This window comes from Camellia sinensis, chromosome 7 (assembly GCF_055761805.1).
Source record: "Camellia sinensis isolate YWXY chromosome 7, ASM5576180v1, whole genome shotgun sequence".
NCBI lineage: Eukaryota > Viridiplantae > Streptophyta > Magnoliopsida > Ericales > Theaceae > Camellia > Camellia sinensis.
Genome location: NC_138967.1, coordinates 4,734,574 through 4,806,662, shown reverse-complemented (window position 1 = coordinate 4,806,662; position 72,089 = coordinate 4,734,574). Strand labels below are relative to the sequence as shown.

Genomic DNA, 72,089 nt, shown 5'->3' with positions numbered 1-72,089 from the left:
TTGTTGGAGAAATATAATGTGGCTTTTCATAAGTCATCCACGTACCGGCCGCAGACCAACGGAGCAGTTGAGGCCGCCAACAAGAACATCAAGCATATACTACGGAAGATGGTGGAAACCTACCGGGACTGGCCAGATAAGTTACCGTTTGCTCTGTGGGGCTACAGGACTTCAATTAGAACTTCTACCGGAGCGACTTCGTATTCATTGGTCTACGGGATGGAGGCCGTTCTACCTATCAAAATCGAGGTTCCGTCATTACGAGTATTGGCCAAGTGTCAAATAGTCGAAGCAGATTGGCAGCAGAGCAGGTTTGAGGAACTCATGCTCTTTGATGAGAGAAGACTGAAAGCGCTGTACCATGTTCAAAGTTATCAACGCAGAATTGCCCGGGCTTTCAACAAGAAAGTTAAGTCCAGGAGTCTAAAGGAAGGAGATTTGGTGCTCAAGGACAACCGAGCCCCCATCCACGACCCAAGGGGCAAGTTCAGACCTAATTGGACTGGTCCCTACATCATTAAAGCTATCTGGTCAGGTGGAGCTGTGGTTCTGATGGACCTAGATGGCCTGGAGTTCTCCCAACCGATCAACATGGACAAGTTGAAGAAATATTACTCTTGAGAGGCTCGCTAGGCCGAAAACCCGAAAGGGCGACCTAGGCAAAAGTTAGAGCACAAAAAATTAGAAAATATAAAAAATGAGCTCGCAAGGCTGAAAACCCACAAAGGGCGGCTTTGGCAAAAGTTAGGGCGCAAAAGGAGAGTGAAAATACTCGAGTGAACCTGAGCCGGAACTACGTAAGGCTTGATTCCCATCTTTGGGATACGTAGGCAACTTCATCCTGGAGTTCAGCCATAACTCTTTTCCCCGATCAACTTTGTCCATTTGATCATCTCGGTCATCTCTGCCTATTCAGCATTCAAGGGTTCGGTTATAATCTCCGATGCGGTGCTCTTCAGACTAGGGGCAACTTTCTGTTGCCATGCAGTGCCGCGGTACTATTCAGACTAGGGGTAACTTTCCAGTTGCAGGGATCCGGGGTTGTGCATCCCGGTGACAGACCTCAGGCATGTCCAGTTTTGATCTACATTCAAAATGTCCTTGAAAAGTTTTTAATAAAAGCTGACTTCGTTCAGAATAATCTTTTTACAACTTTGACCATTTTTGGACCAAAGCGGAAAATTTTCAGTACCACAACCTTCAATTCCATTGATTTCAAAACAGAGTTCTCCTGCTCTTGCATACAACCGAAGTTGCTTTTTATTACATTCATAAAGAAAACTTGAAAGTGCTAATAAAGCAATACATCTGGGGCATAGTCAAGTCAGGTGCTCCTGCGCCCCCTCCCAGAGCTGGTCGAAGCCTCTGACGCTAAGCTGGGCCCGACCTGTGCCTCCTCATTAAGCCAATCCAAGAACTCGTCAGACAAAGTGCAACTGAAAGTAGGAGCGGGAGCCAGGAGTTCTCTCATCCTCCACGCAGTGGCCTGCCAAGCAAGCTGTGCGCCTCGGGCTGGGAATACGGCAGGATACTCTATCCCCTCCGGTGGGCAGGTCTGATCATGGCCAAATTGACGTCGAATCCGGAATGGGAAGTAGAATACACAGTGAGTAAGACCAATCAATTGAATCCCAGTCTGCCGGGGCATATTGTAACTCATTGCCGGAAGGCTCAGCCAAGGGCACCGCCAAGCAATACGGTCTGCGGACAAGCAGCACATCTAAGCGAACCACCATCCCTCATCTAGGGCATTGACAAGACAGTGCTGGAAGAAGTAGCCGCGAGCTGAATACGTTGGACAAGAGTCCACAACCTGCAGTTTGTCCATCAACCATACTTGGGGAGAGATGAAAAATGAGAGAATAAAGAATAGAGAGGTGTACGAGGAGAGAAAAGTGAGAATAGAGTTTTGTAAGAAAAGACCGAGCTTGAGGGTCGAGTGATATGAGCAGTACAAATGTAAGATTGGGTGGGAAACATTACCTGCAGTAATAGTGGACTCCCTGCTAATCTGGTTGTCTCATGACGATGAAAGGCGTCTAAGCCCATCAACGTCTCAGCCAGAGTCATGGCAATACAGCTCTTGCCCTCCTTCAAGCCTTGGGCGACCTCGTCAGTCGGACGCTGGACCCTCCGGAGCCTGAGACAAATAGAAAATGAGATAGCATGCACAAATAGAGGGCGTGTCGCCGGAAGCCTTGCCAGTGATGGTTGTTGCGATCACCGGTATCAGAAAACCGATCGATCAAACTCGGAATATCCAGCATCCCGTCACAAATCAGAGACCGAGCGTCACGCATACTGAGTCCACACATTTTCCCTAAGGATTGGGCATGGCCGAAATTAAGTTGGGGCAGGAGCTCCTCGTCGCGCTCGGACTCCTTAAGGCTCGGAAATCCTCAAAAGTAGAACATATCTCTTGCCCAGCGAAGCTAAAGACATGCGTCACCGGATTCCAAAACCTTGCCACGGCATGAAGAAACGGGAGGTGCAATGGGGTATGACCCAGAGTGAATAGTGCATTTATGCCAAAACCGCGGAAATTCAACTTTTCCGAGCCATCCAAGCTAGCAATCCAAGCTGTGAGATTTTGAGCAAAAAACTCTTCCATTGGAGCAAATCAGTGTGGAATTGAGAAAAACTACGAAGCTGGGGTCTCTTGTAGGAGATAAGGTTGGGTGGAGGACAGGTGTCAACATTCTGGTGATTCCCTCATTAACAGCCGGCCGGCCAAATATACTGCCGACCGGCCATTATCTTTTGCCGACCGGCCATTACCTTTTGCCGACCGAACAAATCTATGGCCGATGGCCATTCCTAGCAGCCGGTGGCCTCTATCCCTGTTTGGCACTTCTTTTCTAAAAATCTGTTTTTCTCAAAACGATTTGCCGGATTTGGACTCTTTGGTTCAGATTAAGAACCGTGACAATTTGACAGTCCTGAACTGTAGTGAACCCAAAACGAACAGAACGGGACTCGTCCTCCCGGGACGTTCGGGGACGTCTACACTACCCAAACCCAATTCCAAAACCACAAATAAAATGCACAAAGTCACACATTCCACACCTACGTACCAGAAGCACAACATATCTCATTTACTCTCTGCAGCACCAAAAAAAATTGGAGACCCCACCCCTACATATGCAGGACAAACCATTAAAAAAGTATACCTTTTCCTGTGGTCCCAACTATTGTTCTACAATATATACTATTACATTGACCATAATTGTCAGCCACACAACCATCCAAAAACACACATCATCACAAAACAACCCACAAACCGACCCCCTTCAAAGCCAACGTTCACCACACACTACGCATAAAAACAAAATGCACAACCACACTATCCTACCACACACCCAAAACCACACGCCCAACACCCACACACCCCAACACAACATCGACATCGCAAATACCCCTAAAACAAAACACACACCCCAAAAACTGCACGATTGAACATAAAAATGATCGACCACACCGGTAATCGGAACGAAAACAACAAATACCAAAGTAAGACATTACCACACAAAGATTTCAAAAACAATGTTACCTGACATACCTTTTTCGGCCATTGCAGACGTCTGACAAACCAACGAACACAGAAGACTGAGAATAGGGTTCCGAAACGTTGAACGCCCTACAATGTCACACAAATCTTAAATCAACGTAACACTGCAATCAATCTTCAATATTGCTCCTCCCTCTCCCGAATCACGCAACGGAATATACTGTCAATCGAAATCTACAAATACACAAAATCGCCATATTAGGGTTTCATGATTGTGGGAAATACGAATCGGGTTAGCATTTTATACATGTGGGCATGTGGATTTATAAAATGGGTTGTAAATTGGGTTGTAAAACGGTTATGTGGGCAACCCAAATGTGTGACATGTGGCACTACCAAAATCTCTACTACCATTATAAAATCCCTTAGTACGCTTTGCTAATTTGTGACACGCTATCATGTGTCACGTGGCACAACTCAATCATCTTCCCACACTTTCCACCCCGCGTTGCCCCACGCGCCAACAACACAACCATTTACATCCACCAACAATGGAAACATTAAACACTGTGGCAAATATGTCCTTTCATGCAAGACAGGACCAAATGGATCATAAGATCAACTTATGGGATTTATTGGTAGTTTTCCTTTTAAAAAGTCAAAAACACTGAAAAAATTAACTTTTAAACATGTTATCAAAATAGGTCAATATAGAAAGAGAAAAGTTAGGGATCATGAAATCTTTTTCATGAAAATGATCATGAAAGAGTTATGATATTTGAATTATCTTGATTAGTGTGTGATGCTTTATTCTAAGTGTAATCTAAGGGTCACAAATCTTTCATGATTATTTTCATGAAAGGTTTTTCATGGTACCTAGCATTTCTCATATAGAAATAAGTACTTTTGGGTACAGTTTTACAATTTTTACAGTGAAGGTGACTACGTAGAATTATTTTTATAAACGGGTTCGTTGCATGTCATTGGCCCATATGGATATTGTACCGGCCAATCCTGCCTTGGCCATGACGTCTAAATTAAAAATAAAAATAAAAATAAATTAAACATTAAAAATTACAATTTAATGGTATTTTCATATATAATTTCAAATTCATAGAAAAACTTAATACTTTGATTATTAATATTCATAAAATTTATCATTTATTTAAATTTTTTTTTTAAAAACATTGTCTTAAAAAAAAATTAAAAAGGAAGAAATCTTGAAGCTAAGCTTGTTGAATTGTAAACGGCTTCTGAAAAGCTCGACCCATCATTGAACTGGATTGCATTCTTGATCGTTGATCTTTATTTATTTTCTTCCAGACAATGTTCAGTTCTAATTTGATGAAAACTTTGTCAGGTTGAGCTGGTTTGTTGCCTACCCCTTTTTTGGAAAAGTGCAGCTGTGTAGACACTCCATTTTTGACCGACCTTAAGACTCAGACGTCATCGATTGAGCGCTCGATGATTGTGTATGTTTGTGCTCGTTTTGAGTTTCCAGAGCCTTCGGCTGAGCGCCTTGTCTCGGGACCTCTTAACTTTCTCCTCTTGGCCCGGTTTTTGGACCATGCCTTGCTGCCTTTGCCTAGAGGGAGACTGAGGCCTGTAGGCCACTTTTTGTACCCGTAGACTAGTTTTCGGGGCTTCCGGTTGAGTGCCTCGCCTTGCAGACATTTGTCTTGCTTCCTTTTTGGTTTGTTTTTGAACCAAACCTTGTTATCCTTTGCCTGGAGGGTGGAACAAGGGTGTAGACCATTTTCTCCCCCTGTAGACCACTTTTCTTCCCTGCCAGCCACTTTTTGTGGTCGGCAGCCTGTCACCACCTTCCCTTCTCTCTGCTGATCCTCTTCCTCCCTTGCCGACTAGTTTTGTGCCCTGTAGACCACCTTTTGTGGTCGGTTGACCACTTTAACTGGTCGGCGGCCATCCTGCATTTTCTGCAGATATTTTCCTTGCCAGCTGTTGGGCACAGAAGGCATCCTCCATACACGTGTATGGAGGGATTGCTTTAAGTCTCTAGCTTGTCCAACAAGCTTGAGGCTTGGATTTCAATAAGAGGGAGGCTCTCTCTCCCTTTTCCAAGTTCATAAAAATTGGCTGAGGGCTATACATATCCTTCTATCTCTATGTTGCTCCCTCTCTCTCTATATTTGTTCCATTTTGTGCTCAAAAGTGCCATTTCTTCACACTTTTACACACAAACACCTAGTGAAACACCTTCACTCTTGGGCTGAGGTTCTTAGAGGTTTCTTTGAAGCTCAAAAGCTTGGTTTTTGCCTCTGAAGTTGCTACTTTGAAGTGGTTCTTCAAGGGTGAGTCTTCATCCTCTTTAAAGCTTTGTTTATGTTGCTTATTTGGCCCTATTTGCATGATGTTTTAGGCCTAACTTTAAACTGCAAAAAGCTTCATTTTCAAGTGCTTAAAGTGTTTATTTAGGCCTCTTTAGTGTTGGGGGTGGTCTACCCCCTTTTGTGCCTTATTTTGCCTTGTTTTGAGCCATCTCTTAAGGCCTTTGAGATCACCTTCTCTTGGCCTTTTAACCACTGAATTCCAGAGGAATTTTAGTGGTGGAAAAGTTTTTTTGAGGACCCAAATGGGTGGGGGTTGTCCCCCCTCATCTTCTCTCGTGTGCTTGTGTTGATCTCACCAAGTTAGCATGTTTTTCTACCTTCTTGGGCCCCTATCTTAGCATGTTTCAGGCCTTGTTTTGCCATGGTATAGCTCTATTTTGGGTTGGTTTGATTGCCTCTTGCATGCTTCATATCCTTGTAGTGCAATCCTCCCTATAGCCTTAACATGCATCATGCTTTAGACCATCATTTTAGCATATTTTTGGCTTCACTCCAGCAAGCTTTTACTCATGTTTTGCCATGCTTAAGCTCTCTTTTAAGTGTTCTTGATCATTTGAACCTTGCTTTGTATAGCCATAGTGCAATCTTGCTCACTAGCTTGGTGTTTTGAGTCCACTGATATGCATTGCTTGGGCTATTTGCATGATTTAGCATCATTTGATATATGATTTCAGTGCATGAAATGTGGTCATACTCTCCCATGCTTCACTTTTTCAATGCTTTTGGAAGGTTATGCTTTGTGCCACAATCATGAGCCAATTGACATGCATGCTTGCCTAAGCTTTTTGGGCTATCATCTTAGTGTGTTTTTGGTCTTATTTTTCCATGATACAACTCTGTTTTTAGTTGGTTAGAGCATCTCTCATTTGCTTCTTACACTTGTAGTGTAATCATGCTCATTGGCCTTGCATGCGTCATGCTTTATGCCTCCCATTCTAGCATATGTTGGCTATGTTCAAGCATGTTTCTAGCATTGTTTTGACCTGCCTTGGGACTATTTTAAGTCATTTTGGCCCTTTGGGGCTTGCTTGATATGGCTATGGTGCAAGTGCCTTTTCTAGCCTTAAGCTTTGAGCCTCCTAGCATGCTTCATTTGTGATATATGCATGATATGACATCATTTCTCACATGATTTCAGAGCATATAGTCTTCCTAAACTCTCATGTTTATTACTCTTTAATTGTGTTTAAGAGTTGTGCTTCTATGCTTTGTTGGTGAGCCAATGCATGAACATGCATTTTCTTGCCTTTCATGCCATCATTTCAGAGCATTTTGGCTATTATTTTGGCATGCATGAGGTCAGTTTGGGGCTGGTTTGGTCCATTGAGTATTGCATTACATAGCCCTTGTGTTGGGTCCTTCACTAGTTTCAATGCTTAAGGACTCTAACTTGCCATGCTCATGTTGTTTGCATGTTGTTGCATCGCATTGTGTTTGGAATGTTGTTGTGTTACATTGTGTTTGGATTGGATGTTAATCCAAACATGAGAAAACGAGGGGCGTTTCATACTTGAAGTGATGAAACGCGCCTCATTTCTCGATCGCCGACCCTCTTGATCAAGCATGATAGAGGTGGAGGCCCTTATGTGTTAGTTGTGCATTCATTGACATTGACTTGTGCAATCTCGACTTCTCGGCCATCGTGCATTGTGATGCTTGGTTGGTGGCCCGAGAGTCGAGTACCGCACTCCCTTGAGCTTGAGAAATGATAGGGAGGGTGGTTGTGCACACATATCTTGCAAATACACTGCTATGCCCTTTTTGTTCTCTGTTGCAGCAAAACTGGAGTTTGGTAGATTTTCTGGTTGGCAGACTAGTAAAGGTGGTCAACCGACCACTTTTTCTAGTCTATAACCAGTTTTTCTGGTCTACAGGTGGTCTACACCACCCTTTTCTGGTTGGCAGCCCACCAGGAGGTCTCCATGTTGGAATAGAAGCAATTTGGAAGTTTGTGCAGTGTTCTAAGATCAAATCAAATGCAAACAGAGACAATTATGGGCATAGTAATGGATTTTCGAGCGAGGAAACCGAGCATGCATCATTCATTATTCCGAGGCAGAGCTGTGGCAACCTAATTTAGCTTCTTTTACTTACTTAGTTGGTCTTGTAACTTAATTAATTTGATTAATTAGTTAAAGTTTTGTAATAATTAATTAGCTAGAATAGCATAGTTAATTAGTTGGTTTGTAATAGTTAGATTAATTAACGTAGCTAGTTAGCTTTCATATTATTCGGACCCTCCGTCGAGAGGGCAAATGTTGTAATAAGGGTGCGTGTGTGTGTGTGCATGTCTTCCAACCCCATTTTCTTTCTCCTTTTTACTTATCAGCTTTTGATGGTTAGTTTAGGGCATATTTCAATTAGCATACTTATGCTTGCATGCGTGCATCATTCATTCATCTTGCATGCACCGGGCTCGGCACATCATTCAAACTGCATTGTATTTCAATATACCGACTTGAATACGTGTTTCACAACATGTTATCAAGTGTTGCATTCATATGCCATCTTAGAACAGCCGAGCCTATTTAGCTACATTTTGCATGTGTTGCATTAGGCATCTTAATATAGCTAGGATCATGAATTGATTACTAACTAGCTTCTGTTTTGGCTCGGAATACACTGTGAGTGTTTATGCTTTAGCATCCTTGTATGTGTGTAAGTGACTGCCATGATAGCATGCTTGCCATGAGGCTAACTGCTTAAGTGTTTAACTGCATGAATGCCTGTGGATGAAGGCTTTATTACTTGAATTGGAACAATTCATCAAAATGTGAGTTTTAAGCCTACTTGAGGGTGGCAAAATCATGTTGTTTCAAGCCCACCTTGTTTGGTGGCAAATCCGCGTTTTAGCCTACTTGCGAGTAGCATCTTCAAACAATTTTTGAAAAACAAACATGAGATGTTTTGTTCCAAATCGAGCGATTTAGTCTATACTTGTGTGCTGTGCGCATCACATAGTAAGTTAGCTAATAATCTGAACATGAACACATGTGTTTTCAAAACAACATATCATGATTAGTAGAGGCCGATCCTTTGATCGGGCGAGAGGAGGTGCTCATTTTATGACCTTCCCCCCTCGTACCCAAGTTCCGGAGCTGAAGCAACTTTGGTGATGACGGACACGTGGCCTTAGGTACGAGTCAGGATTTCTTAAATTTTCCAAAACAAAATATTTAGGTGGCGACTCTGAAATCTGGCAAAGTAGTCCATGTTTGGCACTTCTTGATTAAAATCAATTTTCCAAAATGATTTGCTGGATTTGGACTCTTTGGTGATTTATCAGTCTTACATTGCACTTTGTGAGATTAGATTCAGAACCATGACAGGAGTCTGAACTGTAGAAGCTATGAACCCAATTTGCGCCCTCGCGCGCGAAACGAGTTCGGGCGGTCTACAAGCTGGCAATACCAATCTCATGGTTGGGATTCAACCATCATTTAATTGAATTAAATCTAGAAGGGTAGGAAAATTTAAATTTTTTTATTTTTTATTTTTCTTTCTGAACTTATAATTAGCTATGTGTTTTGACGAAGGTGGGTGGAAACCGGTGTTCCGTTGAACACAAGGTAGGCATGGACCATTAGCAAATCTACACACAATCTTTATGGATGGGATTCCAGAATTGATGAATCCTAAAGGACTGTCCACTATGTTTTCAAACTTCGGTGTTGTCAAAGATGTTTACATCCCAAAGAAAAGGAGAAAAGCTATGAAAATTAGATTCAGATTTGTAACGTATGACTATCCTATTGCAGCAGGGACAACAATTCAAAAAGCTAATGGAGTATGGTGTGGTGCTAAAACTTTGAAGGTGAAAAAGGCTGATTTTGGGAAAGACAAGGACCTAACAAATTCAAGAGTAGTAGCATAAAAACTAGTTGGGACAACAAGATCAAATGGTGCTGGTATTGGAGCGAGAAGCTCTTACGCTGAGGTTCTGAAAGGAGGGAAGAACGATAGTGGTAATAACATCAGAATCAAGGAGGATGAATATGCCATTGGTTGGCTACTACTGAGTGCAGTAATTAAATTTAAAGCCCATCGCAGCTTTGATGATTTCAAGAAAGAATGTCGAAATAGAGTGTTGAAGGACATTCAACTCAAAGAAGGCGAAGGGAGAAATGCACTTATTACTTTCCAATCAAAAGAAGACATGAAGCAATTGATGAACCGTTTGGTGATCGAATAATGGAGTGGTGCGAGTCAATCATTGAACGGAAGAAAGGTATAAGGTTGGATAATGAAAGATTAGTTTGGTTAAGTTGTTTTGGAATGTTTCAAAATCTCTGGAATGTTAATAACTTCTGAAAAATTGGTGAAGTTTGTGGTGAAGTAGTTGAGCTTGATCATAACGTTTTAAGCATGGAGTCTCTGAAGTGTGGGAAATCAGAATTTGCACATCTCAACTGGAACATATGGATAAAATGGTTATTTTGGAAAGAGATGGTAGTATCTACCCTGTTTGTGTAATCGAAGATGGGGGTTTGTCAACAAAATCCATGGGCGATGGTGATCAAAGCTCTGCAACCTACCATGAAAGTAGGAATGAAAATAATGACATGGGAAACATTGTAGTTGATGTAAAGAAAAGTCGTGACATGGAAGATAGTAAGAAGACTAATGATGTGTTGGTGGGGGCAGGATATGATCAAATGTGTAATTCAATCTTTATATCTATGGTTAATGAGACAGGTGTAGAAGTGGGAATTTGCAATCATGTTGAGGATAACCCAGTACCAAATGTAAGCTTGCAAGCATCATTATTACAGGAGGTTGAGGGGAGTGGAAGACGAGGAGTTGAGGTGTTGGAGACATCAAATAGGCCTAATGAACTCATGAGAAGTTTAAGTGAAATAGATTTAATTAGGCCCAACATATCTTTGGGAATGGTTCTGAATGAAGCCCACTTTGATGGGAATAGTAAGGGGCCTCAAAATGATAAGGCAATTCTTGTTGAGGAGGAAAGCCAAAGTGAAGAAGTTGGGGATGGTGAAAGTAATGATGATGAGTTCAGCCCAAATGAAGATGAAGGGGAAGTGTCTCGACCTGGTGCATATGTTTGGGCTATTAGAGTCGAGGCCCAATTAAATGAAAGTAAAAGGATAAGAACACAAAAGGGATTCAGTGATAATGAGAAGATTAACAATTATTACAGGAGACATCATTATTACAGCAGGTTGAGGGGAGAGGAAGACAAGGAGTTGAGGTGTTGGAGACATCAAATAGGCCTAATGGACTCATGAGAAGTTTAAGTGAAATAGATTTAATTAGGCCCAACATATCTTTGGAAATGGTTCTGAATGAAGCCCACTTTGATGGGAACAGTAAAAGGCCTCAAAATGATAAGGCAATTCTTGTTGAGGAGGAAAGCCCAAGTGAAGAAGTTGGGGATGGTGAAAGTAATGATGATGAGTTCAGCCCAAATGAAGATGAAGGGGAAGTGTCTCAACCTGGTGCATATGTTTGGGCTAATAGAGTTGAGGCCCAATTAAATGAAAGTAAAAAGATAAGAACAAAAAAGGGATTCAGTGATAATGAGAAGATTAACAACGATGGAATTCAGGGTAAATTCTGGAGAAGAAATGGGAGAAATGGGACACCATTCAGAAATGGCTTCCAAAGAGGTGCCCTTGTTCGAGCAGCAGCATTGGTTACCTCATCATCACTATCTATTAGCAACACCTTATGCAAGCAAAAGAAAATCAGAAAAGAAGCAGAGGCCACCGTACAGTTGGGAATGAAGTTGGGTTTGGCAATGAATGAGAATGAAGCTGAAGCTGTGGAGTGAATAATTCAGATGGAAAACGAAGACATTGATAGAGTGAAGGCAAAAAGGGTGGTGCCAGGTACTTAATTCTAGCACTTGATAATGGGGCTTTGGTGAGTACTTGTGTCTTTATGAAGATTCTATCCTGGAATGTGAGAGGGCTTGGTAGGGCAGATAGAAGATTAAGGGTTAAGGAATTGCTGAAGTTGAAAAATGTTGCCATGGTTCTGCTACAAGAAACAAAACGGTCAAGCATTGATGTAAGTGTTGTCAGATCTTTGTGGCCTGTTGATTTGATGGAGTATATGGCTGTGGATGTGGATGGAAGTGCTAGTGGGCTGCTATGCATCTGGAATCCTGAGATTTTCTCATTAAAGGAGTGTTGTTGTTCCAGAAGTTTCATCATTTTGGCAGGTATTATGTATTCTTCTCTTAATTGTGTAGTTGGTAACATTTATACACCAAACGAGGATTTGAATATGAGGAGGTTGTGGGGTATATTATCCAATTTGAAGTCTGCTTTCCCTAATCCATGGTGTTTAAGGGGGGACTTTAATGAAGTTAAAACTATTAGTGAAAGAAAAGGGTGTATCAGGAGGGACAGAGGTATGGGTGACACTACAACAAAAACACACTTTAGTGGCACTACACTAGTGGCATGCTTTAGAAAATGTCACAAAAATAATATTTGGGAACCCGTTTTAGAAAAATGTCACAGAACCAGAAACATATAAGGCTCTAGTGGCATTTCAATAAGGAAATGTCACATCCATTTTATGGCATTTTATAAAAGAATGATACAAGAAATTGTTTTAGTGACATTTATCAACAGATGTCACAAAACTTTAGTAGCAATGGCATTTTTAAAAAAAACGTTAATAAACTAGGTAAGTGCATGTTACTTTTTATGGCATTAGGTGAAAAGTGTCCTAAACAAATATTTTATAGCATTTTGAGAAATGCCACTAAGCCAAAAACTTTCTAAGCTATCTAATGGCATTTTTTGAAAAAACAAAAAATGTCAATATATTTTCAAAATTTTTAAAATGCAGAAAATAAATAAAAACAAATAAATTAAACTCAATATAACATGTTTTTTTAACTGTACTTGCCACATGTACAAAATTGATCAACGACTTTATATGACTTAACAGGAAAAATAAAATTTCAAATTGTTCTCTTGTACAATGATAAAGTTTCTTGAATTTTAGTCCCTGTAGTTTCAATTAACTCGAATTTGACTCTGAATTTATGGATTTATCTCAATTTATTTCAATTGCTTCTAATTGTGGAGTAAATTACATTAATAATACTTAGATTTTGTTGTTGCATATAGTTTTACAGTTTCTATTATTTTATTCCCCCCCTCTCTCTCTCTCTCTCTCTCTCTCTCTCCAGTCAAAGTTTGATATTCCAAGTTATGCTAAGACTTGGTCTATGAAGTCACTACAAGAAATTCAAGCTATAGTAGCGTTTTTTTATAGCAGCGCCTCAAAAAACACAGCTATAAAGTGGTTATTGTGGCGGTCATTAACCGCAATTAAAAATTAAGTTTTTAGTTGCATTTTTTTTAAACTGCTGCTATACATATTTTTTTAGCTATGTTTACTACTCAACCGCTACAATAGGTCAAACAAATAAGGCGCCAAAAAAAATTTCTGATTTAGCACTCCGAATTTCAGTAAAAAAAAAAAAACAGTTCAACTCTAGGTCGATCTATCTATACTTCTTGTGCCCTAGTCTATCTATACTTTCACGAAGCAACACCAAGAAGTCACAGAGGCTTCTTGATTTCACAAGCTATAGCCCACCGGCGTATCGATTAGTGTATCAACGGTTCATCCTCCATTGGTGTATCGACCGATATATCAACGGTTTTTGATTTCAGGTCAGTTTGCTCTCTCTCTCTCTCTCTCTCCATCTCTCTCTCTCTAGACACTCTCATCATGTACCGACATACCAATCAAATCCATAAATTAATAATCTATATATTTCATCCTCCATCGGTGTTTCTCATATATGCTTTAAAATAAACCCAAACTAGAATTCATACAACTCCCAATCTTCCAGGGACCACAAAAACCCTAAATTTTTGCTATGATTTCATGTTAAAATCTTGGGGTTCCTTTGGTTTTTGTGTTCCTTTTACCATAATTAATGGCTTCAAAACCAGTTCCAAAAATTTTAATCATCTTTACGTTGACTTGTACACTAACAAGCACATATTCTCTTCCTTTTGTCATCTTCCACGGTAATTTTCTCATCATTCTATACGATCTCCTTGATTATTCATGCCCACAATATGCTCTGTTTACTTTAATTAACAATTCATTATTGAGAATTGTAATATGAAGATCACAGTGTAATGATTAAGTGTTATTGTTACTAAGTTGGTGTTGGACTTTTACAATTTGGTTGGTTTAGATGTGGGTTTGTTGGATTTTGGAGTTTTGAAATTTTATAAGTAACCTTAAAATGGTTGACATCCCAATGTTAGGTAGGCAATACACTTGGGACAACTCTCAGAGTTGGAGCAGGATTGACCGATTTCTGGTTAACCCTGAGTGGTTGGAATAGTATAGATACAAAGTTTAGGGGTTACTTGGACTTTTTTTTTTTTTTTTTTTCTGATCATAACCCATTTTTCTAATGGAAGATGATAGGAATTGTGGTTCGAAACCTTTCAAGTTCGTCAATGCTTGGCTTTTACACACCAAATTTCTTGACGAAACAAAAAGAGCTTGGAAATCAACATGTGTACATGGATGGGCAAGCTATATAATTATGGAAAAGCTGAGAGCCTCAAAAGTAGCTTTGAAAAGATAGAATATGGAAGTGTTTGGTGATGTGGAATCAAAATTGAAAGAAGTTGAAAGTGAACTACATTATTTGGATTTACAATTTGAATTGAGGGAGTTGGCTGAGGTGGAAGAGGTTTGGAAGCTTAGAAAAGAAAAGAGTGGATGTGGGTACAAAAATCTAGGATGGACTGGGCTCTGAAAGGTGACAGAAATACTAGATTTTTCTATATTATGGCCACTAAGAGACACAACCGAAACTTGATTGCTTCTATTACGGTTAATGGGGTTGAGGTTGAAGAACCAAGTGAGGTCAAACAAGCAGCTTGTTACCATTTCCAGAATTTATTTACTGAACAATGGAGGTATAGGCCAAGAATCAGAGGAGACTTCAAGAAGATTGATGCTAACCAAGCAGTTGACATTTTGGAGAAAGAATTCATAGAGGAATAAGTATGGGTTGCTATAAAAGAATGTGATGGCAACAAAACCTAGGCCCAGATTGGTTTAACATGATTTTTTTTTTCAAAAAGGTTGGAAGTTCTTGAAAGGTGACATCATAAAGTTTATGAAGGAGTTCTATAATAATAGTAAATTGGGTTATAGGGTAAATTGCTCTTTTGTTACTCTTATCCCCAAGAAGGAGAATCCAAGCTCTCTTCTTGACTACAAACCTATTAGCCTAATAAATTCTCCATATAAAGTGCTGTCCAAAGTTTTGGCCAATAGAATCAAGCAAGTCTTGCCTATTGTGATTGATAAGGCCCAGTCTGCTTTTGTGGGGGGAATAAACATTGTGGATGGAGTGCTTATAGCAAATAAGGTGGTGGATTGGTGGAAAAAATCAAAGAAGAAGGGCCTCATTCTCAAATTGGACTTTCAGAAAACGTACAACACTGTTAACTGGAATTGTTTGCTGCAGATGTTATCTAATTTTGGTTTTGGATCAAGATAGATTAGATGGATAAAATAATGTATGGAATCTCCTAGAATCTCTATCTTGGTCAATGGCTCACCGTTTGCTGAATTATGTCCACAAAAAGAGCTAAGACAGGGTGATCCTCTTTCCCCTTTCTTGTTTAATGTTGTTGCTGAAGGGTTGAACATATTGTTGTCAAGAGCTAAGGAGTTGAGGATGATAAAAAGAGTGACAGTGGGTGATAGAAAGGTTAACATATCTCATCTTCAGTTCGCTGACGACACTATTATATTCTGTGAAACTGAATGGGCTGAGATTGTGGCCGTGAAACGAATTTTGAGATGCTTTGAAGTGGTCATGAGGTTGAAGATAAACTTTCATAAAAGTATGATTTGTGGTGTGAGAGTTGAAGAGGGGTTGGTTGTGGAGTTTGCAGCTAAACTTAATTGTTTGAGTCATAAGTTACTACTAAATTATCTTGGTTTGCCACTTGGAGCTAACCTATGTAGGAAACAAACATAGCAGCCAGTGGTGGACATATTTAAAAGAAAATGGTCTGGATGGAACAAAATGATGCTCTCTTATGTTGGAAAAGTCACTCTTATCAAATCTGTTTTGTATTCCTTACCTATCTATTATATGTCTTTGTTTAAGATACCTGGGTGTGTTGCTAAGGAAATTGATAAGATTCAAGCAAGATTTCTGTGGGAAGAGGATGAATCTAAAAAGAAAATCCATTTAGTAAAGTGGAAAGAGGTGCAGCTGAATAAGAATCAAGGAGGTCTTGGATTCAGAGATATCAAATTGACTAATGAGTGTTTACTACTCAAGTGGTGGTGGAGATATGCCTTGGAAGATGAGGCTTTGTGGAGATTTGTGATATGTGCCAAATATGGTGTATCTAGGTGTCAATGGTTTGCTCCATTCAATGATCTTGTTTCTGTTTCTATTATATGGAAAGAGGTTCTTGCTATGTCATATTTAAATCCTAGGTTGTATAATTTCTTTGTGGACAATGTAGAGTTTAGGATTGGTGATGGGAATAGGGTGGAATTCTGGGATAATATTTGGCTGGGAACATCAAGCCTAAAATCTCAATTTCCCAGGTTGTACTAGCTGAATTTAGATAAGGAGATCACCTTGAAGATGCAGAGTTCTTGTAGAGACAATAGCAACAAATGGTGTTTTAATTTTAGAAGGCCTCTCTGTGGATAGGAAGAAAATGAGGTGATAAGGCTGCAAAATCTATTGGGAGCAGGGCCATGCCTTCATCTTAATCGAAAGGATTTAATCAGGTGGAAGGCTGAGCAGTCAGGGATATTTAAAGTTGGCTTTGTGTATAACTGGTGCATGCAAAGTTCTCGACCTGTCCTTAGCTTTCCAGATTTGGTTTGGAATAATTTTGCTCCTCTTAAGGCCAAATTCATTAATTGGCTTACATGGAGAGGTAGGTTGAAAACATCTGCATTCCTTAGTAGAATTGGAGTTTTGAGAGGTAATGGGATTTTGCCCTGTGTGTTGTGCAAAGCTGAGGTGGAAACCTCTAATCATCTCCTTTCGTTTTGCTCTTTTGTGTGGCATGTTTGGTCAAACATCATGGCCTGGTGGGAAATTCAATGGGTGATACCAGGATCTTTTGAAGATTTGATGCAATGGTGGTTGGGGTGGAAGTTTAGGAAAAAGGAAAAGAAAGTTTGGGAGTTGTTTTTGTTTCTGTTGTTTGGTCCTTGTAGATATATAGAAATGATTGTATCTTTAACAATACTCAACCTGTCATTGATGATTTGTGAGAGTTAATAAAATTAGAGTAGCCTTGTGGTTTAAGTTTTATGATATGAGGTGTTTCTACTCTATTCAAGAGATTGTTTCAAATATAAAATGGGTGAGACAAAACCTCTAAGGGTTGGAGGAGGTAGATGCTTGCTGAAATTTGAATGGATGTTACCTCTACTGCTATTCTGCTATGGCTGGCTGCTGTGTTAGTCTGTTTTCTTTGTTGCTACCTCTGCTGTGATAGTCTATTTTTCTGTTGCTACCTCTGTTGTGATATTCTGCTATGTCTCTGCTACTACCTCTATTGTGATAGTCTGTTTTTTTTATTATGAAAAGCTATTGCTACTCTGATATGGCTGGCTGCTATGATCATAGTGTGCTTTGTTTCTTAAAGGGTCTTTTCTGAGGTTGCAAGGATTTCTTCCTTAGAGTATTTAGTTGTATTATGGCTGCATTATGGTTGTGATTAGTTTCTCATCAACATGTTGGTGTGCTAGTAAATGATTGGGCATGCAGTTGGGTGCCAACCTAGTTGGAATCCTTGTGTTCGCTTTGATGTTTTTTGCACTCATTTTCTTCCATCCTCTTTTTTATTGATGTAATCAAATTATTATCATCAATAAAGTTTCTTCTTTTGCCGATCAAAAAAAAAAAATTAAAAAAAAATTAAAAAGGGGATAAATCACACATTATCCCTTTAAAATTTCAATATTTTCTTATTTTTATCTTTGAATTTGGTTTTTAATCACTTTGATGCTTATTCTTTTAAAATCAGTCTACAAACTCAGAAAATAAACAACCAAAGGATTGTAATCTGTGTGGCTAACTCTTTGACCACCAAAAAAGAAGTCTTAGATCCATTTTTAATAGTGAAATAGGAGGCAAAATAAAATACTTGCAAGACAAAGGTAAGAGTTCCATTCCCTCGAAGGTGCAAAACCAAATATCATTGTTGAGCCACGTCTTATATTTTGTTGCCCTTAAGTTCTAGTATGTTTCCATTTTGCTTCCTAATTTTTTAAATTTATTTTAATTTGCTCTAACATCCAAAATTTGTCCAAAATTTTGATGGAAAATGTTGTGTTGTTGCCATAACCCCAACCCCCTTCTCTGATAATATTCTCCATCTTACTTCTATCACTACAAGAAAAGTGAGTATATGAGACAGAACTATTTGCGACGGCACACTTGCCGTCTCAAAAAGTCACTTTTTGCGACGGTAGAAAATGTCGTCTCAAAAAAGCAGAGTATTTGCGACGACAAATACTCTCATTTTTTGAGACGGCAAATTGTGCCGTCGCAAATGCTCTGCTTTTTTGAGATGTCGCAAATACTCTCATTTTTTGAGACGGCAAATTGTGCCGTCGCAAATGCTCTGCTTTTTTAAGACGGCAAATGGTGCCGTCGCAAATACTCTGCTTTTTTGAGACGGCATTTTCTACCGTCGCAAAAAAGTGACTTTCGTGTTTTTTTATTTTTATTTTTAGTGAATATTTTTAAAATTTTAAATATTTTTTTTAGATGCACCTTACTTGGATGTATCTAAAAAATAAAAAAATTATGAAAAAATATTTTTAAAAATTAATAAATACATAAAAATACAAAAAAAATGTATTGAATTATTGTATTTTTGTTATTTAGTGAATTTTTAAAAGATTTTTTTTTACAATTTTTAAATTTTTTAGGTGTATTTATGTTAGATGTCTCTAAAAATTAAAAAAAATACTTAAAATATTAAAAAAATTCAGTAAAAACAATATAACACGGAAAAAAAGAAAGTATAATTTTCTCAAAAGAGTTTTTGGAAAACTCTAACCTAGCATAGTGATTGTGGTTTTGAGATAGCTTCATATATATACAGTCACAAAATGGTTTGAATCAATTCAACGGTATTTTTCTATCGCAAAAAAAATAAAATAAAAAAAACAATGTCGTTTTACTCTTTTGATATAACATTTCTCTTTTCATTCATTTTTTCATCTTCCTGTCTCTCTGTCTCTATTTCTCTCTCTTCTCTTTATCTCTTTCACTCATCATTCTTCTTTCTCTGTCTGTTTCTCTCTCTCATTTTCTCTCTGTGCCTCTCGCATATCTCTCTTCTCTCTATCTCTCTCTTCTGTTTTTTCTCTTTGTCTCTCTCGCTCATCTCTCTTCTCTCTCATTTCTTTTCTCTCTCTCTTTCTCTCTCTCTTATCTTTCTATCTCTCTTTATCTCTCTCGCCAATTTCTCTTTTCTTTCTGTCTCTGTCTTTTTCTGTGTCTCTCTCTCGCTCATCTCTTTTTGCTCTATTTTCTCTCTCTTTTTGTCTATCTCTCGCTCATATCTTGTTTCTCTCTCTTTTTCTATCTCTCTCTCTCTCTATATCTCTCTCTCTTTCTCTCTCTATCTTTTTTTCTGTCTATCTCTCTCTCACACATCACTTTTCTCTCTCTCTCTCTCTGTCTACTTGTCTATTTGTCTATTTCTCCGTCACTATGTTCGCCTTGCTCACTCCCTTACTCCCATCGTCTCTATTTATCGAGCTCCTTCTCAATTTATCGATCCACTATAAGAAAATACACTTTTAGCAACCACTTTGTCTCTCTCTCTCTCGCTTATCACTCTATCTCTGTCTCTCTCTATCTCTCTTCTTTATTTGTCTCTCACAAAATTAAATTTTTTTAAAAATATTTAAATATTTAAAAAATTGATTTGAATTAAGTTTTGAAAAGAGTTTTGAATTATGTGTTTAGTTATGAGTTTCGAAAAGTAATGATTATATTTTGAATTGAGTTTTGAAAAATGAATGTAGAATTATGATTTGAAAGCTCAAAACAAATACCATACTTAAATTAATGGGTGAAACTATGACCACTACTATTACCACTCTCTCTGTCTCTTTTTTTTTTCTTCCTACGTCTCTCTTGTTAATCTCTTTTCACTTTCTTTCTCTCTCTTTTTGTTTATCTCTTGCTCATCTCTTGTTTCTCTCTTTTTCTGTCTATCTCTTTCTCTCTCCGTCTCTCTTTCTCACTCATCACTCTTCTCTCTCTCTCTGCTTGTCTGTTTGTCTGTCTGTCTCTCTCTCCTCCACTGCGTTCGCCTTGCTCACTCTCTCCCTCATCTCTTCTTTATTTATTGAGCTCCCTTTCGATTTATCGATCCACTACAAGAAAATGCACTTTAGCGACCACTTTGTCTCTTTCTCGCTCATCACTCTATCTCTTTCTCTGTCTCTCTATCTCTTTTCTCTATTCGTCTCTCACCAATCTCTCTCTCTCTCACCACCCATATTCTCTACTATATTTACCACTACTGCAAATGCCATTCAACTACCACCACTCTTCTCTTTCTTTCTTTCACTCATCACTATTTTTTTTTTCTATCTGTTTGTCTATCTGTCTATTTGTCTGTTTGTATGTCTGTCTGTATGTATTTTGTTCATCTTTCTTCTCTCTATCTCTCTCATTTGTCTTCTCTCTCTGTCTCTCTCGCTCATCTCTCTTCTCTCTATCTCTCTCATCTCTTTTCTCTCTCTCTGTCTCTCTCGTTCATTTCTCTTTTTCTCTCTCTCTGTCTCTCTCGCTCATCTCTCTTCTTTCTATCTCTCTATTTTTCTATTCTCTCTCTCATTTATATTTTTTCGCTCTCTTTCTCTCTCTTTTTGTTTCGCTCATCTCTTGTTTCTCTCTCTTTTTCTCTTTCTCTCTCTCTATCTCTTTCTCTCTTTGTCTGTTTGTCTCTCTCTCTCTCTCTCCGTCTCTCTCTCACTCATCACTCTTAATAGAAAATATTTTTTATTAAAATATTATTCTTACTTCTACCAAATAAAAAATAATAATAATAATTTTTTATTCATTAAAATAAAAATGAAACAAATAAATTTTCAACCTTGATAACGAAAAGAAAATAAAAATTATTATTTATTTATTTTTATTATTTAAATATTCATTTATGATGAAAATTATTATTGATTTTTTTTTTCTCAATCCCGCCTGCTCGGTTCCCTCCATTTTTTCCATTCCCGCGTTCCTCAAAATCCCCAATCTCTTAGAACCAAAATCCCTAATTTCTACCAAATCTCTCTCTCTCTCTCTCTCTCGCGACTGTAAGCATGGGCGACGACGGCGTCGAGCCACGGGCACCAGTGAATGAAGGAAGCCAGACATCGACGACTATTGTCGGAGTCCTTCGCTTCTCTATCGATAGCCGTTACCAGCAAACGAAGTTCTCTGGTTCTATGTTTCTCTGGTTCTTTGTTTCTCTTTTTCTCTGGTTCTATGTTTCTCTTCGAATCTCATCAAAGCTATGTATTGTATTGCTGGTTTGAACAATAGGCTTGAATCTCATCGGGGGTTTAGCTAAAGACACTACATTAGGTCAGCTCATTCTTCTTTCAATTGCTTCTGCAAAAATATCTAGATTGTTTTGTTTGATGGCAAATTCTTCAATTTACATTATGATATGGTTGTTTGATGTTTGTGTTGTTTGATGTTTGTTTTGTGTGATTGGGGGTGGTGTGTGAGTGTAGATCAGTTCACGAAGTACTTTGGGAAGTACGGGGAGATTACAGATTCGGTTATAATGAAAGATCGGCACACTGGTCGACCCAGGGGTTTTGGGTTTGTCACTTATGCTGATCCTTCTGTTGTTGACACTGTTTTTTCTGAAACCCATGTCATCAATGACAAACAGGTGCTTTTCCTCACTTGGGTTATTTACTTTGGAAGAAAAATCTTTGTGCATTTTGTGTTTCTGGGTTTTGCTATTTTTCCTGATAGGAAAAACTGTGGCGAAGAGAGAAGAAAAATAGAAAATTTGATGCTTTTCCTTAACTTTACATCTTGTTTAGTGCCTTTGAACTTGGAACTTGAAACTTGAAGTAATAAACATTCCGTGCCAAAGTAAACAGAAGCTTACTCTCTTAAATTTCTATTTAATTTTTGTTCTCCACAAGACTTCCTCTATGTACCCACCCAAATAAATGTGTTTGTTTCAAGATTGGCTTGGAAATTTATCTCCCTCTGGTGTTGGTTTGGAAAATATATACGAAATAGTTAGATTAGTGTCAGGTAATTTTGTTTTAATATCCCAAGATCCTAAACAATGAAAAGTAACCCCTTTTACATTTTTTTTGGGGTTTATATTGTATAAGGCTGCTCATGAAAAATAATAAATAAATAAAGTTTACTGGCAAATGCATTATTAACCGACAACTATGTTTAAAATTCTCTGTGAACAATGTGATTTCCCTTTATCACTGGCCAATGGAGAAATGCTTTCTGCTTGATTGCTGTGAAAGTCGGAAAACAAAAGAATGCTTGGCATACTACCTATTACTGCATAGGGTTAGGTTAGTTTGGAAGCAGGTTGAACTGTTGTTTTGCCATTGAGGACATAGCTGTGCTGCGATGTGAAGTACTGTTTTTTGACTGATGCTTGACTTGTGATGCTTGACTTGTGATGAATTGTATCCAGGATGCCTCTATAATTTTTGTCGATAAAATTTGTTATTATTGAGGAGATTTGGATTGTTGAGTTGCTGGAGAATCTCTCCACTTTTCTGAAAGTGCATAGAACTTTGACCAAGATAATATCTTCTGTCAGAAGGTTTAGGCATTGCAACTTACACGGTCAAATTTCTGAGCAGGTTGAGATCAAAAGAACAATTCTGAAAGGTTCTGCTGAATCTATGGATTTTAAAACAAAGAAGATTTTTGTTGGTGGGATACCTACCTCTGTCACTGAAGGTGTGGTATTTACTTTATTTTTTGCCCCCAGATCACGGTCTGGGATTGCACATTTTAATTTGCATGTTCTTCTGCTATTGTTGTTATCCTGGTTAAACTGGTTCCCCATTCTTCTCAGATGAGTTCAAGAATTTCTTCTCAAAGTATGGAAAGGTAGTGGAACACGAGATCATAAGAGACCATGTCACTAAACGCTCTCGGGGCTTTGGATTTGTTGTATTTGACAACGAACAAGTTGTTGATACTATTCTGGCCAATGGAAATATGATTGATATGGAAGGCTCACAGGTGAGTTTAGTCCAATGGGTCATTACCATATCAGATGTACAAGGACATAGCTTTTTTGTGTTCAAACCAGCAATACAATATTACTTTTACTCTTAAGGGTCTTGTATTTGTAGCTTTTCATCGAATAAAAGATAATATTGTCATTGCCTAAAGGCAGGATTGCATTTTTTTTTTCGTAGATGAGGGAGCAGAAATGGGCTGCTCTTTTGAAAGAAAAAAGGGCCTCTAGTGGATTGACAAGCCCTCCCCGTGTCATTGTGAGTATCCTGTATATGATATTTTTTAAAATGTTTGTATTGTTTGGACTCAGATGAAATATTCAATTAATTTTGGTCAATAGTTTGATAGTTTTTCAACACCACGTAAACTAAACTATCAATTAATTAAATAAATAGGCTTGAATCTCATCTTATTGGACTAAGGATGCATACCATGAGCCCGTCTAGGCTTGAATCTCATCTTAAATAAATAAATAGGCTTGAATCTAATCTTATAAAGTGATATTGTTATCTTTTTATGCGGAAATGAATATTTTAGTAATGATGAGATTCTATGTAATTCCTACTATCCAAACATAACTTTAATTTGCATACTTACTGATGAGAGGCTAATCACCCTATTCCATGAACATGTATGATCTCCCTATTGATGGACCCTCTACATGTGAGTTCCTACAAAATAAATTTGTGTATTCTACAATCCAAGACAGGTAGGAACCCTATAAGTCCAACCCTTCCCACTCCCATCAGACATGAAAAAATTCCCCAGGTATATTACAATAAGAGTTTATTACACTATTTTGGACTACATTGAATTCCATTATTATTATTGTTATTATTATTATTATTATTTTTTTTTTGAGCAGGGAAAGCTTTGGTTTCTCCAATTGAGAGATATGCAGTTGTTCCTGATGACAACGCAAGTGTTCTTTCCACAGTCTTCATTGTCTTCATTACTGGTGTTTAAATAGTTGGTTTCTCCAAAAGATTATAATTTGCAACTGTTATCTATTTATTTGTAGGTCAAAAGGATAAATTTTGCCGAGGGGAAGATCTGATTCTAGAAGTAAGGAATTTGCAGCTTGATTTTTGAAATAGGCCCAAAATTGAAATCTTGTTGGAAATTTTTTATTTTTTTATTTTTTGTAAGAGCATTTAAATATCCAATGTGCTTATTGGTGAATTTTAGATTTTATTTTATTTTATTATTTTTTTTTAGGATTGGGGTGAATTTTATAATTTAAATATGCTTTTATGAACATGTACAGTTTAATTGTTCTTTGTAAAATATTAAATTTGATGGTTTTATCAATTTTTATTTTTATTTTCAGTTATGATGTTTTTGTGAATGGAATGTAAATAATCAGCTCAGAGCATATTTTGGAGAGTGAGAGACGGCGCCACCGTCGGAAAAAATAAAAAATTTTAATATTTTTATTAATTTTGTTACAGGTTTTACTTTTTGCGACAACATTATACTGTCGCAAAAAATAGAAATTTTATTATTTAAAATAAAAATTTTATTATTTTTTAATATTTTTTGCGACGGCATTACGCTGTTGCAAAAAATAGAAAATTTCATATTTTTTATACTTTTTGCAATGACACCACACCGTCGCAAAAAACAATGTTTTTGTTAAAAAAAAAGACTATTAGCGACAGTATTTTTTGCCGTCTCAAATAATATTTTTAGCGACGGTAAAATAGGGCCGTCGCAAAAAAGTCAAGAAATTTCAAACGTTATTAGCGACTGCACGGTGCCGTCGCAAAAAAATAAAAATGCCGTCGCAAAAAGTATTAGCGATGGCATTACGAGTATTAGCGACGATATTTTACTGTCGCGAAAAATCAATTTTTTTGTAGTGTATCACCAAGAAGTCAACAACATTACTATCCGCCAGTCTACTTCATCTCCTCACTGCAAATCTCCAACACCTCAAAATCATCATCAATCATTCACTACTATAGTCTCTTCAAATAACATTTTTCTCTCTCATATTTGATTATCATTTTCATAGTTCTGTGGGGAAGAAAGGGGACGGTGACATGTAGGATTCAAATTTCGGACAACACCATCATACCTATAAAAAAAAATTTCAAAATTTTTGGAGTCATTATTGCCCTTGCCAACCCCTTGATCTATGCATCACTCTCATTATCTTCACGTCACTTAAAACCATGTCAATGAACAAACTTTAAAAGTTCGAGACAATTGGTTATTGAAATTTAATATTACTTGAAGTTACAATCATAAAAAATGCCAGTATTGACATTTCGAAAGGCCATGGTGACTTGTTTGCGTAAGTCACCTACTCTTTTACTAATTAAATTGTTTGGTAGCCCAGGGCATCGTTGTAATTAAACATATAATCTCATTTGGTTATAAGTTAATTTTTATGGTTATAATTTTTTTTATTATTAATTTAAAAAATTTAAAATAAGTTATAAATCTGTTTAGTGTAACTTTTCATAATTTGTAAATAAAAAAAATAAAAAGAAGCTAAACCTGTTTAATTAAATAAGTTGTCACACAATTTTTTGTTTTGCAAAAATCCAATATGCCCTAAAAAAGTTACAAATTGTAACTTAAGAAAAACTCACCTTTTTAGGCTAAATAAGCTTAAAAAGCCAAATAACATACAATCTAAAATTAAAATTAAACACCACTAGGCAATTTTGTGTAATCAAATTTAAAATTAAATAAGTTGACTTATAAGTGTTATTAAGCGGGCTATAGTATTATTATCCCAAGAGTGTTACGACTAATAAAAGGTGCGGGATCCACAATTTTGTATTCGATAAGGAAGCTACAGGGGATTTGGTGATTGTCCAAACTGTTTGGACTTCCAATGAAGATTCTTCCTCGATTAATTCAGGGTGCACTTTATTCTCACCCACATGAACCACGTATCAAGAAGTTTACCCAAATCTTCTGATTATTATTACAACCAATTATGGTAAATAATACTTGGGCCAATATCAATTACGTGTAAATTTATAAAAAAAAAAATTCAAATTAATGATAAACTTTACATATATTAAAGCATAAAGTCATAAGTTTTTTCATTAATTAGTAGTTAACTTTTGCAAGTACAAGTGCAGTGTAATTGCCCCATAATACTTTGTGTTGTAATAATGTGTAGATCTTGTTTTGGGGGGGGGAGGGGGGGGGGCTGTAAAAGCAGCGGAGGTGGCGAGGAAGGACAGAAGAAGTAAGCAACAAAAGGCAAACAATGGTGAAGGAAGAGGGTTGCAAAAAATATATTTTTTTGTTTAAAAAGGGAGATATTTTTTTAAAAAAATTAAAATTACATTTGCTTCAAAAAAAAAAAAAAAAAAAGAAGAAGAAGAAAATCCTATGAAATGATAAATTTTTAATTTATTTTATTTTACTTGCTATATATATATATATATTTTTTTTTTTCATTTGCACACAGCATGCACTGTGTTGTTTTTAATTTTTTACTCTTTTACTTGGAAACATAGATAACATTTTCTATGCAAGTAATTTTAAGTTATTTTATTATTCATATCAACTTTAAACATTCTTTTTTGTTTTAGTTATATAGTCTTTTTAAAATGATGCATATTATTTATTTTTAAAATTAAATTTTATATATTTAATATTAATCTTATTTTAAAGATGTTTTCAATATTTTTTTAACAGTATTAATTTTTAAAAAATTGGATTTAGATATAAAATGTTATACATAATTTTTAAAATAAAATGAAAGCAAGATAAAAAAAAATGAGAAATTACTACTCAGTGGAACAAAAAAATTACAGAAATATAGAGGGGTGTAACCACAAATTTTCACTTGCACTTTACTGTAAAATCAGTTGTGTTTGTAATTTTTTTTTACTTTTCCAGTAATTCTTTCAACAACAATGATTCATCCCACTAAAAACATCACCACTAATAGCACTAATGTATTAAAAAAATAAAAAAAATAAAAAAAATTACAACTCCAAAACCAAAACATCACATCATTCATGACGGGACCCACTGCCACCTAATTAGTGGAGCACTAATTAGTGATCCCAAGCATTTTTCTTCTTTCAAAAAGAAAAGAGAAGAGGATAGAGAGATGTGTCAGAAAGACAGAGAGAAAGAGAAAAAGAAAGACCACAAGAAAGAAAGGAAGACAGTGGGTTCCACCCCTTTACAAATAAAATTATTCTTTTAATCTGTCTTGTAATTCTAGAAAACCTCTCACTGTCCTCTAATTAACTTATGCAAAGCCACCGGATGACAACGGGTTTGGTTTTTTTGGTTTTCACATTAAAATTTTGGGCGCTGTATAAGTGTGCAACCCTTTTAAGGTTGCACATTATATGCAACTCAATTTTTAATCGTTAGATTACAATAATTGATCAAGATCATTGAATTGTTTAATCGTGAAAAAGTTGAAACCGGGGCAACCGGTTAATGCTTGTATTTGCATGATTGCAAATTGCATCCCACTCACTCTCTCTATTTCGTTTCTATCTCTCTCTGTTCTCCTCTCTGTGTAAGGTTGAGTGAGTGTAACCCTTGATTTCCATTAATAACGAGAAGCCCCTGCTGGGTTCCATTGACGAAGCTCTGTAGGGAACAGTATAACGGGCGATTTCCAACAACAACGGAACTACAAGGCTGTGTTGGTTCCAATGCTGAAGTGAAGGCATTCTCTCCAACTAGATATGAGGTATGGAGCTGTCTCCCTCTCTTTGTCTCTCTCTGGCCTCTTCACTTCAGCTATTTTCCCTCAACTGAACCCCTATCCTTACTTCAACTGCTCTACGCTTCGCTCAAACGGAAACCCTCAATTGGCAACTAACCTTTCTCTTTCTGAAGCAAGTGTTTGTGTTTGCACAAACAATTAAACCGCGTGAAAATGTCATGTTTGTGTTTGTGTTTATCTTAACATTTTTCAGTTACCAAGTAATTGTTTGTACTAATGTCATGTACAGTATGGCCCCAGCGGAAGTTAAAAGGGAAGGTGATGATTATACATTCCAAATGAAGCAGATGACATTTGTTTGATCAATGAAAGTCGGGCGGAACCTTATCATGGTTGCGAAGTTGGTCCGAGCAATGAAAAAGCAACCAACATGAACGTTGAAGATGGTGGAGCCGATGTGAAACAAGAAATGGTTGACGATGCTCATCGCAATGACATGGTTGGTGATGTTGAACGTGCTATTGTGGAACATAAATTTGATTCGGTCGAAGATGGAGAAGCTTTCTACAATGCGTATGCTAAAGCCAAGGGATTTAGTATACGAAAATCCAGATTTAACACAAATAAAGAGGGAAAGGTTGTTAGTAGGCTGTGGTTGTGTTCAAGGGAAGGTCAGAGATTACCAAAATACTTGGACCGTGTTGCTGAAAAGAGTAGAGCTCCCAAGGCACTAACAAGAGTAGGTTGCAAAGCCCAATTTCGCATACGGTATGATGCAGATGCTAGTGAAGGGGGAAAGTATGTTGTGACTCACTTTGTCGCAGACCACAACCATGAATTGGTGGAACAACACTGTGTGATATATCTGAGGTCACATTGCGGTTTAAACAGTGTTGACAAAGCTCAAGCAATGGCTATGCGCAATGTCGGTGTGAAGACTAGCCAAATCATGGACTATATGGTAAATCAATCCGGGCCTTATGAGAATGTTGTTTTCATCCATACGGATCTGCACAACCATATTCAAGCCGAACGTAGAGCAGAAGTTGAGGATGGTGATGCTCAGGGTGCGTTGGTTTACCTATGTGCAAAACTTGATGGTGACGCGCGTTTTTTTTTACAAGTATGATATGTGTAAGGATAACAAGTTACAAAATCTATTCCGGGTAGATTCGAAATCGCGGGCTGACTACGCAAAGTTTGGTGATGTGTTGATATTTGACTCAACTTACAAAACCAATGCGTACAAGAAACCTTTTGTCATGTTGGCTGGTGTGACTAACCACTTTAGGACCACGATATTTGCATGTGTTTTGCTAGCTAATGAGACAATTGATACATATACATGGGTCTTGGAAACATTTATGGAGGCGATGGGCAATAAAGCACCTGTGTCCGTACTGACAGATAGGGATAAGGCGATGCGAGAGGCAATCAGAAGAGTATTTCCGGACGCAAGACATCGATTATTTAATTGGCATCTTGGGAAAAATGTTGTTTCAAATGTTCACAAAAGTGGCTTTGCACATGCTTTCAAGCAGTGCATGGACATGGAAACGGATGAGCCAAAGTTTGAGGATGGCTGGACGAGAATGGTCGAAAAATTTGGACTTCAAACCAACAGCTGGGTGTTGGAGACATATGAGAATCGTCATATGTGGGCTGAGGCATATATGCGTGGACATTTGTTTGCTGGGATGAAGAGCACTCAGCGCTCGGAGAGTATGAATGCTTATTTCAATCCCTTCCTTCAACACAAATTGAAGCTATATGAATTTGTTAGGCACTATGACTGGGCTCTTGCAAGGATAAGGTATAACGAGGCTAGAGATGATGCTGAAACAAATAACACTTTTCGATATTGATTACTCCATTGCGAGATATAGAGAGACATGGAGCTGAGCTATTCACCCGAAATATATTTAGAATGTTTCGTGATGAAATCTTAGAAGAGGGAAAGTTGAATGTGAAGGACGTGTTCCCTTTGCCGGATGGTTAGAAATGCTACTATATTCATAAGTACAAGGTGAATGATAGATCATGGATAGTAACACACAATCCAGTGGATGCTGCAATGAGATGTTCTTTCATGAAGTTTGAGTCGTTGGGGCTACCTTGCTGTCACATGATATGTGTTATGAAAGCCGAAAATTTAACGCAAATTTCCCCAACTTGTGTGCTGCATGGATGGACAAGGGCTGTAAGCAAGGATGGCCAGCAATGGCCTCAACCCTCAATTGATAGCACTACAGCACAGACGGCCCGGTATGGGATATTGAGTTCTTTCTACAATGAAATGTGTTTCTATGCTTCGCAATCAACAGAAGGTTTCAAAGAGGCTTGGGATGCATGTCTTTCGATGACGAGCCGAATGAAGGAGTTATATGAGAGGAATCTGAACAATGGAGATGGAGACAAAGGGAAACATTCAATCCCACGATAATTTGGAGTAGAAGATCCTGATCTTGTGAAGACAAAAGGGAACCCGGGATGGGCCTCGTCCAACTGTCGAAGACCAAGAAAATGTGGAAATTACAAATGCATTAGGCACACAAAGCGAACATGTCCTAAGGTTCGGTTTAGCCGAACAGTGGGTAGTAACTCAGATGCAGATGCAACCCATATCACCGACCGTGAGTACAATGCGGAGTCATTGCCCATTCGCTGCAAACCTAGGTTGGTGGATCCAAGTACACCGCACATTAAGCAACGACGACTATTTTTCGATGTTTCTCCTGATTCCAAACAGCCTGTGGGCCAATACGATAGTGTCGAAGCAACAGTGTGCAAAAATGATTCGACCACAATTGATGAGGTGAATCAGGTAATTGTATAATTTGTATGATTTACTTATTCCCTTAATTTATTAGGTAGACAGTACTACCTATTGGAAACACATCATTGCGAAGAACAGGGTAGATATGTATGTAGTTTTCATTTTGCACGGATTGCTGTACGTAACATGTAAACAATTGGTTACGTACAATGCCACGAAATGGCATAACATTACTTATGTACATGCCACGAAATGACACAACGTTACTTATGTACAAGGCCAGGAAGAGTGCTTTCCCATATTGTTTAGAGTGATGTTGTCATTTGTGTTTGCTGTGACTTGTCATTTTGAAAACTAATTGAATGTGAGATATATATGGGTTGTCTGTGTATTGTTTTGCGTTGGAAATTGGCTTATGTCTATATTCCAAGAGTCCTACTGCGGGTTGCTTGGTTGTGTTCCATATTTGGTTGGATGTAAGTGAATGGTTTCTTGCGGTGTGGTTTATCAGCTAACGATGTGTTTGGCTTTGTATTGATTTGTTATGACTTGTTTCGGTAAATTAATATTATATTTCGAGTAAAATACGAATTTTGTCCATGTGGTTTTGCAAAATTGCATCCCAGCACATGCATTTTGTATATAATCCAAGTGGCAGTTAAGTTTGGGTATTACTTGGAGAAAGTAACCCAATGAACTCGTTTACTTTATCTCTATTCCGATTGCTATATGAATTACGAGTTACAAACAGGAGTTGTGAAATTATTTTTAGCTATGAAAGTGATGGGTTTATTGTTAGTAAAATTAAAGTGGGCCTATATCTAGAGCAACCAAGCAGTAATTTAAAGTTGACAAATTAAAGAAGAAAATCAAGCAATTGTGGTATTGGTTCGAATGCCTGAAAAGGATGAAGACTTATTTCGATGAACTGATGGTAACAAAGTAAACTAGTAGAATGACCTTTCTGATATGAGGTGATGGTAACAAATCATAGAAGATAAACCTCTGCTGATTTGAGGTTGAAAAATGAGAAGGAAAAAAAACAGCTCAGAAGTTACAATGTAGAAAGTAAGTTGTTGTGTTGTTGTTCATGTGCTCTATGTCTGCAAACCTTGTGCCCTTTATAGCTCTTATTTCCCACGATCCCATGATCTGCCGAATCTGCAATTGTTTCTGTGCAACTTCTGTGACTGCACGGTCATTTCCATGTCTTCAAACCACATAAAACCTTTATTTGTACCTGTCGAAGTGCATATCTTGAAGTTGCCGCTAGTGCCCTAGTCCTTTTAGCCTTTCCTCGACAGATACAGACACCCAATTCGCGAATGTTTCCTGTTCGAGGGTGGCCACTAAATCCATGATCACTGCCAGTAACTGCTTCACCATGTAAGTCAAGTGGCATGCAAGATTCAATGTTAGTTGATAACCCTTGTCTTCAGGTAGACTTGGCATGTGTTCTCAATTGAATGGAGCACCTGTTGGCAGGATGTGGGAAAAATGGGTGGAAAGAGGAATTTTTTAAAAATAACCAATCATAATTTAGCTGAAAATATGAGTGAACTTTAAAAGAGGAAAAAAGTAGTTTCTATTTTTATGATTATAAACCCGAAATGTTTATTTTGTTTTCAATATAAATAAGTTATGTTTTGTGGTTACGTAAAATGAAGGACAACAATTGTGTTTATGTCATCACAGTCCAGAAAAATGGGTATTTCAAATATTAAAAAGTTTACCGACATTGAATTTATTGATTAAATTACAGGGAAAGTTCAATATTTGGCAGGGTTTGAAGGTTCCAAGGCAGGGGGCAGTTACAGTGAGTGGCCAAGTGTTGTGGTTCAGTGGCCTAGTTTGCAAGGGTTGTGGTTGTGTTTAGTGGACAATATTCTGTCGATTGTTGTCTCATAATGATGAGGGACATGCGCCACAATGGTGAAAAGGAAGGTCGACAGGGAAGAGTCAATATTTGGTAGAGTTTTAAGATTCGAAGTTAGGGGGCAGTTACAATGGCAGTTATGGTGTACAAGTGTGAGATCATGTAATGATGGGCCACAAAAATAGTATAGGGATATCAAAACCCACGATCTCCCTTCTAGGCTTTCCAAGTATACTAAACCTCCTCTTCTATCTGTCGATCTCCCTTTTCTTCAGTTTATTTCATGGCAACCAATCGTTTGAAACTTCTGTCAACAGAGCAAGGCTCCTGCTTTGTCTCATGCTTCCTCCTCAAAGTGTGCCCACCAACTCCATGACTGGTGTTATAAACTGCCCCTATCACTTCTAGGTGACCCACATACAAACAACCCACTTTCAATTGCTGGACATTCCTTCAGACTAGCCCACGTGTCCTCCATTAAGTGGACCATCTGTCGACAGAGACTGGCAATACTTGGTGCAAACAATGGCCCCCTTGTTCAAGTTATATATCATATCATATGATTTAACCTTCAACAAACTTTCCAGTTGGGCCCAATTTCTACTTAACCCAGGATTTATTCCCCTAAGCCCAAGAGATAAGTCCAATAGCAAATTTCTTAGTACGGGCCCAAAACAAACATAAACTACTGCCCAATATGAGAGCATTTAAATATACTGGCCTCATCATAAGCTAAAAAAGACCCACCTTTTCAACTTCAAACCATTTCAACTTCATTTCCCTCTGATTCGAACTCCTCAGAGTGCGCTCCTTCTGAAGCATTGCCATTCAAAACCAGAGCACCACAAAACCCTCAGCCACTTCAGCTTCATTTTCCTCTGATTCGAACTCCTCAGAGTGGACTCCTTCTTCTCAAGCATTGCTGTTCAAAACCACAGCACCACAAAACCCTAAGCCATGGCGCCTAAAAAATCTCAACCATCTCCATCTGAGGACAACAATGAAGACCTACTCCGCTTCCCAAACCCTATCAGAGCACGTATCGCTCCTCTAAAATTAGGTATTACCCTATTGCCCAGCACAAGCTCTGTCGCTAAGGCTACGCTAGGCCCTACCTTCACGTCTTGCTTCCCAGACGAGCTAGCTCCATACTATCCCCTTGGTAATGGTGAGAACCTTATTCTTAACCAACCTACACTTAAGTGGACTAACTGGAATGTCAGCAAAAACCCACTCAGATCGTGGAGGTCACCAGACTCTGTTTGGTGAAGCTGGGCCAGAAGAATTGAAGGTCATAACGCTAAAGTCTGGAAGCACCAGGGCATTAGTGAAGCATTAGACTATCGACTAAAAATTATGACATGGACAAAGGGCTGATTGCTGCTGCTGCATGATTTTGGCCGCAATCTTGTAACTCCCTACTTCTCAATTTTGGTATGATTTCCCCTACCATCTTAGATGTAGCTCACTTGACTGGTCTCCCAATCTTGGGCATTCCAATTCATGCTCTCCTTGAGCCTTCAACAGTGACCTTTACTTTAAACACTGACATGTGCTATACAGATTTTGCCAAAAAATACAAAGGCCAGCCTAGTTCCCCTATCGAGGACAAAGAAAGAACTGCTTTTTACTTACTTTGGCTTTGTGAGTTTGTTTTTGTGTCCCTGGGTACAAGATCACGAAGGAATACCTCCCCCTTGCCTTGTGTATGCAAGATGGCCAAGCTATGGCTTTAGCCCCTTATCTTCTTGCCACCCTTTACAAGGCCCTATTTTCCTTTGTCGACAAGAAAATTTCTGGTAACTGTGGTGGCCCCTTCTGGCTCTTCCAGGTGTGGTTGTATGCCTATTTCCCCGAGGCACGACCCCCACCAGCTAACACGTTGAAAATAGTTTTCCACTCCTATGCTGAGCAATTGCTCACTTATAATAGCCAACCCATCCTCACTTTCAGAAATCATCTTTCCATGTTTTACAACCTTCTTTTGAAGAGACCTTCCAACTTGTACATGCCATTTCAAAACTTTCAATTCTCTTCGAGTAGACTTCGCTTCCTCTTCATAGACCCGTGTTAGTTAGACAATGAGCAAGTCCAAGCACAAAATGAGACTTGGAGACACATTCTCACCTCTAGACATGTCTTGGTTGGCTGTTCCATATCCTCTACCAAGGTGTCCAATTGCAGTTTTGAGACATACTGTCCCAATCAATGGTCCAGACAATTAGGTCTTTCCCAGGGTATCCCTTATCCTTATTTCCACCCAACCATCCATGAGGAGATTGGGTCCAGAATCTACTTCAAAGATCCTAGCCAAGCTGAATCCATTCTGACAGAGAACACCAAACTTTTCCAAGATTTTGGCCCCTTCTTCTTCAAACCTGCTTCGGATTGCTCCACTGCTTTTGACCATTGGTGGGGGCTTATGACTGCCATTATTTTCTGCAAGCCACTTGAAACCTGCATTCACGATACTTCTATTGATAATCAGGGCCCCATATCCTCACCTTCCAAGCATAAGGCTGTAGGTATCCTTCCTTCATATACTTCATATCCCTGACTGTCTCATGCCTTTTTTTTTTCACTACAACACTAACTTGTTTGACCTTTGATAGCCAAAATTGGGCCTGCTGCTGAACCATTGGTTAGGGACCAACATAAAGGCAAGGCTCCAATGGATCTAACTACTCAGACAAACACCCCATAAATTCTGAAACTAATGGGAGACTCTTTCGCAGTCTTGTAGACACAAGCACAGAGAGGAACTACCACTCGTACCCCTGTCGAGACAGAGGGCACGACGAAGAAGAGAGAAGAGCCTTCTACTGCTCCTGCTCTAAGTACAGACCTAAGTGATTGGGATATCCCTCTCAGCCAAATGGTTGGCCAAACAACATCAAATCCTTCAGGGCAGCTTTACCAAGTATGCCTTTACTTTACATATTTACATCATCTCAATTTCCATTCACGCCCGACTGATCACTTACTTTTGTGCAGAGAAAAAAAGGAGATTACTCCTTATTGCTGCTGATGATGAGGATCCTTCCGCTTCTCCTCAACACATTCATCCAATTCCCAGTCCCATCACCAATGTACCCAGAGAACCCCACTGTAGAACTAACTCCACCACCACCTCAAGCATCTCAACAAACTTCATTACAACCTGCTTCACAGTTTTCGCCACAACAATCCACACAATCTGCATCACAACATCCTTCACAGCTATAACCTCCTCCTATTGCTCTCAGGGATGTCACTGTTAGGGCTCTCCCGATGGAGGTTGATTACCCAGGGGCCACTGAGCCTATTATTGTCCCTTCTATCTTTAGCCCTTAACCATCAACATCCAACTCCTCAAATTCCCCAACTTCAATCAAACAGTCAGAGAGGATTGATTTTGACATTCCAATCAACAGGCAATCCTCTCCAACAGATGACAATACAAAATCCACTCAACCAGAAGTTCACAACAACCAAGGTAAATAGAAATACAAATGTGACTGTTCGTTTGGGAAAAAAAAACTTCTCTTTAAGTAACTGCTCTTCTTCTCCAATTTACAGGGTCGGACATAATACATGACTCATCATCTCCACGACTAAGCTCTGGGAAAGAACTTGAAGGTCCTCATGACTTTTCCCTCTTACCAGAACTAGAAAAAGAGCCTGAAGGCACTGATGCTGCCATTTCATCAGTACTTGAAACAACTCCTCTTGCTGCCACAACCACAGCCGAACAAGGCCAATCGTCTGCGAGCACTTTATCAGGACAGGTACAACCATTTCCAGCCTCATCATATTTACTCTTTATTACTGGCAACATATATTCTCACCAAACTATTAATGTTCACAGGCCATCGTTCCATCTCAGGATATTTGGGTCGAACTTTCTATTCTTCAACAACATCTAGATGAAATATTCCATTGCCTCAAAGGCTATATCTCTTTCATGCTGAAACTCAACAAACCTTAACCACCTTCATCAACCTCATTAACACCCCAGTTGAAGAAATCATTCTCCACAAACCTGATGAAACCTTGGCCTGTCTTTCTGCTGTTCTAAACCTCTCCCCTAATCCTTTCAGCCCCATCCAACTAAAGCAATTGGCCAAGATCATCACGGAATGGTCAACCCTTTCACAGATGGTTCAGACTTGCTCGAAGGATATTCAAACCAAAAAAGATTTCCTAAACGAAGCCCACACCATATATACTTCACTCAAACTCAGCGAGCAAACCTCTGCAGCCATTCTTGAGCAACACTCAGCACTTGAACTTGAGGAAACCAAACTCATGGCAGAACTTGCCTATGTCCAGCAAAGAAAGGCTCATCTGTAGCAGCAACATGACCAGCTTAATTAAGAAGCAAGGATGATGCTCTCCCAAATTAGACATGGTCCTGCATCAATTCAGACAACTAAAGCTGAGTTGGACCAAGCCCAAGCCATGCTGGCCGATGCTCAATCATAATGGGGTGTTCTAGCCATTCTCTTTCCCAAATCCTAGACTAGTTTATATATGTATATTTTTTTGTATTGCACATAATGCGTGCTATCTTTCAAACCATTGTGTGGACTTGTTCATTAATGAATATCAATACTCTGTTTTTTAATGGTCTCTTGTATGGTTTTTATTTTGTTGTGCAATTTTTCTCCCTGTCTGCATTGTTATGAAGTAATCATCAACTCCCTTTCAAAGTTTCCCACATGGTTGGATAATACTTCTTCACATATTTTCCATTTATATATCTTCTATGTGGTTGCCCTTCCAAGGATTGGTTTATGTAAAGGATGTCATACTTCTTCACACCAGTATATCTGTCACGTATAGAGGTTGAGTATTTTTATTTAGTATCAAAGTCTGCATGTTTAGTGTGTAAAGTCAGTTAGCTAAAGATTTCTGAAAATATGTCATCTACAATACACAACCGACGTAAAACACTTACTTACCGACCGATATACTGGAAAGAACCAGGCAGTATGCCTCCCGTCTTTGTTTACTTGCCACTATCCGTTAGTTAATTAAACCGCGACCAAGTTTATTAGCTGGAATATTTAATAGACAAGGCAACTTCAGAGTTGGAAGGAAGGTCGACAGGGTACATTTAATATTTGGCATAGTTGGAAGATTTAAAATTAGGGGGCAGTTACACTGTAACCATGGGGTTGAAGTGTGGGATCATGCAATAATGGGCTAGAAAAACAGTATATGGATATCAAAACTGACGATGTTGGCCGAAGACAGGACAACATCATGAGCAACACAAGTTAAACAATTTATAATTCTTGCATAATTTAGGAGTAGCATGTCATTAAACGAACAGGTTCTTGTGATGACCGTATCGTTCAAACCCACGATGTTCTTCTATTTTGTATGGCAGATATTCAACTTGTATGTTCTGTCAATGTTTCATGGCATCAAACTGTGACGCCCCGGTTCTACACCATTGGTTGCAGTCAAGGGAGAGTCACTAATGAGTCCTATGGTCAATAACCAGTAAGATCCCAGATCGCCGGAGGAGTCAGATTAGCCTCCCTTCTAAGTCCAGCTTTCTTAGGCAGCGCATTACCCTTTTGACAGATCTTAAAAGGTATTGACACAAGGTCTCATAAGCAACGATAAGGTTCATACATGTAAATATTAAAGTATAAGTGCATAACAACCACGAATATCCTTAATTTCAAAAGCTTGTTCTATTACATTACATCCCAAAAGAAGCTTTAAAACTTCACATGCGTTCTTACAAAATAACAAAAGGAAATTTTTAGCTTTCCTAAGATAGCCAAAAGTCTTCCAAGGTTTCGGGCTCGTCGTCTCCAGCTATAAATTCCGCTTCGTCACCTGGCATGATACGCCGTGAGCTTTGAATGCCCAGTAAACACACACACACACCCCACCCCTTTTTCCCAGTCCAATACACAATCACAATTATAACGTCAAATAGTAAAGCATGATACTTCAATAAATAAATAAAGGGTTAGATTAGATATTAGCAACTAGAAATCCCCCAAAGAGATTTCGTCCTTCCAACCACAAGAATCAGACGCGGATTATTCGGTATGCCCCCTCTTTTGCTGCTTTGTTGTAGAACTAACCTCGGATGCCTACCAACGGTTATATACCGCGTAGCGCCAACCGCAGGGCCTCAAAAGAGACGGTAAAATAGGGCCTTGCCCAAATCCCCTCCTCACACCAAACACCTAGGGTCCGAATACAATCGCTCCGTTCGAAAACCACTTGCGCAAGACTTTAACTTTCGAATAGGGAACGCATCCCAACAGTCCATATATCACATTTTCTCATCTTTTCATTACTCAAGTGTTCGAAAACCCAATACCCACCCAATTAGATTTCCCGTTGAATTAGGTGTTTTAAGTCAAGGTTAGTTCAACTAAATGATAAAATAAAATTCACATAAGCATGCCTTCTCAAGATAAGAAGATAAATAACATAACATACCCATACAACATTATGCCAAGATATGATAATAAGCCATTAAACATTTTCACGAATACAAGGGTATAAAACATCCAAACATAACAAATTTCCAGATTTAACATCACATGAAGGTTAATATGGAAGGACTGCTTAGATTCATCCACCGGACTCAGTTTTCCTATGGTTCGTAGAGAATTTGATCTAGTTCGTAGAACATTTTTTGGAAATGGGATTGCTTTTCCCGATTTTAAGTTATTTAGAAAATAGTCCAGCACTGTTCCAGAATCTGTCCAGAATCTGCCCAGATCTGTCGACTATTATGAAAACTTGATTTTCTGCAAACCACTCAATGTTTTTCGATGAAACCAATTTTAGTTGAAAGCCAACCCTTAAGGAAGGTTTTGACATAAAATAGAGGTTCAGAATATTTTTGTACATTTTTCTGGAATTTTTGAAAGTTGACTGAAAAAAACAGGTTTTAAGGTGGAATGCCCAAAACAAGGAAATTTAAAAAAAGGGGTTCCACCATGGGAAAGTTTCATTTCTTTTGTGAAGAAAATATGCTAACTATCACATGTTTAACTCAGAAATTTTGTTTGAAAGAGTACCTGTAGACACCCCATTTTTGACCGACCTTAAGACTTAGACGTCACCAGTTGAGCGCTTGGTGATATTGCATAAAGTGCTCGTTCAGAAGTTTCAGAGTCGCGGCCGTGAGCCCTGCCTCCGGACTTCCGAACCCTCTTCCGTGCCTTACCTCGGTTCGCGAACCAGACTCGGTTTTCTTTGTTTCTTTTCCTGAGGGGAGGGAGAGGTCCTGTAGACCATCTCTTAGTGGCCGTGGGCTACGTTTTGTGGTCATAGGCCATTTTGCCCATTTCGGAGCCCGGTTCCCGATTTTCGGGACTGTTGGCCGTGTGCCTCGGTTCGGGACCGCCTAACCATCTCCGTTTGCTCTGGTTTTGGCATATGTCTTATTTTCTCCCTTTTGAGGGAGACTGGGGTCTGAGAAACCCACTTCGTGGCCGAACGCCACTTTCGGTGCTTAGCAGCCCTTTTTCAGGACCCCGAACTGCGCGTTTTGGCCCCCGAGGGTTCGTTTTGCATCGGTTCTTGTTCATTTTTGGCAGGTGCCTCTGTTTTATCACCAGGGAGGTCATTGGAGGGTGGGAGGCCAGCAATTATCTTGGCAACCAGTTATATTCCATTTTCGCCCTCCGACACCCGCTTTTCGCACTTCCGAGCCAATGTTGAACACCTTGGAGCTACTTTCTTCAACCCCAAACCACATATTTGTGATGTACACACATGGGAGGACCCTAAAAGTTCATGGCCGGCCAGAAAATCCAATTGACCCTTTTGAACTCCTCCTTCCGAGCCAATGTTGAACAACCTAGGCCCTTTTTCTTGAACTTTGAACCACATATTTGTGTTGTACACACATGGGAGGATCCTAATATCATATGGCCGGCCACTATTTCCTTTTGACCCTTTTGAACCCCTCCTAAAATTGGCATGTTCTCTCTCCTGTTTTAGAATTTTCAAATTCGAACCACAGGGTTGTGATGAGGAGGCATGGGAGGACACCATTATGTGGTGGCCGGCCACTATTTCAAGTTGACCCTTTTGACCCCTAGCCGGCCGGCTAGGGGGGGTGGCCGGCCGGCCACTTCCAAGCCCAATAGGTGGCCGGCCATGTTCCTCTCTCCTTCCACTTTACAGCTGTGTAGCCCTTTCCCCCAGAAAATATCTGTATCTGGGGGATATTTTGTGGGGGAAAGTCTTGATCCTTTTCCCCCACCCTTTCCTTCCATACTCCCTCTCCTTTTGGTCCATATAACCAGCAGGCCATGTTTTATTAAGGGGTTGGAGAAAATCATCTTGAAGCCTTGATGCAAAATTCATCCTCCATCTCTCTCATTTCCTTGAAAACCTTCAAGTCCAACACCACCATTTCTTCTACACCACCACCCCCACACTTCCATCCTCCATTCCAGAAGTGTGAAGGTGTTCTCCAAGGCCTAAGGAGCCACAAAATCAAGCCAAGAGGCAACCAAAGTCAAGCCTTCAAAGGTAAGTCCACTTTCCCCCTTTTTTGAGCTTATTTTTGTAACATTTCTAAGCCATACATGCTTATTGATTTGAGCTCCGACCAAAACTTAAAAGGTCATTTTTTTGAGCTCATTTTCTTGTTTCATTAAGGGCTCAACCTTGTTTGAGCCCTCCATATTGCACTTGCTTCAATATCCCCTTGTATGTCAATTTTCTTGCATGATTTATTAGCCCATTATACTTCCATTTTTGGGCGTTTTACAGAACTAAAAATAGGCTTATTTTGAGCCCCTCTTCAACATTGAAGAAGGGCTCATCACTGTTTGAGGTATATTTTATACACTTCATGTTATATCCCTCTTTCGGTCCCCATTCTTGCATGCTTTGGCAGCCTATCATGCTTCGGTTTTTGGCCTTTTTACAGTTCTGAAAATAGTCTTATTTTGGCCCATTCTACATGTTTTATTAAGGGTCTTTGGCTGTTTTATGAATATTTTGCATACTTTGTGTTATAGCCACTTTTGAGCCTCATTTTGCATTGCATTTCTAGCATGTTTGTATACTGTTTTGGAGTTTTTACAGTTCTGTAAATGTGCTTATTTTTGGTCCCTCTTCAATTTTGTAGAAGGGAATTTTTCAGTTTGGGCATTGCATATACCACTTGCCTCTTTGGCCACCCTTTGGCCCATTTTCTTGCATAAGAACTTAGCCTTGTCTATGATTATTTTTAGGGTTTTTACAGTTCTGTAAAGTGGCTTATTTTTGGCCTCTCTTCAATGTTCTTGAAGGGTCCTAACCTGTTTGGGGTCAGCAGCTGTGAGTTGCTTCATAACCTCATGTTTAGGGCCATTTTTGCATGCCATTGTTGCCCTATCTTTGCTTGCTGTTTGGCCATGATTTGTACTAGAAAAATACTGATTTTGAGGCTGCCTTGCTTCTGTCTTTTCATTCCATGTACCAATTATGCATGTTTGGTATAGCTATAGGCCATTTCGGGTGCCTAATTTTGCATTTCGGGAGAAATTCCATGCATCGGGTGTGATTTTGCCTCATTTCGGGGCTATTTTCCCCCATATTTCAGTGCCTAAATTCCATATTGCATTCTATATGCCATTTCCATGCCATTGTATTACATATACCATTGCCTCGGTTTGCGTGCCCGTGTGCACGCATTTCGAGGCACTTCGTTTTCATCCACCGGCATCCTATGTGAGTGTGGCTGAGGCTCTCTCATGTTGGTATAAGCCCATATCATATTTTCATGTCATTTGCATTGCGTATGCCATTGCCTCGGTTTGCGTGCCCGTGTGCACGCATTTCGAGGCACTTCATTTGTATTCATCGGCCTCTTATGTGAGTGTGGCTGAGGCTCTCTCATGTTAGTATAAGTCCATGTTGCATTCTATATGCCATTTTCATGTCATTTGCATTGCATATGCCATTGTCTCGGTTGTCTCGGTTTGCGTGCCCGTGTGCACGCATTTTGAGGCACTTCATTTGTATTCATCGGTCTCTTATGTGAGTGTGGCTGAGGCTCTCTCATGTTGGTATAAGCCCATATCATAGTTTCATGTCATTTGCATTGCATATGTCATTTTCTCGGTTTGCGTGCCCGTGTGCACGCATTTCGAGGCATCTCATTTTCATAGCATTGTGCATACTAGGTTGTATCTTAGATCGCATTCATGCATTTCCTCGGTTTGCGTGCCCGTGTGTAAGCATTTCGAGGCATGTCATTCCATAGCATTGTGTATGTTAGGATTGTATCTTAGTTGCATTCATGCATGTCATGCATATTGCATCATGTTCGGGATAGGAGTTAGCCCGGGCACGGGAAACGAGGTGCATTTCGTACTCTGAGTGACGGAATGTATCTCAATTCCCCAGTCACTGACACTCTGGATCACCCATGATGGAGTTAGGTCTTGTTGTGATTTCATGCACATTCATTCTATATTGAATTGTGCAATTCGGCTCCTCGGCCATCATGCCTCGGTATGCGTGATTGGTGGCACGAGGATCGAGGTATGCATATATTTGTGAAAATACATTGCTATGCCCCTTTCCTGCTCTCTGTTGCAGCAAAATGAAGAATCAGTGAACTTCCGGAGTTTGGCACGCTTTCCAAGAATAACTGCTAAACAGAGGCTGATTGGGGCATCCCAGTGGATTTCCGCGCAAGACAACCCGGACATGCATCATCCATCAGAAACAAGGCAGTCCCTGGCTTGCATGCCAGTTTTACAGTTTTCTTAGTTAATTTGTTAATTAATTAGGAATTTGTATATTATTTGGACTGTAATATTCTTTTATTCGGGACTGTATTATTTATTCGGACCCTCTGCGCGAGGGCATAACTGTAATAAGTGTGCGTGCGTATGTTGTATGTCTTCCAACCCCACGTCTTTCTCCCTTTTATTTATCCGCTTATGATGGTTAGATTAGGGCATGTTTAAATTAGCATACAGTATGACAGCATGTTTGCATCATTCATCTGTTTTGCATGCACCGGGCTCGGCGCATCATACTAACTGCATTGTACTTTCAATTCCAAATTGAATACATGTTAGTTGCCGCATTCCATATGCCATCTTAGAATAGCCGAGCCTGCTATAGTTGCATTTTGCATGTGTTGCATTAGGCATTTTTGTATACTAAGGATCATGCATGATTTCTAATGTAGTTTCTATTTTGGCTTGGAGTACTCGGTAAGTTCTATGCTTTAGCATCCTTGCATGCGTGTGGGTGGCTGCCATGAATAGCATGCTTACCATGAGGTTAATTGCTTATGTGATATAACTGCCTGAGTGCCTGTGGGTGAAGGTTGGGTTATTTGAATTGGAATAATTCATCAAATGTGTGTTTTAAGCCCACTAGGTAGTGGCAAAATCATATTTTCCTAAGCCCACCTGAGGGTGGCAAATCCACGTCTTAGCCTACCTGCGGGTAGCACCATCAAACCATTTTCAAACAAACAAACATGAAATGTTTTGTTCCAATTCGGGCGACCCAGTCTATACTTATATGCTGTGTGCATCACATAGTAACCTAGGCTAATAACCGGAATAAGGACACACAAAGTTTTCAAAAATAGATATCATGGTTAGTAGAGGCCGATCTTTGATCGGGCGAGCGGGGGTGCTCACGAAGTGACCTTCCCCAATCGTACCCAAGTTCCCGAGCCGAGGCAACTTTGGTGATGACGGACACGTGGCCTTCGGCATCGAGTCAGGGTTTCCTAAATTTCCCATTAAAAAAAAAACATTTAGGTGGCGACTCTGTATCTGGCAAAGCAGTCCATGTTTGGCACTTCTTTCGAAAATCTGTTTTTCTCAAAACGATTTGCCGGATTTGGACTCTTTGGTTCAGACGTAGAACCGTGACTACAAATCGAGTCTGAGCTGTAGCGAGGCCCCCCGCGGGCTTGTTACAGTTTCTGGCGACTCCGCTGGGGATTTAGAGAACTTGACTCGAACTCATGATATCTGTTTTTGACTACACTTGTGTGTTTCTTTGCATTGCATTTGCATTGGTGCGCCTAGGACACCGTGTTTGCCATCTGCTATTCTTGAACGGTTTGCCGGAGGCTTGTCTTGTCAAGGCATGACCATAAGGCTGACCGGTTGTGGGCTCTGCCAGTATGGGAACACAAACCCCGGTTTTACCGGGGCACCCTCTTTGACCATTCGACCTAGTGCATATTCGGATCCATAGTGACCATTCCAAACTAGGACAGGTTGCTTACCCGTTTATAGGTTGTTCGAAGCCGCTGCGTGCGTAGTAAAACCCTAGGTCCTGACAAAATAGGACAGGGAAACCCGACCCCTTCATAGGGGTGTTTTGGCTCTCACTTATCTGTTATGTGCTTTAGAGTGCGTCTCTATAGGAATGCATGTATCAGTGTATGAGTTTGGGCATCAGGCCTGCGGGCACCGGTTTGCGAATTTTGGCATCGGGCCTGCGGGCATTACTATCAGTATTTGGGAGTCAGCTTTACCTGTGGGTATCAGACTCAAATTTTGGGGCAGAATTCAGTAGAGGGCACACTCATTCAACTATGCTCGTATCTGTTCAGATGGAATCAGGCTAAGATACTGTCTGTTTTCTCTTTTGCTAGGGTAGTCTGGGAACCATAGCTTCAGAAGGCTCCGATATCCCCCAAGGTTCATCGAACTTGTGCTGATAGACTTTGTCAGGTCAGAGATTCAGTTCAAGGGCAATCAGTGTTCCTTCGCCAGAGGCAGGGTAAAAAGGGCTAGTCGGGCACAAATCACCGGTTCAGCAGTTACCAGGTCAGCGGCCCGTATCCACCCCACCAGTGAACAGTCAGGCTGAGGTCTCAGTTTCTACTACAGGGATAGATACCAACCAGTCAGATGGAACAGCAGAACACATCAGAGATGGAGGCAATGATGCGCCAGATGCAAGAGAGTATGAAACTCATGCAGCAGGATGCTGCCCGTCAGGAGGAATTTGCCAAACAGCAGGCTGCAATCATGGCCCAGCAAGCCGAGCTCATCACCAAGCTGCAACAGCAAAGCGGCGCGTCCGCTTCACAACAAGTTCCTCCCCCAGCAGGAGTCCCAGCACCTGGGGAGACGCCAAATGTCCAGGAAGGTACGGACATTCCGGTAGGGCCGGCTCCGCCCCCCAATTTTACCTCAACTATCCAAAACACCTACCAAGCTACCGGACTCTCCCTTCGAGTTCGAGGTCGACCCTACAGCGTTGAAGTTGAGCAAGCTTGAAAAGTTGTTCAAGAAATCTCAGGGGGTAAAGTCCATCCCGGGCATCGAGGACGGGTACACCGACGCAGCTGTAACTCTGCCGGACAGGTTCAAGATGCCTCACATCGACCGTTTTGACGGGTCAGGAGATCCCATGGTCCACCTGAGTCTGTTTTCGGATGTTTTGCGCCCGATGGGCTTGACAAGATTACAGAAGCTCTCCCTTTTTGGCAGGACCCTGTCGGGTATTGCAGTCACCTGGTATGCCAAATTGGAGGATTCAGTGAAGCAAAGCTGGGAGGAGATGGCCGAGGCCTTCGTCGCACAATATTCATACAATACCCAAATCGAGATTACGACCCGTGATCTTGAGACGATGAGGCAGGAGCCGAAGGAGAGCTTCTCAGAATTCGTGACCCGCTGGAGAGCCAAAGCCTCAATGATGACCATTAGGCCAACGGATAAGGATCAAATACGGATGATTGTGCGCAATCTCCAGCCCAAGCTAATGCAGAAAATGATTGTGATCCCCTTCCCTGCCTTTTCAGATTTGCATGAGATGGGAGTACAGATCGAGGACGCTACGAAGCAGGGCCTTTTTGACCAGGAGAAGGATCAGCCCAGGAGGGCGTTTTCCCGCAGTTCGAATGCGACCACCAGTGGTGATGCAGTTGCAAGATCTTCTGATGTGGGCATGGTGGCTACCACCGTATCAAAAACAGCTACCTCATTCACCGGTGCGTCCGGAAGTAGCTCACAAGGAACCAAATATCCACCCCGAGTCAAGAGGGTTTTCACCCCGCTTTATATGCCTTTGTCAAAGGCCCTAGAGGTCTTAATCCGAAAAAGACATCTGAAGCCATTGGAACAACGGCCTTTACCTGATCCTATCCCTGCAAAGCATGATCAGACTAAATACTGCGCCTACCATCAACAAACCGGTCATGACACCGACAGTTGCTTTTGTCTGCGCCATGATGTACAAGATCTGTTTGACAACGGGGTCATTCCCGCGCCAGTCCAGCAAAGTCTATCGGCACTCGATCAGTGAATTTGTGGGGGGATAATGTGATCTGATCAGAGATTGAACCGGCTGCGGGCGACACTCAGTTTACTCCAGATATGGCGTATGGCACGCACCGTTTTGAGCGATCGGCGAATGCTACATTCTGACTTGGGTATTGAGTCAGTCTTGTTGTTTTATTTTGAGTCAGTCTTTTTGTTTTAAGTCAGTCTCTTTTTGTTTTGGGTTTGTCTTGTTGTATCGAGTCAGTCCTGTTGTGTAGGAGTCGGGTGATTCCAGGGGGGGTGTTACCTCGGGCATCACCATTTTTTGTGTTTGTCTTTTCATTTTGTTTTGAGTCTGTTTCTGCCAGGGAACCAGTTGTGCCAACAGATTTGAATAAAACAGCAGTGATCTTCATGCTCTCGCATTTGCTTCTGCCGTGTGCCAGTTGTACCAAAAGTTCCAAATGAGACGGCAGTATTTGACTAAAGAACTCTGTCTTTTCTGTGCCTTGAAATCACTGTATCGACCTAAGTTTTTCAAAACTTTTTGAACACTGCGGTGAAAACGAAAAGGAAGGAATTCCTCGGGTTTTACAAAATTTGATCATTTGAGAGAAAGAGAGGCGTGCCAACCCCTTAATGAATGAAATCATGCTTGTTAGCGTGAGTACTGAGAAGGACCCTGACTTGATCCAGACTGGTTTCACACTATCTTCAGCACGAGTGATTTATCGCTTTCTTAAAAACTTTCAAAAACAAAATGTTTTGCGCGGTCCTGCGAAGACCTGTGTGGAATCGCTCCTGAGATTGTGCAGCCTGGGATCGCTCTCAGCCTCGAGACTCAACCCCTTTGCTTCCAAACCTTGAACCTGAATTCAGAAGGTTCAACGGTTAACTACGATGTGAAGCTTGTGTGGCTAGATTTGAAGCAACCCTCGAACAAGAGGCAAGAAAGTCAGATCAAGAAGATCAGATATCATCAAAAGAAGCTTGCAAAGCAAAACAGCAGCCATTCTCCCGGATTCAGATGACTTCAGGATCTCAAAACCATTTGGCATGGACAAAGCTACACTTTTACCCTTGAGAGGCTCGCTGGGCCGAAAACCCGGAAGGGCGACCCAGGCAAAAGTTAGAGCAAGAGAAAAATACAAAAAAGAGAACAAAAAAGAAATATACAAAGAAAAGAACAAAAAAGAAAATCAAAAAAAAAAGAAGGGAAAAGAAATGAAAAGAATTGAAAAGAAAAGAAGAACAAAGCTCGCAAGGTTGAAAACCCGCAATGGGCGCCTTGGCAAAAGTTAGAGCCTGAAAAGGAGAGGTTAATACCCGAGTGTACCTTACCCCCGAACTACGTGAGGCTTGATTCCCATCTTTGGGATACGTAGGCAACTTCATTCTGAAGTCCAGCCGTAAAACAATTCGATTATGTCCATGCGATGGTTCTGGTCATCTTTGTCTTTTCTGTATCCGGGAGTTCGGTTGCAATCATCGCTCTGAGGGCTGATTACAATACACTACGGTGCCATTCAGACAAGGGGCAACTTTCCGTTGCCATTCAATGCGCTGCGGTGCTATTCAAACAAGGGGCAACTTTCCGTTGCCATTCAATGCGCCGCGGTGCCGTTCAAACAAGGGGCAACTTTCCGTTGCCCTGCAGTTCCCCTCAAGCAAGGGGCAATCTTCCTTCGAATCCGAAGTTGTGCATCTCAAGAGTAGGTTCCGTGCTCGTTGAGCAGTGGTCGTTTGCAAAAATAGTTTTTGAGAATTTTTACTGAGATTGACTAACCTTTTCGAAAAGTATTCCATTTTCAAAACTGGATCATTTCTTGGACCAAAAAGAGGAAAATTTTCAGTGCTCACAGCCTAACTTGCATGATTTTAAATCAGAAAATTGAACAAGCATGTTAATCTAACTCTCATGTTGGTCAAAACTGTTTTAGTAGAAAGCAAAAACAAAAATGGTCAAAATGATGAACTAGGGGCACAGTTGAGTCAGGTGTTCTGTTTTTTCCCCTTTGTCAAAACACTTGCCAAGAAGGGCACTCTACCTGCCAGAATAGGGCACAACTGAAGTTAACAACAAAGGGCTGAAAGCTCGCTCATCCTCCAAGCAGCGAGGTATCAAGCCGAGTGCGAAGCACGAATTGGAATGGGTTGAGATGCTCCATTCCCTCATCCGGCGCATCGACAGATGTCACCGAAGGAAATAGCCGCGAGCTGATTATGTTGGGTGTGAGCCCGCAACCTCCTGTTCATCCATCAACCACCCAGGGGAGGGATGAAAAATGAGAGAATGAAGAATAGAGAGACGTGCGATGAGAGGAAAAGTGAGAAGAGGGCTTTTTCAGAAAAATAGAGCTTGAGGGCTGAGTGATGTGAGAACCACAAATGTGAAAGGGTGGGAAACACTACCCGGTGAAACAGGCTCCCTGTGCACGTCTGAGTGTTGTGTCTTTTTGTTTTATCTCGATTCTTGTTTTGAGTCGTTTCGAGTGTTACTCAATGTGTCTAGGTTGTGTGCCTTTTATTTCCTTGTTGAGTCGTTTTGCTGTGTTCAGTCGTAGGCTCGATACCCGGTCGAAAACTCATCTCTCAATTTCAAAAATAAAATCGTTTTGCGCTCCGAGTGCCGTGCCGTTCTCCACATCTGTGCAAAATAAGATTCGTTCTTTCATAAAACCGCAGGGTTCAACCCAGGTCATACGAGAACAGTAGAACTAGGACCTATTTGAAACTATATGGGTTCCAGACTACAAAGCAAAAGAAAAGAGGAAATGTCGGGTATCTGAGTTTGTTCCAACTTCAGTAAGTTCCGAGACTACATTCCGTGTGTACCTCTTCAAGTCTTGCCAAAGCTCCGAAGTATGAGTGCGCCTCTACCTCAAGCTCAAGATCAAGGCTGCTTCAAGCCAAAATGGCAATCAAAAGTGCTCTCCCTGAGTACCATTCCCCGCCAGAGGCATCTTGGCTGTGTTCGCAATGAGTTCCTAGGAGACCAACTGCGACGGTGGAAACTAGAGTTCAAATGGCTGATGCCTAGAACGTAAAGGTTCGGGATTTCCGGGACTAAAGTCTGGTTTAAATACCCAGAGGCGTGTCCTCGGCTTGAAATCTGTATAGAAGCCCCATAGGTTGAGATAGCGTGTATGCACCTCAATTCTGGATACTGAACCAACCTAGTCTGTCACCCCGTTGGAGAATAGGGAAAGTTGTGAATATGATCAGGAAGAAAGGCAACGTCCAAAGTGTTCTACATGAAGAACCCTTGTCAGTACTTCAGAGCCTTTGTACTGTAAGTTGAAGGTAAGTGTACGAACAGCACAGGGGAAGATCCCTATCGGAGCAGAGCGGTTCACCGCCACTCACCTCATGAGGTGCTTTCTAAAACGCTGTTTTGTCTACTTATTGCTTTTCTTAAGCATTATGTATTGTATTGCATTGTACCTATCAAGTTTCTTTCTCATTCATGCACGATATTGTATGTACGGTTCGTTCAAAGAAGTTTGGTTTAAGATAATTTCTTTAGTGTATCTATCACACTTTTCTTAATTCACTTTTGTGTATCTATCACATACATTCTCATTTTGTGTATCAATCACACTTCTTTCATTTTGTGTATCAATCACAATCACATTTAGTATATCAATCATACTTTGCTCACATTGTGCATCTATCACACTTTGTGTTTACTTTCAGTATATCAATCATACTTTGCTCACATTGTGCATCTATCACGCTTTGTGTTCATTTTCAGTATATCAATCATACTCTGTTCACATTGTGCATCTATCACACTTTGTGTTCACTTTCAGTATATCAATCATACTTTGTCCACATAGTGCATCTATCACACTTTGTGTTCACTTTCAGTATATCAATCATACTTTGCTCACATTGTGCATCTATCACACTTTGTGTTCACATTTAGTATATCAATCATACTCTGTCCACATAGTGCATCTATCACACTTTGTGTTCACTTTCAGTATATCAATCATACTTTGCTCACATTGTGCATCTGTCACACTTTGTGTTCACTTTCAGTATATCAATCATACTCTGTTCACATTGTGCATCTATCACACTTTGTGTTCACATTTAGTATATCAATCATACTCTGTCCACATAGTGCATCTATCACACTTTGTGTTCACTTTCAGTATATCAATCATACTTTGCTCACATTGTGCATCTATCACACTTTGTGTTTACTTTCAGTATATCAATCATACTTTGTTCACTAAGTGCATCTATCACACTTCGTGTTCACATTCAGTATATCAATCATACTCTGTCCACATAGTGCATCTGTCACACTTTGTGTTCACTTTCAGTATATCAATCATACTTTGCTCACATTGTGCATCTATCACACTTTGTGTTTACTTTCAGTATATCAATCATACTTTGTTCACTAAGTGCATCTATCACACTTCATGTTCACATTTAGTATATCAATCATACTCTGTTCACTAGGTGCATCTATCACACTTCGTGTTCACATTTAGTATATCAATCATACTCTGTTCACCAAGTGCATCTATCACACTCTGTGTTCCCTTTTAGTATATCAATCATACTCTGTCCACATAGTGCATCTATCACACTTTGTGTTCACTTTTAGCGTATCAATCACACTCTGTTCACATAGTGCATCTGTCACACTTTGTGTTCACCTTTAGTGTATCCATTACACTTTGCTCACTTCACCCTTTGTATACCAATTACACTTTGCTCAAATAATGTATCTATCACACACTCACTTTGCTCACTTAGTGCATCTATCACACTTTGTGCTCACCTTTTTGTGTATCAATCACACACTCTCGCTTGGTGTATCTATCACACACTCGCTTTGTTCACTTAGTGCATCTATCACACTTTGTGTTCACCTTTTTGTGTATCAATCACATGTTCGCCCTGTGTATCTATCACACATGCACACTGTATTTGCAGTGAGAATTCCATAATTTTCTTACATCCTTTCTACACGAGGTGTAGTTTGGCTCGAGTTTACTTGCTTGCCTAGCATTCGCTTAAAATGTTGCATTTATTTCGCATAACTTCTTCATTACAGCTCTCTTTGCATGATCATGAGTGATAACCGGCTTCGCGTAGCGTATAAGTCCAACTTTCAAAACTCGGCTTCGCGTAGCGTATAAGTCCAACTTTCAAAACTCGGCTTCGCGTAGTGTATAAGTCCAATCTTCAAAATCTTCTTGCATATCATTTGCACTTTGCCCCCTTTGCCTGCGGGCACGTCTCTGTTTATTTTGTATGTCTGTCTAAGTCTTCGGCCTTGTCAAAAATGGGTCGTCTCTGGGCTTTGACATTCACTCTCGTCACTTATGACTTCCGAGTTCTGTCAAAGAGGGGCAACTATAGACACCCCATTTTTGACCGACCTTAAGACTTAGACGTCACCAGTTGAGCGCTTGGTGATATTGCATAAAGTGCTCGTTCAGAAGTTTCAGAGTCGCGGCCGTGAGCCCTGCCTCCGGACTTCCGAACCCTCTTCCGTGCCTTACCTCGGTTCGCGAACCAGACTCGATTTTCTTTGTTTCTTTTCCTGAGGGGAGGGAGAGGTCCTGTAGACCATCTCTTAGTGGCCGTGGGCTACGTTTTGTGGTCATAGGCCATTTTGCCCATTTCGGAGCCCGGTTCCCGGTTTTCGGGACTGTTGGCGGTGTGCCTCGGTTCGGGACCGCCTAACCATCTCCGTTTGCTCTGGTTTTTGGCATATGTCTTATTTTCTCCCTTTTGAGGGACACTGGGGTCTAAGAAACCCACTTCGTGGCCGAACACCACTTTCGGTACTTAGCAGCCCTTTTTCGGGACCCCGAACTGCGCGTTTTGGCCCCCGAGGGTTCGTTTTGCATCGGTTCTTGTTCATTTTTGGCAGGTGCCTCTGTTTTATCACCAGGGAGGTCACTGGAGGGTGGGAGGCCAGCAATTATCTTGGCAACCCGTTATATTCCATTTTCGCCCTCTGACACCCGCTTTTCGCACTTCCGAGCCAATGTTAAACACCTTGGAGCTACTTTCTTCAACCCCAAACCACATATTTGTGATGTACACACATGGGAGGACCCTAAAAGTTCATGGCCGGCCAGAAAATCCAATTGACCCTTTTGAACTCCTCCTTCCGAGCCAATGTTGAACAACCTGGGCCATTTTTCTTGAACTTTGAACCACATATTTGTGTTGTACACACATGGGAGGATCCTAATATCATATGGCCGGCCACTATTTCCTTTTGACCCTTTTGAACCCCTCCTAAAATTGGCATGTTCTCTCTCCTGTTTTAGAATTTCCAAATTCGAACCACAGGGTTGTGATGAGGAGGCATGGGAGGACACCATTATGTGGTGGCCGGCCACTATTTCAAGTTGACCCTTTTGACCCCTAGCCGGCCGGCTAGGGGGGTGGCCGGCCGGCCACTTCCAAGCCCAATAGGTGGCCGACCATGTTCCTCTCTCCTTCCACTTTACAGCTGTGTAGCCCTTTCCCCCAGAAAATATCTGTATCCGGGGGATATTTTGTGGGGGAAAGTCTTGATCCTTTTCCCCCACCCTTTCCTTCCATACTCCCTCTCCTTTTGGTCCATATAACCATCAGGCCATGTTTTATTAAGGGGTTGGAGAATCATCTTGAAGCCTTGATGCAAAATTCATCCTCCATCTCTCTCATTTCCTTGAAAACCTCCAAGTCCAACACCACCATTTCTTCTACACCACCACCCCCCACCCTTCCATCCTCCATTCCAGAAGTGTGAAGGTGTTCTCCAAGGCCTAAGGAGCCACAAACTCAAGCCAAGAGGCAACCAAAGTCAAGCCTTCAAAGGTAAGTCCACTTTCCCCGTTTTTTGAGCTTATTTTTGTAACATTTCTAAGCCATACTTGCTTATTGATTTGAGCTCCGACCAAAACTGAAAAGGTTATTTTTTTGAGCTCATTTTCTTGTTTCATTAAGGGCTCAACCCTGTTTGAGCCCTCCATATTGCACTTGCTTCAATATCCCCTTGTATGTCAATTTTCTTGCATGATTTATTAGCCCATTATGCTTCCATTTTTGGGCGTTTTACAGAACTAAAAATAGGCTTATTTTGAGCTCCTCTTCAATATTGAAGAAGGGCTCATCACTGTTTGAGGTATATTTTATATACTTCATGTTATATCCCTCTTTCGGTCCCCATTCTTGCATGCTTTGGCAGCCTATCATGCTTCGGTTTTTGGCCTTTTTACAGTTCTGAAAATAGTCTTATTTTGGCCCATTATACATGTTTTATTAAGGGTCTTTGGCTGTTTTATGAATATTTTGCATACTTTGTGTTATAGCCACTTTTGAGCCTCATTTTGCGTTGCATTTCTAGCATGTTTGTATACTGTTTTGGAGTTTTTACAGTTCTGTAAATGTGCTTATTTTTGGTCCCGCTTCAATGTTGTAGAAGGGAATTTTTCAGTTTGGGCATTGCATATACCACTTGCCTCTTTGGCCACCCTTTGGCCCATTTTCTTGCATAAGAACTTAGCCTTGTCTATGATTATTTTTAGGGTTTTTACAGTTCTGTAAAGTGGCTTATTTTTGGCCCCTCTTCAATGTTGTTGAAGGGTCCTAACCTGTTTGGGGTCAGAAGCTGTGAGTTGCTTCATAACCTCATGTTTAGGGCCATTTTTGCATGCCATTGTTGCCCTATCTTTGCTTGCTGTTTGGCCATGATTTGTACTAGAAAAATACTGATTTTGAGGCTGCCTTGCTTCTGTCTTTTCATTCCATGTACCAATTATGCATGTTTGGTATAGCTATAGGCCATTTCGGGTGCCTAATTTTGCATTTCGGGAGAAATTCCATGCATCGGGTGTGATTTCGCCTCATTTCGGGGCTGTTTTCCCCCATATTTCAGTGCCTAAATTCCATATTGCATTCTATATGCCATTTCCATGCCATTGCATTACATATACCATTGCCTCGGTTTGCGTGCCTGTGTGCACGCATTTTGAGGCACTTCGTTTTCATCCACCGGCATCCTATGTGAGTGTGGCTGAGGCTCTCTCATGTTGGTATAAGCCCATATCATATAATTCATGTCATTTGCATTGCGTATGCCATTGCCTCGGTTTGCATGCCCGTGTGCACGCATTTCGAGGCACTTCATTTGTATTCATCGGCCTCTTATGTGAGTGTGGCTGAGGCTCTCTCATGTTAGTATAAGTCCATGTTGCATTCTATATGCCATTTTCATGTCATTTGCATTGCATATGCCATTGTCTCGGTTGTCTCAGTTTGCGTGCCCGTGTGCACGCATTTCGAGGCACTTCATTTGTATTCATCGGCCTCTTATGTGAGTGTGACTGAGGCTCTCTCATGTTGGTATAAGCCCATATCATAGTTTCATGTCATTTGCATTGCGTATGTCATTTTCTCGATTTGCGTGCCCGTGTGCACGCATTTCGAGGCATCTCATTTTCATAGCATTGTGCATACTAGGTTGTATCTTAGATCGCATTCATGCATTTCCTCGGTTTGCGTGCCCGTGTGCACGTATTTCGAGGCATGTCATTCCATAGCATTGTGTATGTTAGGATTGTATCTTAGTTGCATTCATGCATGTCATGCATATTGCATCATGTTCGGGATAGGAGTTAGCCCGGGCACGGGAAACGAGGTGCATTTCGTACTCCGAGTGACGGAATGTATCTCAATTCCCCAGTCACTGACACTCCGGATCACCCATGATGGAGTTAGGTCTTGTTGTGATTTCATGCACATTCATTCTATATTGAATTGTGTAATTCGGCTCCTCGGCCATCATGCCTCGGTATGCGTGATTGGTGGCACGAGGATCGAGGTATGCATATATTTGTGAAAATACATTGCTATGCCCTTTTCCTGCTCTCTGTTGCAGCAAAATGAAGAATCAGTGAACTTCCGTAGTTTGGCACGCTTTCCAAGAATAACTGCTAAACAGAGGCTGATTGGGGCATCCAGGTGGATTTCCGCGCAAGACAACCCGGACATGCATCATCCATCAGGCGAGCGGGGGTGCTCACGAAGTGACCTTCCCCAATCGTACCCAAGTTCCCGAGCCGAGGCAACTTTGGTGATGACGGACACGTGGCCTTCGGCACCGAGTCAGGGTTTCCTAAATTTCCCATTAAAAAAAAACATTTAGGTGGCGACTCTGTATCTGGCAAAGCAGTCCATGTTTGGCAATTCTTTCGAAAATCTGTTTTTCTCAAAACGATTTGCCAGATTTGGACTCTTTGGTTCAGATGTAGAACCGTGACTACAAATCGAGTCCGAGCTGTAGCGAGGCCCCCCGCGGGCTTGTTACAGTACCCTTGAAAAGTTGAGAGATTTGTACAAAAAGAAGATGGTTTGTACCAAAATGAGGAAAATACAAGAGAGATGGAAACAATATTCAAATCTTGGTATTTTTAACATAAGAACATGATAATAACAGATCTGAAACATCACTTAAAATCTTTAAAAGGACATGCATTAGAAAAGAAAATGAAGAGAAGGTTGTGTTGGTGGCTTACCTTTTAGCTTTGTACAAGAAAATCTCCTCTTCTTCCCTCTCCTCCTCTAGACTCCTCTTCCTTGTTCTCCTCTCTCTCTCTAACCAAAATGTGTGTGTGAGTGAGTGTGTTGTGTGAGTTTGTAAGCTAGGGGGTGTGGTATATATATAAGCAAATAGGGGGTAAAGGACATAAAAGCCCTTTAGTTGGAATTGGATGGAAAGTTAGGATTTTGCTTGAATTCTAAAGGAATGGAAGGGACTTAGGAGGTGTGTTCCATTGGTTTAGGCCACATCTAGTTGTAATAAAACTAATTCTTGGATTTTGTATCCTAGGTAGGTCACTAGGTTGTATATTTTCCTAGAATCTCATGATGGTATTTCTTGGAATTTGATTTCTCACATTCTCCAAGGAAGGGCAGCCATAGGGAAGTGTGGAGGGCAAATTCTTTATTATTTTATGTCCTAGGGTACACTCTTCAAGATGTATACATATATTTATATTACATGATTGATGGTACTTCAAGGTACAAGGTACAAGTACTAGTTTTGGGGTAAGTTTAGAATTTAAATAAAGAAGTGAGGGCTTGGAATTAAACTCATGTATTGGAACCTTACTTATGTAGAATTAAATTAAATTAAATTAGGTTAGGGAACCTAATCCGGCTAGTGTAATTCCTGTTCCGATAAAAATTAAAAATGCTATCAGGCAAGATTCGAAATAGTTTAAGAAACTGAGGGGCTTTAAGGAAATAATTCAAATGTAAGGGTTTTTTTTTTAAAAAGAAAATACATTTTTCCGGGGCGTCACATTAAATGTAATGAAATGAGGAGGATTAGAACCTTAATGATGTATTTAATTATGATCTAGTTAGGTCTAGGACTAATGTAAATATCTTCTAGTTAGAAGTACACACATATATATAGAAAATCTTTATAGGTACAACAGTCATTATTGCTCAAAGATTTCAAGAGATTTTAAAGTACAATGATTATAGTCTAGGGGGGGTATGATGGCTAGCCATGTGATGGTGAATTGATGGACATGTTATATATATATATATATATATATATATATATATATATTTTGTACAAATCTTGGAAATTGTAAAATATATTATTAAAAAAGATTTTTGGGTAAAAGTGTATATATATAAATATATAATAGTACTTGTTTGGGGTCAATTTGTGATTTAATAAAAATGTGCGGGCTTGGGTTCAATTAAAGTATCTATTTCAAGTGTAAAATAATTCAGTTTGTATTATCTTGCTTTGAATTTAAAGGTAAATAACCGAACGATGACTGTAAAAATTGAAAGTTAAGGTTTAGAGCGATTAATCTAAAATTTGAGAGTTAAGTAGTTAATATTAGAGTGTTAGAAGTGATTTCTAAGCTTCCAGGATCGATTAGGGTTTGTATGGATTCGCTCGTGATGCGTTTTCAGTCCTAGGGCTTAATTTGCGATTAATCGACGAACTAAGGGCTTTATTATAATAATTCAAAATTTAAGGACCTAATAAGGTTTACAAAAATAGTCAGGGGCCTCACACAAACCATGACCAAGCAAGATCCTTTTGTGGTTCTTTGAAGGCCAACTTGTTGAAGGGAAGCAAAATCAGTTCTCTTCATATGTATTGGACCATTGAGGTTACCATCATCGTGAGCAGAGTCTTCCGAGTACCATCATTGGCGTGGCACACGATTATATGGGCACCATTAAGTTCAACCTGCTTTAAGCAGGTGCCCACTTTTGCACTCCCAATCAGCTGATGATATAAATATTGCACTCAATCAAACATATTCCAGTTTCGTGTCTTGTTTTCCAATCGGTTCCTAGTCGTACATGTATAGTCGTACATGTACACATATAGTACTATTAAAACAAAGTGTATCGTTGTTTCATAATTGGATTGTCCATGTAGTGGCTTGTACACGCAGTTCACCCGTGGCAGGACTTTCAGGTTCTCTCATTAGGTGCATGTTCTTTATTCGAATTAGTATCCAAGTTATACTTGTCAGGCATTTCAATCTGTTTGAATGAGTTGGCTGGTAACTTTGGCTTAATTGTTTACTTGAAATTGTTGTCAATTTTCTGTCCATTCGTAATAAGCATGATTCATAGTCAGACTTGAGCATGAAATGTTATATTTCTTCTAAGTTGTAATACCAAACTCTTTGACGTGCGTTAAGTTGGGATTGATTAGTAATTGGTGTTATGTTATTGTTTGCAGTTTAAAATTTGTGCTTGTTTGTGCCTCTCGACACGTGGATCAACCACAACATGACATGTGCCAAAGTCAATGTCAGAGTCCATCAGTTACACATATGAAAGGGGTTTAGTTTAACTGCACGTGAGGGCCCACATGGTGCAGCAGTTACGAAGATATTGCATGGACTAACTGGGTGGATTGAAGAAACGGTCATTGGCAGAATAAAGAGCTTGACCCGTCGATGTTCAGCTCACAATGTGCAGGGACAGTTGGAAACATAATAGTAAGGTGGTTCGACAGGAGAATTACAATAGTTTGTTGACCACATGAATTCCTGTCGACAGGTGGATCCCTGTTGCTGCATTAGTCACTGCTATTTGTTTGTTATGTGGGATATTTTTTTGCTTTGTTTTGGACAAAATTATGGCATTCAAAAAAAGAGAACAATGATAATTCATGTGGTAAAAGCGAACAAACATTAATACTTTCAACTTGCATTGTTTGTTGGACAAATATCACATTGCATTGGACAAACATTACTATATTCATTTGGACAAATATGACATTGCATTGTTTGTTCTATACCCATAATTCCACTGATCGATGCAGTTGCGACATTCAACTTATGCATAATTTTGTAAGTACGTACATGCCATGATAAAAGTGAACAAACGTTACTACTTTCCGTCGTTTGTTCTAGTCCCAAACATTGGAATTACGTGTATAATCAATATGCATGGGAAAATAGTATTATCATAGCTGCGACCTAAAAATTGTCACGACAACCTAATGCAGTAATCCAGTTGTGGTTGGGCATCCAAATTACTCTCGTACTGGCAGGCCATGATAAAATTGCTGCCCTATTTGTTATAATTGCAATCAATCACATGCACAAAAGATACTCGCCGATCTTTGAATTATTCACATCCATAACGAAGTCAAGCACCAACTTCCAATGCACAGAAGGATGAAACTATATAGAGAAAGCGAATAACAGAAATCAGGTATAGTTACAACGGTAGGAAATAAACGAATTTATTTCGCAATTGGAAATAAAGCGGTAGAATGTACCTTGTGTGGACCGCTGGGTATATCAGGTCGCTGCATGTACTTGATCACAAACATCCCACAGTCGAAAGTGCTACAAATGAAATGTAACATTAAGTTTCTCGTAAATATAAGCAGGTTCGTTAAATGAGTCATTCAGGAGTCAAGTAAATGTGGCGCAGGGTTTGTGGATTACTCGTCCAGCTGTTGTAATGGCCTTTTTTCTAACATGCAGACGTCAAAGGTACGTACGTCTACTGCATATTCATTTCCAAACTGTAGTTGCAGTAAGGCATGCATTGTTTGAACCTGTTGTAGAAGGGGACCGTTAGTTTATGTGAAGGATGTGACAGTGTGGAAGTAGATTTGTGAAATTCAGCACGACATACCAATATTTTTACCGCGTTCAGGTTGTTAGTGTCCAGTCTGGCGGATGCCAATGAGTCAAATAGGTATGCCACACGGTCTACCATATCTATTTTTACGCACAGCCAATGTACTCCTCTATAATTGAAAGGCATGTTAATCTACACATAAACACAAGTGAAGACATTGTTTAGAGGCCATGCGAACATCTAAGCACTTTCATATTTACATTGACATTCATGTAAATGGGATCGGCATTCATATTACTGACATTCATATTAAATCTATTCGCTTCAATGGGATGGACATTCATATTACCTTCTCACATGCATCAAGCACACCAGTATATCTGTCATGTCCAAAATATGATTTGACGATATTTTCATGGTTCAGAGGTTGAGTTTTTTGATTTAGTATCAAAGTCTGCATGTTTGGTGTGTAAAGTTTAGTCAGCCAAAGATTTCTGAAAATATGACATCTACAATACACAACCGACCTAAAACACTTACTTACCGACAGATATACTGGAAAGAACCACGCAGTATGCCTCCCGTCTTTGTGTACTTGCCGCTGTCCGTTAGTCAATTGAACCGCGACCAAGTTGATTGGCTGGAACATTGTAACAGACGAGGCAACTTGCTAAATAAGGTTTGCAATTTGTTTAAGTCTAATACGAAATAACAATGTCCTTACATGGAAATGTCCATCATGCAAATATAGTGGAAATAACATTGTCAGATGCCACGACTTACAGTGTCGGATAGCCATGCCCCTGGTTTAAGCGTGCACATGTCACGTCGGGTAGCACATTCGCAAGGCATTTCATGAAGATTCATAGACACGACAATGTCCCTATATTAAACGTATCCATGAACCAGTAAGAAGAAACCTACAACCTAAAACTTAAATATCTGGCTCAACTCTACAACATAATATTAGTTTTTTCTGCTATAGAACTAAGGCAGATATTCCTGATTCTACTACTCTCCAATCCAATTAAGATTAGTTTTAAGTTTTTCAAAAAAAAAAAATTAAAGAAATTTTTTTAGATATTACAACTTATGACATGTCCAATAGTATTTTCTAAAATAATATGTGAAAATTTAAATGTTCATTTACAGGTAAGCAAGTAAAAAAAACCACATGTATTTTAGAAACTGGATGTAGACTATCTGGTTTAGAAAAAATTAAAGAACTAATAGCTACAAAAATCAAATAAACATAGCACGACAAATTAAAATTATGGAAGTCAAACTTATTTCACAAATACTACGGAACAGGTTAATTGCAAGTAGTAAACCCAACCGTACCTTTCATTTTTTCTGTCGTCAAGTACAGAGTCAACAAGTTTGTCTTCGGTCGCTGATAAAACGTCTATGCTCTCCAGTACCATCAACTCCTTCTACCAATATAAACAATCAAGTAACATCAACTCCTCCTATTAATATAAACAATTAACTAACTGAACACAGTTCAGAAAATAAATTTAAAAAATACATAACACATCCTTATGCATCTAAAATTGGTGAAGCGATGTCTAACCTCTGAACGGAACCGCTTCTCCAACCTGTGCAGTTTGGACAGGACTTTGTCCGAAATCTGTAAGACAATTGTACAACATTTGTTAGTGCAAACTTGCACTAGAATGACAACTATTAAAATACAACACAAATAATGGTTCAATTATGATCAGTAATGCTGTCGGCATCAATTGGTAATGAAACATACGAAAGGTGAAGTGATGTAGCGACTTGGGAATTTTCCTGCAGTAAGTCGAGTACTTATTTTGCTATTGTTGCATGAATGCATATCCCCCACATCTGTGGGTTCAACACCTCTTCCTCTTCCTCTTTTTTTTCCTCTAACTCTTCCTCTTCCACTTCCCTTTCCTCTGCCTATTACAATTTGTCCCGCTCCCAATGTTTGGGCAATCTTACCAGCAGAAGTATACACTTTGTCTCCTTCTCCTCGCATTGGAGGCAAGGTTTGCAAATCATCAAAGGAAAATACACTATCTTTTGCAACGTTCTTGATGGCCATAATTTGAACCGAAAGAGATTTGCTTTCTTCGCTTGCGTGTGTTTCTTCCAAGGCAAGGCCACGGTTGTTGTCTGTGTCCCCAACTTCTTAGACGGTACGTAACTGTCCAACGTGCATATCAATTATCTCATTGGAGAACATTCCATTCACATTATTCTCCTCCCAATCCACCCCCTGTAAATCTTGAAGATTACCCTCTATTGGGCTACCATAATAATTTGGGAAGACCATGCCGCCGTTATGCAACTCGACTCCCACGCTAGGGTGAACACGCTTTTCCTCTGCGCGAGGCAATTGTGCTATTTTTGATAAACCTTCCAGCACTTGCTGCATCATTTGCTTCATTTCAGCAATATGCGTCTGTTCATTAAACGGTTGTTTCCCAGACAATATAGCTGCAACTAGTTGGTTCAGCATTCCTTTCAATTCACCAATGCTGGAGGATATGTTAATGTTATAATTTCTGTCAATCGACTCCACCTAATCACACAAACACATACATTAACTTACTACGACATTTCATCTTCAAGTAACCTCTGTGAACTGTGTGAAGCATGTGTACTGATTGCTTTTGCTTACCTTTGCATTGTCAACAACTTCCTTCCCTCGGAAATTGAGCAACATATCCCTTATTTCCGCATTGCTGTGAAGCACTTGCTTCATCGTTTCCTTCAGTTAACCAATGTCGGACTCAACCTTGCTCAAACAAACTTCATCAATTCGTGGTTTCTGTTTGTTATTGACATGGTGTGCATCGATTGCGTCATCAATGTCGTTGCTTTCCTCTATTGTTGGATGAAACTCCACCTAACATAGTTGTCAAATCGGGATTCAAATCATGAATGAAAATGGTAATGTACCGAATCGTTAATCGATCTCAACTGTGAATCATAAAGTTTTGGTCGGCTTTCTTAAATTGCACACAATGTATATGTACACACTTACATATTAAATATATTTAATAAAAATTAATTACTCCATTTGTCTGAAATGAACAAAAAATTTTGTTGTACATGATGCTCATCTGGTGTGGATAAAAACTTCACAGTCGATCCTATGTGTACCACTTGACCTTTTCCCATTTAGATAAACAAAGACAAACTTTCAATTACAAACTAACTAACAATAACTGAACGACAATGTTTTGACCTTTTTACAAGGTTAAAAAATCAAAATCTTTAAGCTTTTCCAAAAATCTGACTTCGGGGCTTAACCAAAATTCATTTGATTAATGGAAGTAGTACATAAAATTTAATTTGTAAGGCTACAATATTGTCCAGAGGGAAACTTCATGTTTTTCCCGCACAAGTTCGAGTATTTGAGAGTAAATAGGGAGGGAGAAAGTGCAAAAAAAGGCAAACGCTAAGCATAAATTCCGAAATACCTTAAAAAGGGCGTGCCAGCCCTTGTTGAACAATAAAAAACCTAAATGTAGTCTTCTAGCCTAACATTAATTTTACCAAGTCGAATGGATTGGCGATTCACCAATTCGGCTCGCCAATTTAGCTACCATTCACAGCCTTTTCTGATTCACAGAACCTGTTCAAATCAATTTCTTACGGAATCGATTCGAATCATATGTTATAATTGCGAATCGTATGATCCAAAAAATAGACCCACCTAGTCATAGGAACACAAATTAAGTCCGTCACTGTTTCCATAACACAGGTGGGGCAATGCTGTCAAATGTGCACAACAAATGGGTTGATTACCTCATGTTGCTCCAACATTTGCTTCCTTCTCATACGTCGCCATGTCTCCCGTATTTTGGCATCACCCCAATCATTTAGCCGAGGGATGGAGCGTGTAGTAGCCGACGTACTCTTACAGGGAGGGGCAAAACGATCCAAGTAAAATAGCTGCATTATAAGGGGGAAAAGATATTTAGTATACATTTTCGAGCAAAATAATCTGTATTCGTTAACAATGCAAAGTGAGGAAATTGTGATGTGAAAAATTGTTGATGGCATACACGTTTGTAGTTGACAATGGTATGGTGGCTATGTTTCACACCTTTTTTCTTGCAAACGAAGGACTTATTGATGCATACAACTTATAACACAATCATATCTATGTGTTTATGTGTCTCGATGGCAGAATCACCACGCACCTTTCCGGTTAAAAAGATAAGCTCTTGCTGGTTTAAAAAATGTGGCCTATACGAGTATATTTGTCATGATATTCAATAACATGTAAGTTTGTATTTCGCAACGACTGCCATTTTATTGAACCATATGCACAGCAATGGATGAAATATGTAATTGGCATGGTACAAACAAACAACGGTCGATTACGTTACCATTAGAAGGAAAACACATCCAGTTGCCTCGGGCTGACCTTTTATCTTATACTTCCGAACACCTTTGACAAGGAATTGCAGTGTCAACTTTGCCCAATTACATGCCCGCATACCGGTCACGTCCTTTATGACATGAATAAACTACAGGCTCAAGGCGGTCATTGTGGTAAGACACAACATAGCCCCCAACACGTACAGCGCAAACTTCTGCTGAAACTCGTCGTTCGCACCATCACTCTCAGTCAAATAAACTCTCAACTAGTTCAAAGGAATGACTCCCTTAACAGCTCCAACCTCTTTGTAGATATTGGGATATGCGTCTATTGAACCAGTGAACTGCACGTCATCGCCTTCTGACCGTATACCCAATAACACATGCACATCCTCACAGGTGAGACTCAGGTGACGGCCATGAACAATCAATGAACAGGTGTCGAGATCGAAGTTCTGTACCAACCATTGGCACAAGTTGTGATCTATACGGGTACACTTTAACCCGAGGAGCCCACTGAACCCAATATCAATGACTGCCTGCTTCTGTGCTTCGTTACACCGGTTCATGATATAAACAATTGACTTCAATGATATGCGGGCTTGCATTTTAGTCTGCAATGTTATTAACGTGAACATTAATACAAAAATTTAACCAACATTGTGTCGATAGCAGGTTCTCCCCAAATGCAGTTATGATAACATTAAGTACGTAAGTACCTTTGCAGATTTCTTTGCAACTTCTTCATCCAGTTCCTTGGCACTTGCCTTAGCCATGTCCTGAAACCTCTTCTTCTCATCACAGGGGAGTTCCTTTCACCTTTCCCCAATATCCTTTTTGCTCTGTAAGTGTTACACCAAAGTGACGCACATGCAGGACAAATAAGAACTGTAAGTCCAAAATAATTGTCACCACAAGTTGTATCACTCGCAATGTGTGCACATTTTGTGGTATTTACATATGATTGCACATAGAAATTACTATTTTGCACATATTTGAAATAAAAACGGGCATGGACTTTTACAAATAACCGGAGTTTATAAGAACATGCAATATGGCGTCTATGACTGCTGGAAATCATTGAATGTGACACAATAGAAGCACATGACTACTGTGCGCATGGAATAGAAGTCCATACTTTGCTATCATAGCAGTCACGCATTTCCATCAGTGTACTCTACTTAGTACATGTCTGCACACTAACCATTTTCGCTCCGGGGTTATCTGCTTCTTGTCTTTCCTTGAATTGTTGCTGGCTACAACCATTGTGAATTTCGGCGTAAGTATATCTTAGATATGAATAGATATATATACATTTATGTACACAAATCGCAACCATTGACATTTAGGGACCAATTTGTGACACAAACAAATTTGGTTTCCTTTGTGACAGAAATAAATTTGGTCCGAACTACATAATAATGCATCAGTAATGTACAATTTTCGTTGCTAAAAATATAATAATCACATGATTTCCGCAACAACAATATTAGGTTTGTAAGAAATTATTTTGGCCCTTATTTTTGGTCTCTAAAATCTTAATTTCTTGTGAGTACAAAGTGAAATTTGCACAGGCGCAAACTGTGAGTACAAAATATGTAATGTACAATTGTGCAAATTACTGTCAACAGTTTCTGATGAGAGGGATTCATACTGTGAGCCACTTTGAAGGACACGGATCGAACCTGTAAAAAATAAATGGTCCAACTGGCCATTTTCGACGAGGGGGCTTGGTAATGTCAACCGTTTTGATTCGTGAACCTTCGCCATTTGGCTTCAATGTTTTCCTTTCCCTGTAACAAATACCGGCGTAAATGAAATTATATTGAAGGCCAAATTACATCGGTGGTATGGCCGTTTTGTGCATTCTGTTATCTTCGTCGGTTAACTTTAAAGGCAGTCAATCTTGTCTTGTCATTTAAAAACTTGTGCCATTTTCGTGAAATTAGTAATGTCATTTTTCGTTCTAACAGAAAATTATTAACTGAAGTGGTTTAGTATAACTCAGTCAGTTATTGGGCATTGACAATTTCTCTCCGTAGAATACGTGACATGTGCCGTATGTGCACATATTCTGCTAAGAAATGGACAGAGTTTTAATCCATTACACAAAATTCATGGTGCAATTTGAGGCTATCGCAAATGTGTGAAACTCAAATCACACAACCTCCTGATTACAGTACATACCGCCACAAGATGTCCTACACGAACACACCGTGGAATTTAGTACGTACAGGAAACATATCCTTGCAAACGTAATCGTATGAAATACTGAACGACATAAACTCACATTTGCTTTGCATTGTCTGACATATCGCCCATATCCAATTATGATAATTCCTGCAAAGAATTTCATGCAATATTGATAAGGATGCAGAAAGAACGTTACTCATAAATTGTGGAAAACCAAATTCACTTTTAACAACTTACAATGAACGGACCATTCAGTCGTACATACATTGTGCGAGTTGTACTTTTCGTTTATTGTTCAAGTATGATATGTTGTCGTTAATTTATGCACCTATTGCATGCCACTGTTTTACGAAAATGAATTGGCCATATGTTGTACTCGTTTTATGGTAATCTCATGTAAATAGTAATGACCACTTCAATGCTTGCACATATAATGGTCAAGCTTTATTTGAGTAAGTGCGGCATAAATTAAAGATTGAACTCTTTACCAGAGGAATGTTGGCGTTACAATGTTTTCCCGTAGACCCAATTTGTCAGTCTAATTGGGGGCCCCAGGTAGTGGCGTTACAGTCTTTCGGTTGGCTACTTGCCAGCAGCTAATCATTCTTTTCGTTAAGCAAACTAGAGTACCATCCACTGCATCTCCCTTGCCACGAATATTGTCGTTACATCGAACAACAAAAAATTGAAGTAATAAAGCACTTGTACGAAATCTTAATAGTGGCCACGTATGGCTGCTGTAATGCAAAATGATATAAGGTCAATCCCCGAATAACATGCATACTTCCCCAAATTTGACACATTTTCAGACAAGAGGCCAACAAATGTTATGATATACAAGTTCCCAAACAAGTGCAGAAAGGTTGTAGTTCCTGTTAATAGTTGTTCACGACAAAGGTAGAGTTATCCAAAACAGTTAGGGGCACGTGACCCCCCCTGCATCTCCCCTGCAAAGTTAGTTAGTAACACCAAAAACTGCATCAACCAACACCAATACAAAAAATTGGCATGACATTACACCTATAAAGAACTACAAGTGCAACAAGTATGCAAGAAAAACACCATAACATGACTACAACTTCGTTTGCACCGACGAGAATGGCCACTCATTTGGTACCACCTTCGCGAAGGGTTTTGGACAAACGACCAACAGGAAATCTTGCAAGGAAGCCAGAATGAAACAAACAATACGCACACTTCAAAGAGGGCCACATTGGACATTCAACCCAAGAGCACCCATACACAATTTACATTCATGCCGAGAAAGAAAAAACCAGCTACACTGCTCAACCAAGACTGTTCATGCAGCAGTTATAATCACTATAGAAATGTCTATCAATGGTAATATCAGTTTGTCACCCGTGTAGTTTGTATACCTAATCGTACGTATGGTTTCAATGACCTAATGAGGAACAATTTAATAGTTTAAAAAAAAAATGCGTCGTGCGAGTGGAACACAGCAGGCCATAATAATGATGTGCTCCGAAAGAAAAAATAGATAGACTCACACATGCCCGAGAAAGTGGTGAGTGTTACCAGCGGTGAGCTGGCGCAGTCGAAATGGAGAGATAGAGAGAGAGTGTGGCCGAAATGGAGAGAGGAGGGACAACAAAGTGGCCGAAATTCTATGTGAGAAATGGAAATGAGTTGGTGAGATTAGAAAGGCTACGACCTCTAGGTCATCATGAAAAGTACTGCCTTTGTGGGATTTCATAGGCTTTGTTTGCCAACTTTGGTTTTTGTTCCAAATTTGGGAGGGAAACAGAAACGTACGTGACACTACAGCTTGGTTGGGCATCTTCAAGAAACAAAAGTCAAAAAGTCAAAAAATCATTATCCTATTTAAGTCACATCATCTTATTTAAGTCACATCGCCTCTCTACCACATTACTTCAAACCCAACCCATATTTTATAAAAAGTCAAAAAGTGCACTTATTTAGGACATCCCAAACAACCTCTACATATTATATATTTGGGATGATCTAAATAAGTGTACTTTTTAACTTTTTATGAAATATGAGTTGGGTTTGGGTTGGGTTTGCAGTGATGTGTTAGAGAGGTGATGCGACTTCAATAAGATGATGTGATTTAAATAGGATAGTGATTTTCTGACTTTTTTTAAACATGCCAAACCAGCCTTAGTGGGTGGTTAGGAAGTTGCCATTTTAGTAGGTTATTTTAGTATTTTCATATTTTTAAATTTAAATTTTTGTGTTTTGAAAGATAATTAGATTTTGTGTTGTTCAATTATGAATTATAGATTACAAATTTAGTATTATAAATTAAATATAAATTGATAATTTATCCTTATCCAATTCGTCCAACTAAACATTGGATTCACTACAAATACTCCAATCTAGGCATCTAATCCGATGAGTAAACAAACATACGATACAAATACACCCGAACCGACTGGTCGAGGGACAATGTATCGCACGACTAACAGTCCGATGGATTACAATCTCCCCTGATGCAGTCCAAACAAAGATGGCAAACTGTGTGAATGATGATACAGTAGATGGATTAAGGGGTGTATTAAGATCCGTGTTTGTCAGAAACTGTAAATATATATATATATATATATGTATATGTAATAAACAAAGTAAATAATTAATTTCAGTTAAAAAAACTACGGTCGAGAAAAAATTACGAACAAGTACAAAAAGCCCCAAAAAAAGAAATTGCAATTCAGCGACCGGATGTCCGGGAGGGCTTTCGCCCAGCATTTTCCTGCCTCTCCCCCGACGGTTAAAACGGTAGCTGCAATTAATAGACAATCTAACATTGCACACTAATTATGGTCAGTAACGTTGCCCTTAGCCGCTGCACTGCATCACCAAACAAGAAACTTTGTTGGCCAACAATTAACAGTTGACAGTAACAAATACAATAACACATCCATTGTGGATGTAACTAGACTATTGGTGAGAGATTTATAACAAAATACTTCTGCACAGTAAACAGTACTGTATTAGTAATAGTTAATTTTGTTTTCACAGATAGGAGTTAGAGGCACCGCGTCATAATGTACAAAAACAATTACTTTCGTATACGTATTATTATACTATTAACTTTGGTTATTACATATATTATTAGGGTTGTTGGTGTTTTGTAGTGCCTGTTGGCTTGTTACGGTAAAACTGTTACATGCGAAACGAGACGTAAATACTTTTCGTTCACGACTGGACATATCGATCGCAAAACAACAAACAAACTAAGACATCAAATTAATTACTAAGGAAGTACATTACGTAGGATAACAGGGGCCAAACCAACAAATCTACCTGTATATCGAAGGGATTGGTTTTGTAATACCATCTCCCATGGGGGACTACTAATCCCTTCTTTATGTCTATTAAAAATCTAACTCGTCGAGTACTATATGTCTATTAAAAATCACGTTGATCGGATATCGATATCTATCTGATCGGAGTAATTTTCTTTCAACCGTTAACCATTATACCATCCTTTTTTTTATACAAAACTGATTTGATCATATAGTTAGCGATATTCGATCAACATGATTTTAAATAGCCATACAGTACTCGACGAGTTCTACACATTGAACGGTTAATATTATCAAAACGGGACCTGTGATAAGCTCTCACGGACCGAACAACACTGTCCAGTGTAATTTTGTTGTGCATCCATGTGTAATTTGTACCGGGACAGACCAATCACTGTGTCATACATTATGACTAGAAATTTGCATCAACAAATTTCTGTTTTTTATATTTTTAATTTGTGTATACTGAACACTTTTGTTGTTGTGGGTTCAATGTTCTCTCGTTGCCAGCGTCATGACTAAAGTGGAGCCTGGCCTCGTTTGGGAACTGGCAAATTTAGTAATTTTTTGGCTATTTGGCTAAAATATGAGCTAAAAAAAACTAGTATGTTTGGGGAAGACTTTTTGACTTTTTACGAGAAGATGTGCAAAAAGTAGAGAGAAAAAAGAATTAATTGATTTTTTGGTATGAGTTGGTTTTTTTTGATTTTTTAGTGCCCTTTTGGTTTTTTGACTACAAATTAAAATAAAGAAATTAAAATTTTCATTTTCCCGCTCTGCTATACAGGTTATACAGAGTATACACCTCAATCTCACTCTTACTCTCCCTCACTCTGACACTCACTTCTTCTCCACCGAACCCAGCCTGACTGGCGACCAGTCCTGACGGTGACCCACTCGTAACCCAACCCACCGTTGTAGCCCTCATTTTCTCTGCTTCGTGAACCATAGCTCCACCGCGACCACCATCACCTGGAGTGAAGGAATTTGTTGATGAGAATGTTGGTTTTCAGGCCATAGATGAACCAGGTTCGTCCTCCGAACACTAAAATACAAAAGTTAGGGTTGTGATTGACAAAATAGATTTGAAATTTGAAAATTACGGCTTTCAAAATTACTTATTCAAAATTTGGGCTTTGAAAATTAGGGTTTTCAAAATTGGGGCTTCGAAAATTACTGTTATGTAGATTGATAAATAGTCTAATTGATAAATGTGGAACATATTGTGAGGAACATATATGCATTTACCTTTTAGAGTTAAAGTATCATTTTTGTAGAACATAGTATGATTATGCAGAAAGTGATCGAACATAAAATCAAAGGATCAAATCTTTGCAGAACATAGTATGATTATGTAGATTGATAAATAATATGATTTGTTGATAAATAATATGATTATGCAGATTGATAATAGAAAAGGCTAAAAAGTTATCACAAATGCATATAGTTGTGTAATTTTCAATGTGTGATTAATAATTGAATTTTGGTGTTTTTGTTATCAATCACACATGATTTGTTGTAATGAACTGCTATCAACTAATATGTTATCTGGGTGAATTTGAATTAACTGTTATCAACATTGATAAGTATTATCAAATTGAACTGAAATGTTCATAACTATTAGTGATTTGTTGATAACTATTTCAGTGTGATTTGTTGAAAATCACATGTGTGATTTGTTGATAACTATTTCAGTTTGATAACTATTAGTTCAATCACACTCTCCAACAATCTGCCCATAATCATTTCACTTCAGTATGATTTGTTGATAATAGTTGTGCAACATGTGTGATTGATAATTGAATTGACATTGAACCGATATGTTTGTTTAGTTTGAAACTGTTGTGTGTTACATGTGCGTAATTAATCACAAATGCTATGTTTGAAACTGAACAAAATGACTGACATTGAACTGCCATGTTTGTTCAAATGCTATTAACAATTTAGTCTGTGTAACCTCTGTTCAAATGCTATTAAAAATGGCAGTTTGAACAAATAGATGTGTTCAGTAAAGACACACACTCTCCCTCAAATTCAAATAAAACTGCTATTAACCCCATCAAACACAAGCATAGCACAACACTACAAATTTCTCATGTATGCAAATTTAAAAAATGGCTTCTTCTTCTAACAAAAGCAACATAAGATTACAACCGAGGCTGTGCAATTGTGGAAGAACTGCTGCCATATATATTATAAGAACCAATGAGAACGGAAATCAAGGGCGTTTGTTCTTTGTTTGCCCATCAAAATATGTAAGTATGTATTGGAAATTTTAATCCTTTAGTAGTCACATTATATTTGTCTTATTCAACTAACTGATTGTCATGCATTGTAGAGTACCCCTCCCACCCCCCATTGCAATTACTTGAAGTTCGTGGATGAAGATGATGAAGACGTTACGTCCAGAATCCGTTCGAACACTACAGCTTGTGATGCTATAACAGTAGAAGACTTTAACGA

At 39.5% G+C, this 72,089-nt stretch overlaps 1 protein-coding gene across 1 annotated transcript; it reads left to right on the top strand.

Annotated features, from left to right (window-relative positions):
• Positions 1-11,424: 11,424 nt before the first annotated feature.
• Positions 11,425-24,464, top strand: LOC114309527 (heterogeneous nuclear ribonucleoprotein 1). The gene is made up of 6 exons (XM_082877326.1): positions 11,425-12,043; positions 21,631-21,794; positions 22,750-22,849; positions 22,968-23,137; positions 23,317-23,394; positions 24,003-24,464. The coding sequence occupies exons 1-6, from the start codon at positions 11,761-11,763 to the stop codon at positions 24,105-24,107; spliced, it is 900 nt and encodes a 299-aa protein (XP_082733452.1). The 5' UTR covers positions 11,425-11,760; the 3' UTR covers positions 24,108-24,464.
• The last annotated feature ends 47,625 nt before the right edge of the window (positions 24,465-72,089 follow it).

Excerpts from the sequence above, each read along its gene's own strand:
- LOC114309527 (XM_082877326.1), top strand. The coding sequence starts at position 11,761 with ATGAAGATTCTATCCTGGAATGTGAGAGGGCTTGGTAGGGCAGATAGA. Across the intron at positions 21,795-22,749 it reads ATGTCATCAATGACAAACAG|GTTGAGATCAAAAGAACAAT; the intron begins GTGCTTTTCCTC and ends ATTTCTGAGCAG. Across the intron at positions 22,850-22,967 it reads ACCTACCTCTGTCACTGAAG|ATGAGTTCAAGAATTTCTTC; the intron begins GTGTGGTATTTA and ends CATTCTTCTCAG.